Below are 70,074 nucleotides of genomic sequence, written 5' to 3'. Positions count from 1 at the left end.
TGACAAACTAACCTCCAAATTTTATTTATATAACAAATTAACTCCCAAATTAAATTTTTAACAAAAAAATAACTCTTTATAATTTATATGTTTTGCATTATTTTTTTTAAAAAAATTCGATCTCAGGCAAGGAGGAGCGAGAAGAGGAGCTGCTGCTCCTCGTTTTTGTGAGGAACGGATCTGTTCCTCACTCAAGAACAAATATGATGTTTTTGAGTTCAAGAACAGACCGATGTATGTTCTTGAAGACAAATAGACCGGTGGGTCTGTTGTTTTTGAAAAACAGACGTTTTTTCAGTGAGGAGGAGGAGCTTTTCGCCGGAAATAAAAAAAATGATTTTTTTTGAAAAAAAGTTGAAAAAGACCCCTGGATTAATTAGTATTTGAATATAATTGATTATAATAAATTAGGATAATTAGAAATTCACTCTCCAACATGTCAGCATAGGGGTGTTTTTGAGCCGGTTTTACTAAATTCAGGGTAAATTGACCCGATTTTGTTAATTTGGATGTTTTAATATTTTGTATCAAGTTGAGGGGTAAAGTGATCCTTTGTTTTTTTTTGTGCTAATTCTAAAAAATTATTTGTAATAGTTTGGTGTTAAATTAAAAGAAAGAAAAACTAATTTAGGTGTGACCTTATAAAACACCAAGTTCGAAGTGATATTGTAAAACTCCTCATAATTAGTGTTGAGTTAGTGAATTCAAAATTCTTAATCAAGAATTGACAAGTTGATATAAGTTTGAGTTTGAGCCAAACCACTATAAAATCTTAGGTTCTTTTCTTCAACCCAAATCACTTTCTTAGTACTGGCATTTTTATAATTCAAACTTTAATTGTAACCAGTTAACCACTTTTAGGTTATTGCAAATAGTTGGGTACTGAAAACTAGCTCAACCTATTTTAATAAATTCTAATTTGAACTGTATAAAATATATGTTTTGAAAAGCTGTGTATTTTTTAAAATGTTTTGACCAGTTGTTTGAGTGATACACCGGTCTTATATTTTAGCATTTTAGCATTGTATTGGAAACAGAGCAGGTACGTCATAAGAGATTGATATTTGCGCTCTGCTTTCTTGAAATACAATTATGATTTTGTGAACACATTTTAAGAAAAGGTTTTAAAGTGTTTTTGCAACGAGGTTGCGAATCTTTTTATGTTTTTAAACACGAAAAATTTATAAAGGTTTTTAGGCTTGTTACGGGTTTCAGAACAACCACTCTCATTTCCTAGCGCCAGTCTCAGCTCAAATTTCGGGTGGAAATCGGGTCGTGACAGCTATGATTTTCACATTTTAAAGGTGATGTTATTTTTGAACTTGATGCAATGTCATGATTTTATATGTAATTAATTCTTTTAGGGATGAACGATTTCATCCTATTGATTTTATCCCTCTAAAAGAGATGAATGATATGTTCATTCCGTTCATCCCTTTTGAAAAGGATGATCTGTTCATCCCTATAGGGGTGAGCTGGGGGTGAAGGCGTATTGCCGTGGGTGGAGGATGAATGGTGGCTGGAGAATAAAAGAAGGGAAGAAGAAGAAAAGGCAAGAGGAAAAATAGATCCTTAAACTTTTTATTAAAAATTAAAATAATTATTAAATTTTTAAAATTATAATATAATTGAATTTAAAAATTATTAAGAGTTATTATCAAAAAATAAATAAATAATTAAAAGTCAATTTAAGAAATAAATAAAATGTTAAGAGTTTTTTTTAAATTTTTTTTCAATTTTATAAGGAGTGGAGAGGGGCCTTTTTGATGCTTTTTGACAAAGTTGCGGATCTGTTTGATTCAAAACCCTTCAAAATGACTATTTTAATATTTCGTGCCAAGCTGAGGGGGTGAATTAATTTTTTGTTTTAGAAAAAAATAAAAAAATCTACCTATAGCAAAAAAAAAAGGGTTAATTACATATAAAATCACCACCTTTACACGAAATTGCAAAAATAACACGACCTTTAAAACATGGAAATTCAGGGCAACACCTTTCATTTCTTTTTAAAAATAACATGGGCACATTTTTAGTGGCGTTTTTGCTGACGTGGCATGACACGTGGCACTCCCATTGGGTGTCCAAGTCAGTAAAATTTTATCTAAAAACGTGCTCATGTTATTTTTGAAAAGAAATGAAAGGTGATGCCCTGAATTGACACGTTTTAAAGGTCGTGTTATTTTTAAAAATTCGTATAAAGGTAGTGATTTTATATGTAATTAACCCAAAAAAAAAGAGCCTTAAAATTTGAGATAATTAGGAGAATACCTAAAAAAGAAAAATATTAGTATTTCTTAACCATAATTTTCCAACTTTCTTTTTGTACTCCAGCGTGTTTCATCTTTATTTTTTTACTCTCCTCTCTTATTTTTATACTCTGCCGCTTTGGATTTATACTTCTTCTTCTTTTTCTTTTCTTTTTGTTCTTATTGTTTCAGTTCATCCAAACAAAACAGCTAATAATTCAATAAATAAATCAAAATTTTCAATTCATATCAATTGGCTATTAATCAGCTATGGCACTCCAACTTAAGGTCCCCTATCACCAAACCCCCTGAACTTTCAAATCGGCCGCTAAACCCCCTAAACTTTACTTAATGATCAACTAAACCCCTTTTAGTCCAAAACCGCCCCAAAAAACCGCCCCAAGCCCCATATTTTCTCAAAAATGCCCAAAATGCCCCTAGAAAAACTAAGCCAACCCAATCCAACCAAGTCTAAAGTCACCCACTCAATTAAATCAAACATAATCCAACCAAATCATTAAATCACCAACCCACCCAAATCCAAACTCACCCACTCAACCAAATCAAAAAAATCCAACCAAAAATTAAATAAATTATTAATTTTTTTTACACATATTAGATAACTTTTTTAATAATAAATTATTAAATCCATCCAATAAAAAATTAAATAAAATATTATTTTCTATATCACATATTTTTTTTTTTTTTTAATAATAAAAATTTTAATCGGAAAAGACGAACGGGTAAACCGTTCGTCTTCTCCGGCAGTCCACCGGAGTGGACAGCCCCACCCACGAAGGTGGGTCTGTGATGAAAAGACCCACCGTCGTGGTGGGTGTGTCACTGAACAGACCCACCACGACGGTGGGTCTGTGAACAGACCCACCATCGTGGTGGGTCTGTTCTTGAATAACAGACCCACCTCGTGGTGGGTCTGTTCCGTTTGGAACAGATCCACCACGAGGTGGATCTGTTCCGTTTGGAACAGACCCACCACGAAGGTGGATCTGTAAACGGAACAGATCCACCATGAAGGTGGATCTGTTCTTGAAGAACAGATCCACCTTCGTGGTGGATCTGTTCCAAACAGAACAGACCCACCACGAAGGTGGGTCTGTTCTTGACAGACCCACCGCCGTGGTGGGTCTGTCCATTCCGGTGAACAGACCCACCGGTGGTCTGTTCACCGGATTAATAAATTTTAAATTTAAAAAAAAATCGAATTTTTTTTGTTAGTGGATGGGTAACAGTGGTTGGAAATTGTTGGTGGCGGCGGATAGCGCGTTCCGATGGAGTGGTATTTAATTGGATGCATTGCTCATTTTGGTTTGATTTGGTTGATTAAAAGGGTTATATTTAATTTGGTTGGATAAGTGGTTTTAGCCTTGATTAAATTGGGTGGGTTGGTTTGTTGGTTGAATGAATGGATTATCTTTAATTTGGTTGGATAAGTGATTTTAGGTTTGGTTAGATTGGGGTTGTCAGGTTTGTTTGTATTTTCTTATTGATCTGAAGGGTATTTTGGTCTATTTGGACTAAAAGGGGTTTAGTTGATCATTAAATTAAGTTTAGGGGGTTTAGCGGCCGATTTGAAAGTTCAGGGGGTTTGGTGATAGGGGACCTTAAGTTGGAGTGCCATAGTTGATTAATAGCCATATCAATTAAATAGATTGATTTTCTAATTCTAACATCACTTTTTTATGAGTTTCAACTTTAGTTTTCGATCCACTCGAATTTTTAATTCGTAATGAAATCGCTTCAAATTTCACATCGAATTCAAATCCAACGATCATAAATTTATCCAAAAACAAAAAAACTGTAAATTATTAATTTATTTGGTCACATTAAAAATCTATTTAAAACGGTTTCAAATGCATTTTCAAATGCAGTTTCAAACGGTTTCAAAAAAATTCTAAAGCACAGTTTTATTATCATTTAAAACAAGTTTATACAATGATTTCAAAACAGTTTACAAAGATCTCAAACAGTTTACAAGCGTTTCAAACAGTTTAAAAAAAAACAGTTTCAAACAGTTTACAAAAATTTCAAACAGTTTACAAGTGTTTCAAACAGTTTCATAAAATAAAATTTACAACTTTGATCTAAATACAGTTTAAAACAGTTTAAAAATGTTTAAACAGTTTATAAAGATTTCAAACAGTTAAAAATAGAACATTTTCTAATAGCTTACAAAAATTTCAAAAACAGTTTACAAAAGTTTTAAACAGTTTACAAAGGTTTCAACCAGATTTAAACGGATTTTTAAAACAGTTTCAAACATTGCATAAAAAAATTAAATTAGTTATAAAAACAGTTTACAAAGTTTTCAACAGTTTATAAAGGTTTCAAACAAACAAGTTAAAACGATTTCTTAAAAACAGTTTCAAATTAACAGTTTACAATAGTTTCAAACGTATGAACAAAAAATTAATACATAAAAAAATAGAAAGAGGAAGAAGAAGATCCAGAATAAGAGGATATGACGATGACGATGGCGTAATATTCCGTTGCTTCAAATTCTCTGAGACGAACACGATTGATTTTTTCATCTTTAATTTTTTATTTGTTTCAAATCTCTGATTGTTTGTGTTATAAATCGAATATATTAAATAAATTATAGGAGATTTTTATAGAATTTGCTAAGAAATTCAATGGAAGAAAATGAAAAGAAAAAGTTGCAGAAGAAGAGAAGAAGAAAAAGACGAAGATGAAGGAGAAGGAGAGGAAGAGGAAAGAGAAAAGAAAGAGAGAGGAAAGGAAGAGAGAGAAAAAGAAAAAAAAATGAGGTGTGTATGTGTGTATAGAAAGGAGAGTAAAAATACAAATAAATTAAATTTAGTTGGGAGTATAACTAAAAACAATAGAAAAATGAGGTAAAAAAATAAACTTTTAAAATTGAGGTATTCATTGCAAATAAATTAGAAAAAGGAGTGTTTTGTGCAATTTCCTCTTAAAATTTCTGGATTTATCAATGTTAATCCATTTCTAAAACTATAATAAAAAAAAAATGGGGGCATTCCGAGAATTGAACTCGGGACCTCTTGCACCCTAAGCAAGAATCATGCCACTAGACCAAATGCCCTTCTTGTTAGTCATGTTATACGAACGTTTAAAAAACGATAAATAATGCACTCATTAATTTTTCCAATAAGCCATATAGAAAACAGGGTTATTTTCTCTGATTTGATGTATAACATGATTCTTAAATATGTACAGAAATGTTCGCTCATTGTCTAATAAATTTGAAAGTAAAATTATGGACTTATGTGGCATTATACCCCTCCAATTTGTAAGTAATGGACAATTAATATATAAGTTAACTTTGCGGATAAATCAGGACAAGAACATAGTGATTATGGGTAATTTTCCCTCTCAATTTGTAAGTTAATTGTCTTAAATTGATAATTTGTCTTCTTAACTTATAAATTAATCTGCTAGAATGGACTAATTGCCCATAATTATCAAATTCGTATATTGATTTGCCAATAAAGTTAATTTATGTGTTAATTGTTCATTGCTTACAAGTTGAAGGAGTAAAATGCTACTTAAGTCTCAAATTATGTGTATATAATTGTTTAGTTAGAATTATCTATATTTATATTTATATATAAAAGTACTGATGGTATTTATTTTTCATTTTAAATATAATTATTAAATAATTGATTCGGAATTTTAATTAAAATGAACCACTTCGAGTAACTATTAAAATAATTTTTTTATTATTCAATCTTGATAATTAAATATAATTAATTTAGAATCAATATGACATTTTTTTATTTTTTTAATATGTAAATTGAATGACTAAAACGACATTTTAATAAGGAGCTGAACTGTAAAATATCAAAAAATAAAGTGCGGGGCCTATGCTGAAAAATAAAAAGTTGAAATGCAGTGTCACGCGTTTTGAATAATTGTTTAAATTGAAAAAAAGAGAAATTATAATTTTATATACACATAACCTATAAAATATACGCATAACCTATAAATAATTGGTACATAAATTTCGATTAACTAGTTACACACTTGATTGAACAACTCAATGTTTTTTTCTTCTAATTATTACTAACAAGTCATTAATTAAAAAATTATAATCATTTATGAAGTAATTATGAAATTACCTATTTATTTTATTGTTAAGGTTAGGATATAATTGGAATAAGGTAGTAGTGAATATAATACGGATGAAGTATTTGCTTATTTACATATATTTTACATATAGGTATCTTTTCATAATCTGAGTTCTAAGATAAAGTTGGCATTAAAAGTATATTTAAAGTAACAAATAAAAAATTTCAAAAAATAACAAAAATTAATATTCAAATGTATACACAAATCTAGTCAATACAAGGCCTAGCCAGCCTAATGCAACCAATAGAAGAAGAAGAAGACCCCGTCAACAAATTACCAAAACTTTGTGTCCTAAATCTAAAGAGTTTTAGTAGACTCCAGTTATGACTTTTCCTGCCGGAAACCGCCGTTACTTCACCGCCAACAACCGCCTGAAACCTTGTCGGAGAAGAACTCTGTAGTTTCCTGTTCTGCCTTTCTCTCAAGTCACTAATTTCCATTTTTGATGGAATCTTCGCAATTCCTAAAATAGCCTTGTGTTTTCTGCTTGAGCTACTCTTGGTCTGTAAGGGCAAAACTGTCTTTTTGGAAGATGAATTATTTTTTGGATTAATAATCTTGTTTTTATTGTAGATTTTGTCATCATTATAGGGAATGATTTTCCCACAAAATATAATATCATGATCTTTTGTAGAGGATGAAGAAATTGTGGAGAATTCAAAGAAATTATCTAATTCTTGGCTTGAAAAAGAGGAATTTGAATGATCAATAATATTTTCTTGATCATCATCAAGAGCAAAATCACATAGAGAGAGAGCATCTTCAAATTCTTCTTCAAGAATGGTGTTATTATTTTCCATTTTGGTGTTTGGTTGGTGAGAAAATTGATTGAAGTGGAGATATTGGTGTAATTTGAGAGTTGGAGTGTTGGATACAAGAGCATTGCATATTTAAAGGAAGAAGATTATAGAGACAAGTAATAGGGTTTCTAGATGGTATATTATTTTATTGCCATTAATATGGGGAAGCAAAGAACCTAGTTTTGTATTGACATGTGTTACTAGAACACTTGACAATTAATGAATTGGGTTAGTATTCGGTCGGTTCAGTTAAAATTGAACCAAATTTTTTAAAACTGGCTAAATTTATGTGTTCAAAAATAAAATAATCGACATTGCACTTTAACCAAAAACGAATCATAAAAATTGAATATCAATCCGTTTGTTCAACTATTGGGTCTGTTTGCTTAATTTTGATTTTCTAAAATTAAAACCGAAAAGATAACCAAAAGTCAACAAAAATAAAAATTACTAAACTAACCGAAGGTCATCAGTTAGGTTGGTTAAAATGGTCAGTCGAGCATTTTACTCACCCTATTAATAAAAATGTATATATTTACAATTTAATAAAATATATATATTAAATTTATATTTGAATTTGAATTTTTTTGATAATTGGAAAGGGGAGAGCGCTTGTGGGAGGAATTGAATCCACAACTCAGTGCTTATACAAGATTCTTCTATGATTAAAAAAAAAAACATTATACTCTAAATGGGTTTGTTTAGATTTTAAAAATTCTAAATTAATTAATAAAACTGGCCATATTTATAATTCATCCAATATACCGGTCCGTATAATTTTTACAGTGTAAAACCGTTGAATTGCAAATTTGATTATTTTAAAAATATCGAACCGAACTTTTTTACCTCTGGCCAAATGGGTTAAGCTGGCTAGTACATTTTGGTTCTTAAACCACTGGAATGTACGCACAAAACTTTTAGGCTTAAATGCACAAAAAATCACCAACTTTCGCATGTTTTTGATATTTGACACGAACTTTTAATTTTGGCAGATAAATACACGAACTATCAATTTTTTGCATATATGACCAAGTTTTCATTTTAGGTGAAAAACGGTGTCGTTTTAAGTGTAAAACGTTGTCGTCTTAGGTCAAAAACGGTGCCGTTTTATGTCAAAAACGGTGCCCGTGTTATATATGCAAAAAAAATTGATAGTTCTTGTATTTATATGCCAAAATTAAAAATTCGTGTTAAATACCAAAAACACGTAAAAGTTGGTGATTTTTGGAGCAATTAAGCCAAATTTTTATATCCATATAGTTTAACGATTCTTTCTTTTATTACAAAAATTAAGGAAGAAAATGACTTCTTTTTTTAAAAAAAAATCCCTCATATCAAGAAAATGATTTGAAAAGATTTCATAGGTTAGTATATGCATGTTGGAACTTATTGGGCAAGGCTTTCTAGAACTCTATATTAATATTTTATGGAATTAATTAATCATTTTTGTGACTTTGAACTTAATTTGTCTATACAAATACAACTAGGTTTGATATCTAATATTTTCTTTTATTTTAAGGATTCTTCTTACTTGTTGCAAGCTCTTCCAGAAGGGCTATCAAATCAAATATTTAACTGGATATACTCCATTACTTTGGGACTGTCTATTACCATTTGATATTTATTAAACTAATACATGAGCCATTAATTATTTAAAGCCACCTAAATAGTTGAGGTAAACTTAAATGCAAACATAAAAAGTTTTGACTAATTTTTTTTTTAATGAAAGTAGTGTTTTTTTACTAGAATAGGTCAAACTTTTAATTTTTGCCAATTTAAAAAAGGGTTAATGTCAAAAAAAAATCACAAATTTTATATGTTTTTTCATTTTAATCACGCAGTTTAAATTGTATTATTTTCATGCACGAAATATCACTTTTTCCCAAATTCATACACGGTGTTGAGTCCACCTCAACAAATTACACCAATAAAACTGTAACACCTCAGCACCGTGTATGAATTTGGAAAAAAGTGATAGTTCATGTATAAAAATGACAAAATTTAAACTGCGTGATTAAAATGAAAAAATATGTAAGTTTGTGAATTTTTTTGACATTATCCTTTTAAAAAATTAGTTATAATTTCATCAAATATTATCTCTTTTTAAATTGTTTTTTTTATCAAATTTCATCAAATCAAATTTAAAACAGTTACAGTCGTAAGAAATTCAAAAATTTCAAAAATCAAACTTGATGACCTGACATGGAACATACTATTACGCTAATATGCGTTATCTGATTCGTAACTACTTACAAAAATAAAAACTATATTATTAATTAATTATTTTGTCAATTAAATGCAGCCTCGATCAAACTTCTTCAACGCCCGCTAACTGGTTTTTGATATTAAAAACTATAGTCACGGCATCTGATTCAACTACCACCTGACAAACCTTTCATAAGAAAGAACAACAAACTTTTTATAAGAAAGGTCAACAAATCTTTCATAAGAAAGAAAAACAAACCTTTCACATAGAAAGATAGTAAACAATACAAAAATTACTATAACCATTAACGATTCCATTTTTATTGTTAAAAGATCTTCAATCAATCCTCGATTCTTAATATGCGATAAATAAAATTTTATATGCGCTTTGTCGATAAATTTTAATCCATCAAGAATAAAATTTAAAAGGAGTTGGCTATTTATTAAATTATAAAATTAAAACAATATAGAAAAAGAGATGACTACCCCTAACGGCAAAATTAAATCATTGGCGGGAGTTGAAGAAGAAATTTAATACTATCTCTCAATTGATTCATTAATTACAGGGGTAATATCATAAAAATTCACCAACTTTACATGTTTTCTCAATTTAATAATGCCTTTTAAAATTTGTCATAAAGATACACCAATTTTCATTTTTTCCCCTAAATCCATAAACGGTATTGAGGTAGCACTCGTTCATTGGTATAATTTGCTGAGGTGGAGATTATTTTTAACTAATGCATGAATGTCACGTCAACACCGTGTATGGATTTGAAAAAAAATGAAAGTTGTTGTATGTTTATGACAAGTTTTAAAAGATATGATTAAATTAAAAAAAAGTATAAAATTTGTTAATTTTTATGACAATAAAACCATTGGGTATAAAATTTTATTCTAGTGACATGTATATAAGTCCACATAAGTTTATATATTTATAAAAGTTATTTTTGTAATATTAAAATATTTAAGTTCAATAAATTTATTGTATTATTTTATTATTAGTTTGTAATTAATTGGATGCAAAATAATACTGATGTATATAACTTTTTTTGCATAAAAGATATAATTTTGTGGATAGATCGTACTCAAAAGAACATGTTGAAAAAAATGTAATAGCTCTTTGACTGGAATAACCTTAATTCATTTAAAAACATTACTTTCAACATGAGTTAATTTCCAATTTATTCAAATTTGAAAATTCTAATAGAATGAATTTTAGTAAAATAAATTAATTTATTCGTAATTACAATAAAATTGATAAATATAATTCCAAATAAAAATTGTGACAAGTTAGTTCAACAATTTTACAGTTTATTGATATCAACTGCGTGGAACAAAGTCAGTTAGCGCGTAAGCAAACTCTAAACCTAGAATATTGAAATGGTGGAAAATCTCGATATCCAAATTCGAAAAAAGAGAAGACAATTTTTGGGTCTTCGGTAGGGGATTATTAATCATGTGTGGCTCCAAACTATCATAAATGTGGAAGCGGGACTAAACGAGCTACTCAAGTGTGAAGAAATGCTATGGAAGCAAACATCCAAGGCGCCATGGCTAGAAGAATGTGACAAGAACACTTCATTGTTTTGTAGAAGAGCTAGCCAGAGGAAGAACAAATTTGCATGGAAAGTCTTTATAATGAAGAAGGAGAAACAATAAGGTTGAATTAGGACATATGGCTATGAACTAGATATTACTAAGGCGTATGATAGGGTGGAATGGAATTTCTAAAGGTTGTCCTAGATAGTTCTTATGAGTTTCTCGAGTAGCCTAATAAATTTGATTATGAATTGCATTTCATTCGTTTTGTTCTCTATGATGATAAATGGAGCACCGAGTGTTTATTTTCGTCTTAAAAGGGGCATTAAGTCGGGAGATCTTTTGTCTACTCCTTTTTATCCTTTCCGCATAAGCTTTTTTCGGGCTAATTTTGAAAACTATAGCGAAAAAAGGAATCTGTGATATTAAAATTGCGCGGAGTGCATCTGTAATTTCATATCTCTTTTTCGCGGATGATTCCCTTATTTTTGCTAAATCGGCTAAGAGGAAGGGGGCGCTATTGAGAGTGAGAGGAGATGATAGAAACGTTCACACTGGTTTCTTTTGTCAAGTACCGAGTATCATAATAAGCCTGCCTTTCTAGAATTTAACTTGTTTACTACTTTGCTTTATTCTAGAATTTCTATAACAAAACATGATAAACAGAAATATTAGCAGACCAAGCTGGAATTTTAATCTTTTTCTAATGATAATTTCAATGAAAATGAGTTGGCTTAAATGTATTTAATCCCCAAATTTTATCATTTTGTTCCATGCGACTTCTAAACTGATTTTTTATTCCATTGAACCTCTTAACTATTTTTTTGTCCTATTTAACCCTTAAACCTTACCACCTCATTCCATGCGACTTTTAAACTAATTTTTTATTCCATTGAACCTCTTAACTATATTTTTTGTTCTATTTAACCCTTCTAACTATACAATTTGTTCTATTTAATCCTTTAACTAAATGTATTTACCAATGAACATCTATACTACTGTTTTTATCCATTTAACCCCTCACACAATGTATTAATTTTAAAAATGATATAAATATGTTTCTTACATTTAAAATAAAAAGAGATGTGTTTAATATATTATTTAAAAATCAATCTAAGGATTAATTGCTTTAAAAATCATGAATTTTAGTGTGTTTTACAATTTAAACACAAGCTTAAAAGATTCGTAATTGATTTGAAAAGTTTGAAATTGCAAAAAATTAAAAGTTGGTATCTTAAAATTTCTAAAATTAGAAATTCGAGTTAAATTTACGAAACACACTAAAATTTACAATTTTTTAAACAATTAAACATTCATTTAATATTATCAAAGTATAATAAATTTATATATTTTATAAATATCGTTAACCAAAACAGACAAACTCCTTTTATCATTGTTGAAATGTAAACATGTTCAAGAAATAATATCATCTAAATTCTGAATGAACCGCTTTCGAACCAGACCAGCCACCAACTTATGATAGAACGATCCAGTTCGAATTTTAAAATAGACTTAATTACACAAAAAACGGGAATTGGCCTAAATAATCTCAGACTTACGATGCTAAGTTTGCTTTTAGACATATACGTTTTGTTCTTTTTATTATTGATTTTTATACTTATGCTTTTTAACAAATACCATTACTCCTCTAAATTTTTCCCATCTTGATTTCACAGCAGCCAATATAATTTCTTCATCCTTTCAAACCGTAACTTTATCATCTCGATCCTAATCTTGAAAAGATAGAAGAAAAATTGTCGTCAGTTTGGAGACCCAACTACTGCTGCCGGTGATGAAACGGAGGGACAAACGGTTGCTGCAGATTTTGAAAAAAGAGCAAGCTGCCGTTGCCGGACTTGTGACCTTTGCCCACTTGAATTTGTTCCATTTTCCACTCATGTTTTAAGCATTCTTTTTTCAATTTCATGAGTGTAGTTTAAATTCGAAGTCAATAGAATTAAAAAACATATATTTTTAGTTTTTGCATTATTTTTCCTGTGAATGAGATAATTTCTTATATTCACACGAGGACTCAAATTTAAAACCTATTGTTCTTAAACAGCGCTTATTTACCACTTAATCTTATCATTTGATGTTATATAGGTTGGGTTAATCAATTTTATTTTTTTGTGAACGACGGTGGTGATATTGTGGTGGTTTGATTTTCTGGTGCTGCACAACCTGCACTCTAGGTATTTGAAGAAATGCTTATGAGAATTGTAATGTTTTGGGTGTTGGTAACCAATGATTATCATTGAGTAAACCGTTAGGTAACTTTGTAATAAAATTTATTTTGAATATATCATTAGTAAAATCGTTAGTAAACAGTTGCTGAATTTTATTTTTGTTGCTAGTTCACCAATGGTATACTAATGGTACACCAATAACCTTGTTTTTAGTACACTGTTGGTTAAAAAATGGTTAATTAATAATTTTAGATTTAAACAAAGACGATTTATGTTTTATTTAACGATTGCTCTTGTGGTGGTGAAGGCGGAGGAGTTTGTAATAAAATTTTCAACTAGTTTAATAAAAAAGAAGGTTTGAATTTGTAATAGTTTAGTTTGTTTGTTAACCAACGGTGTTAGTATACCGCTGGGTAATCAAAATTGTATTTATAAGATTAAAAAATATATTTTTGAGAATAATAAAAGCCATTTTTATAAAAAAAAAAGTAGAAATTGTATTTTTTGAAAACAAATTTTAAAATAGTATTTTTGAAAATATTTTATCTTTTTTTAGTATTTATCTAAAAAGACCTTTAAAATACTATATAGCACAACTCATGACATATTGTGAAGAATGAAGAATGTAGCATAAATCCAGCATTTCACCCTACAACGTGTATATCTAGAACAAGAAAAGTCCTACAAAGAAATTAAGTGATTCAAAGTAGAGTCCCATTTAACATGAAAATTACCCCACCATCAGCATCTACCACTCCACAATATGACAACCATAAACAAACAAATCTTGTAACCTAACAAACTAATAAAAAAATATACCCATCTAGAAAAAACTAACAATAAAAATTAACATTTTCTCATTTATTATTATTATTTCACTCTATGACCGCCCCCTCTTCTAGAAGGCAAAATAGAAGTATCATTCTCACTACTTTCTTTTGAATTATTTTAATCCACTTTTTCTACTTTTTCTACAAGCCGGCCCCCAAAATCAATTTTTATAGTAACATTATATATATATTATACATGCATAGACTATTTGGCTTATATCTCTCACCAATCTACTACAACAAACATAAATTTTCCTTTAGATTACTACTCCTACCAAAAAATGGATACAAGGGGAAATTGGAATCTAACTATAATGCAAGAGAATCACGGCTTTAACGACGATGACGATGAAGAGGCGCTCTCTCTTTGTGATCTTGCATTGAATAATAGCAATGGCTCGGAATGGGATGACTCGTCGAAAGAAGATCAAAGATTATCCTTTGATCAAGATATATTCGAGTTTTTTAGTGAAGACTTCAATGCATCTACTCATCCAAGAGAAAACGTTATCTTTTGCGGTAAACTCATTCCATATAAAGGAGACAAGAAAGATGCGCATGTCGAAAAAATAGATAAATCTATCAATAAAACCAAAGAGAGCAAGCGGAGCTTCATCTTCCGGTGGAAATCGTTTTCACTACACCAATCGAGAAACAACTCGTTGAAGATGCAACAACAAAAGAGTTATACAACTTGTACATCTCCGGACATAAATTCGGAGAATAACGAGTACAGAATGAAGAAATGTGCACAGAAATACGACGTTTCAATGAGAAAAATTTCAGTATTTGCGAGTCCATCGAGGTCAAAATGGCATCCGTTCACATTCGGAATGGGAAGATATCCGGTTGAGATGGAACTGAGTGACATCAAGACGAGACAGAGCAAGCGAAACGAAAGCAAGAAAAGGCAAAGCACCAATGGACGAAATGAGTTAGCCGGGAAAAACGGGCAAAGAGAGAAGGGTTGGTGGAGTCTGCTAAGGATTTTGGGATGCAACAGTAATAAAGCAAATGCCATGGTAAAAGCTTCATTAGGTCTCATGCCATTGCCAAATGTGTGAGAAGAGTTCAAACTTAGTATATGTAATGTATCTGTTATATAGTTGAGCAGGCCAAGATTGACCTTGTACTAAATATGCTAGACCAAACAGAGGATTATTTTTTTTGTAATAAAATGACTAAGATATGATATTTGATTTGCCATAAAGAAACATGAGAAGGACAATGACATTGATCTAAACTAAGTCAATAGGAATGTATAGATCACTTATTTTTTTGGTTGAATGAAAATGATTAATACTTTCTATCACTAAACAATGCATGAACAATTAAATTCTATTCATTAGATGCAGCTTCCACTACATGCAGAGGGATAATGACATTGATCTAAACTAAGTTTTTTTTTTTTGTTAAATGGTGATTATATTAGCTCTATCGCAAGAAGCGAAAGGCAAAAAGAAAACGGTTGCTAGAACCTCGAAAAGAAGCTCAAGCAACGGAATACATCATTACCATCAAAACTAAAATGGGGATTGTGATATCGAAAATGAATCACTCTTATTAATACAATTGAAAATCAAATTCTTGACGCTAGTGTCCTCATGGCGAAAAACAACCTTGTTTCGAGCCTTTCATATCTCCCAAATGCTGAAAAACCAAATCGTTGCCCAAATGTTCTTGTAACACGGATTAGCCAAGTCCATCCACTGAAAATAAAGGCTTGAAATGTCCTCAAATGCAATTATAATATCTAATTCAGTAAAGGAATCCAGCCCCCTCCATACTTACCAACAGGGCGTAACCTCCTTGCGAAAAGCATGGAGACCGACTGAATGTAGAGCAGTGAGAACAGTCAGACCATTATGATGTTTGAGCATTTGGGCAACCTTCAAACAAAGCATAAGAAACTCAAACATGAGGAATCCCACATGTGCATCCTGCATAAATTAGTTGGTTCAAAGAAACCCAGAGATGCCCTGCTGGTTAAACAAAGTCTAACTGGAAAACGTGCTATCAAGTTATTACTGGCAAAACTAAGCTCAATTTAGTATGAGCAGCTCTTTACATATAAATGTAAAAAATATAGAGTTCAAACAACTCACCTTCCCTTAACCTGTGATATAATTACTCGTAAGGAACACACTATGAGTTACGCAGAGTAAAATACGTATAATGTATGGCCATATAGGTAAGAGAAAAAGGTAAATATGGCAGCAATCATATTCAAGAACGTTGCAATTAAACTTCATATAAACTGCTATCCACTTGATGAACTAATGAAAAATATCTAAACTCAGAATGACATAAATGTTTATAAGTTTCAAAAGATTAAGAATAACAAGGAACAAATAGATCATTGTGGTCACAAAAAAAGGAACAAACATTTTATATCAAGGAATTCACACCAGTGCTCTGTCTGTTGTGAGCCTAGAAAAGTTCCACGCGTTCTTTTCCCTAGATTCTAACCGGTCTTGAAAGAGCAGACTCCTTAGATCTTTTGGGGGAGATAGCTGCCATTAGGTGCAGTATAGAAGGGCAACACTTCCATTTCTGCTTTAGTTTGAGCGACTTTCCTGCCAGAATAAAACTTTAATTTCATCTTCATAACATTACAGATACACCTACTTTCGGCAAATATAAAGAACAGAGCTCACTGAATTTCTGTTAGAAGTTCAAATAAGGGGAAATTAGGGTCAGAAACTATAGATGCCAAAATGTCCAACAAAATTCTAAATTTCACTGGCGTGGCAAGGAAGTATTACTTTTTCATAGATTCGGGATAGTCTTAAACATGGACCTGTTGACAACTAGGATGATTTAAAACAACAATATTACAACAAAAAAACTGAACACCACATTCCTGAAAAGTTACGCTAGTTTTACTTCCCTTTTTGGATCACTAAGTAAAACATTGAAACTCAACATCAAACGGCAGAGGGATAAGTAAAAAACATTTGCTCATCAAAACTTAACATTCAGCTTGTGGTTCCCTGGCCCTCAATGTGCAAACATGTTCTCATTCAGCAGTCCTCAAGCTTATCATCAAACGTCTTATACTAAGAGAAGTTAAAAGCTACACATGGTGCAATCATCAGAAGGCAGCCAATTAGCATCAGTAGAAAAGCAAAAAAGACATGCTATTCCAAAGCATCACAATACAAATCACGTCCATATAGGTTTGGTAAACAGGAACAAAGCCACGATAGCATGTGTTAAAAAAAATTTAACAAGAAAGCGCTTCACCACACGTCGGAAACTCTCAATGGTGGTTGTCTCATGGGAACGAAGAAGTGGCATAGTTGCCAATTCTGGGAAGGATATATGGTAGCTCCACTGCATAAAGTGGAGCAAACACTTTAATTTATAATTTGATTTGAAACATTTGATTTAATTCCAGCCAAAATCATTCTAAATAAGTAATTCTATTATTCTATTTGATAAATTTACTGAAACCATCATTGGATGACTCTCTCTTAAACACAATAATGCTGAATTTATTAAATTAGGAAAATTTAGCTATAAATTTTACTAATATTGCCACATTTAAAAAAATGAAATTAATAAAAAACTAGAAACAGTTAGATTTTGTGGATTATTAGGACAACTAGTTTTTCTGTGAAAAGAATATAAGAAAGCAGAATCTATTTCCTTGATCAACCATGAGACAATCTAATTCCTTAAACTTGTACTTATTTTTCAAAATTTCCTAAGAAAATAGCAAAAAGAAAACAACCCTGTTTAGTTGTAGGAAATACTGGCTGTTTTCCAGAAAATTACTCCAAGAAAACTGGAAAACAAAATTTGGTGTTTAGTTGTATTATTTTCTAATTTAGAAAATTAGAAAACAATTTTCATAATGTTCCATATTATAACTAATGGTTGAAAAACACCAAAAACATGTTTTCTCACTTTTCTTTTAAGCTTATTCACCAAAAAAATGCCAAACCTTTGCGTTTCGAGTCAGATTTAGCCAAACCTTTAAAAACCACCAGATTTAGCCAAACCTTATATGTTGTGTTTCTTTTTTAGCCATTTTTGAATCGAACCGAATTTTGTGCCTACATGTCATCCATGTCACTGCCAACTTAGCAAAACTAGCTGACATGGCATTCCAAATCACTAATCCAAACCTAACCAAACCAAACACTAAATCAAACAAAATCAAATTCAACTAATTCAAATCAATTCAATTTTTATTTTAAATTATATTTAATTAAAATAAATATTAATTATCTCAATATTTTATTTTATTCCGATTAAAATTCACGCCGACTAATAAATTTAGTTAAATTTAATTAGTTAAATAAAAAATATAAATCATCTAAAATTAATATAAAAAAAATTAATTACCGCTAATTTTTTTTTAAATAATGTTATTAAAATTTTCGATGCTTAAATATTCTTTAAAAAAATTAAATAATTTTTTTTATCGAAATTCAGACCCACCGTGGTGGTGGATCTGTCAAAAAATGACAGACCCACCGTGGGTCTGTGAGAACAGACCCACCATTACCGGTGGGTCTGTTCTCACAGACCCACCACCACGGTGGGTCTGTTTGAGAACAGACCCACGGTGGGTCTGTGAGAACAGACCCACCATTGCCGGTGGGTCTGTGACAGATCCACCGGTGATGGTGGTCTGTTCTCACAGACCCACCATCACCGGTGGGTCTGTTCTGAACAGACCCACCGGTCTGTTCAGAACAGACCCACCGGTGGTGGGTCTGTCATTTTTTGACAGACCCACCACCATGGTGGATCTGATTTTTTGTAAAAAAAATTTAAAAAAAATATTTAATTTTTTCAGAAATTATATTGAAAAATTATTCCGGCGGTTGGTTTTTCGTATGCGTCTCGGTGGCGGCCGATTTTTGATTGATTAAAATTAATTAAAATGACGGTGAATTTTTTTTAATATTATAATGTTGAGATTATTGAAATATGAGTTTTAGTAATTAATTAATAATTAATTTGATTTATTTGGGTTTGATGTTTTTGGATTTATTATTTGGTTTGATTAAGTTGGGTTAGTGAATGTGCCATGTCAGCAAATTTTACTGAGTTGTAGGTGACATGGATGACATGTGGACAACAATTTCGGTTCGATTCAAAAATGGCTACAACTGACACATAACATATAAGGTTTGGCTAAATCTGGTGGTTTTTAAAGGTTTGGCTAAATCTGACTCAAAACGCAAAGGTTTGGCATTTTTTGGTGAATAAGCCTTTCTTTTATTAAAATTAACTTTTAGAAAACACAATTTTCTACTTGATATTTCTATCTAACAAGTTCAAAAAATACTAAAACAATTTGATTTGAGAATTAACAACGAGAATTTTAATATTAATAAATTTTTTTTAATCATTAATAAACACTTGCATGTAGAATTGACCACAGTTTAGTTCGAGAAACACTTGAACCGGCCCTAAACCGACTCTTATATTGTTCCGGGCTGTTTTTTAAACCGGCAAATTCCGGCTGCACCCGATTCGAAAAATTAAAAATTACATTAAAATAAATATAAATTTAAAATAAATTTAATATAATTAATTATATTAACAATGAATTATATAAACATATTTAGTATATAATTTAAAATGCATATTTTCTTAAATATACCAACCGACATTTTTGGTTCCAAAAAAAATTTTGAACCGGCCTAAAATCTCTCAGTTCATTTTTGGTCCGGTTTTTAAACATAATCAATGATCCAACCATATTATTTTCGAATTAAGTCATACACATTCATCATGATATAAAAAAATTTCCTTAGCACATATTTTCTCCTCATATTTAAATTAAGTATTTATTTTAAATTAAATATTAAATAATTAAAACTCGAATTTCAATTATTTTTAATATTTTCTGAGATTAAACAACATTCATGAAAAATAAAAATACAAAAATCTCGTAAAAAAAATATAATATGTTGTTTAATTTTAGAAAATAGAAAATAGAAAACAATAAAAAAATTAGATAAACAAACAAAATTTTAATTTTCTAATTTTCTATTTAGAAAACAAAAAACTGAAAAATAGAGAAAATGAGAAGAAAAATGAAAACAGAAAATAGAAAATGTTTTCTACAACTAAACATGACCCTAATTTTAGTCTTTTCAATCTTCTGATTGGTGTTATTACAATAATCAAAATTCATTTATCAACCTATCCATGCTTCCAATGGAATACAATAGTTGAATACGAAAAGTTCTTCGTTTTCTTCCATTCCGAACTCAACCAAAAGAAAGACATCCTCTAATCATGCTAACACAAAAAAAAAATAACTGCAATTGGTATAAATTCAACCCCGGTTTATCACAATCTACTCTACTAAATTTTGGTTCCGCGTCCAATATCCTTAATAGACCTCTCGCCGTAAAGCAAACCCTCCTCTCACAAGTTTTTGAAAGCAGAGTCATGTTGAGATTTCTGTGGAGTCAGCCTAGCCAACAATGCCTTGTTATAACAATGCTCTGCGTCAACGAAGTAAAAGGTCTCATTGGCCTTAAATGTCACAAAGGGCCTATTGGTCTCTGCTGGTCGAATATCAGAAAATTTGATAGTCTTCGGAGTGAATGTCCCCAACCAGGTCATCATCTCAACTTCAAAGCTATCCGAGCCAGGCTGCCACCTGAGCTTGTGTATGTAAGGGCTTACGAACCAATGCAAAGCAGCTGTTGTCGAAGCACTTAAGAATATCACAGAAGATGCAACTGCACCCTTCAATATCACATTCATACCGGGAGATGTCATAAATGTTATAACGGGACCCAAGGATACCGAGAGACAGCATGTTGAAAGAGACAAAAGTTTTACTTTCTTGATGGTAGATGAAATTGGCCCGTGGTAAACTACTCCGGTCTCCTTTTCATCCTCTACAGCATCTTTCCCTTTCCGCGGTCCAATGCTGATCTTGTTGTCATCTTCCGTTGTCCTAGCTTGAGAAGCAAATCCTTTCTGAGAAGCCACAAAACGGATAATGCTACTATAGTCGGTTTTGGCAATTGGGCTGCGAGTCAACGTGCCAAACCTACAACATCGATAACCTACAGCAAGGAGAAAAATAACCAACAATAAGTACCTCTACAGGGCACATTGTCAGAAAAGACTTCCACTCAAGATCCATCGTATAAACACATCATAGAATTCGGAATTCAGACCATTAAACCCTAGCTTCACGGAACCTTACAAAGCACCCGGAAACACAATAGCAAAAACATTCTAAACTTCTGATATGGTTCAGTTAAGTAGTTCAGAACATAAGCAATTAAAAAACAAGAGCACCTGGCATTAAATAATCAACAATAAAATAGGCAGTTGCAGTTCACATTGGCAGACATTTTCTAAACAATAGAGAGCGTAATTACTCGAGTCCAGAGTTTCGCCATTCCGTTCCCGGAAAAGCTTATGAAACTCCAAATCTCTATATTCATAACCTATTTTTGTAAGAAATATCGTTTCAGTATTTTAGCATTTCCGTTTTCCGGTACAGGTATAACAACCAAACACAAAATTGCTAGTTATCAAATCAAGATACTTCAAATTGATTTGAGTTTACTACTAATTAAATAAAAATCTGCTTGTTTGCACTAATAAATATGAGTAACAGTGAAGTCATAAATTGTATTTAATTTAGGAACTAAAATAAGCATAAACCCTAATGAAGTGCTGAACTGAACGGAGCATAAACTGAAAATGACTGAGAAAATATAAGAGAATCACCTGACCGGACGGCGGTGGTTGTAAGTGAAGAAGAAGAAGATGAAGAGAGGTTTCTGGTTTGAGATCGAAGCAAGTGCAAAAGTGCGGCTCTCCCCATTTTTTTTTTTCACCTCTCAAATATTTCATTTGTTTTTGTTATATTCATGTTGGGACTCCGAACGAATTAATATTATATATATTTTTAACAAAAATACGAGATAGAACAAAAAGGGCATTTGGTCTAGTGGCATGATTCTTGCTTAGGGTGCAAGAGGTCCCGAGTTCAATTCTCGGAATGCCCCAATCATCTTTTTTATTTTTCCTTTTAGTTATATAACAAACTGAAACCTCCTCTTTGTGCAACTTTTTTTTCAAAAAAAAAACATTTATTTTAATAATTCAAATCCGAAGTAATTACAGTCGTAGGATATTCAAAAAAGTCGGAAAATCACTTCTGATAAAAACATGTTACATTTTTAAAAAAATTAACTTTTTATGTTGTCCCTTTTTTTGTCATTGCAAGTCTTTATTTTATTTTGTAAGCTCCATCATAGGTTGAATTTGCAAGTCTATATTGAGATAATTTTGTTGTGCATATTATGTTATGTTAAGGCAAATTCATAAACAAGTTTTTAGTATTACATTTTTTTGTATAAATTAAAAATCTAATGTTATATATATTTTTTATGCTTCTAAAGGTGTTTAGTGGACGATTTAAAAGTGTCCATTTAAAAACGTTAGTGGTTTGTTTGTATTTTTTTTCAAATTATAAGCCTTTTTCTCAAACGTTAGGAGCATATAGTAAGTCTTTTTTTCTTGGTTATATGTATGAGACTTCGTTATGAATCATGATAATGATAGAGTTACACAATAATTTAAAATTTTAACTAAAGTACTTGAGAGCTAAGATTACTTGATGCAAAAATCAGCAATATAGTCTCTAGAAAGTCTTGGCTTGTCCATTAATTTCCTCCACATTATTACTATTATTTACCCATTTCCTTGAAAGATCTAAAATCATTTTTTTCTACAAATATCAACTCTTTCTAGTAACTCATCTCTACTACCAACTTTTAATGCAAATAAAATAATAATTTTCCTCTAGAAGCCTTACTCCATTAATCTCCTCTATTTTGCTTTAAATATGATAGTCTTTGGACTAATCAATCAAACTATCAACATTACACACACCAACCTTAATTTTCTCTTGATTCTTCTCCACTTCATTTCATTTTCTTTCCAACCAAACACCAAAATGGAAAATAATAACACCAATCTTGAAGAAGAATTTGAAGATGCTCTCTCTTTATGTGATTTTGCTCTTGATGAAGACCAAGAAAATATTATTCAACAATTAAATGAATCATCTCCTTCAAGCCAAGAAAATAACTACTTTGAATTCTCCACAAAAAGTACTTCACCATCATCACAAACAAATTATCAAAATATCATTTTTTGTGGGAAAATCATTTCATGCAAAACAGAAAATCATGAAAATCAAAGATTTAAAAATAACCCATTGGTAAATAAAAATAAAATACCTGTTTTGCCCCCACAAGCAAGCAAGAAGCACAAGGCTATACTTGGGCTGGCCAAAATTCCATCAAAAATGGAGCTCAGTGACTTGAGAGACAGGCAGAAGCGGAAACAGAATCAACTCGCGGCGGTTGGTGGCGGAGCAGTGGTTGTTTCCGGTGATGGGAGTGGAAGGAAAAGTCATAACTGGGGTTTGTTACAGAACATTGCTAGTATGTTGACAAGGTCTTCTTCTTTGAGTTGCTTAAGGCTAGCAAGGCCATGCATTGACTAGTTATTTTTTGTAATTTGCAATAACTTGAGAGCACTTGTTCATTTTTCTCATTATTATATTTTTTTAATCTTTTACTTTTATTACAATATTTATTAATTTATTTTAAATTCTAGTTTTTTTTAATGCTAGATTGGGCAATACAACTTATTAATTAGGTAAAATGATTTTATACATGTATATTTCTTGATCAAATTGACAAATATAACCTTTTTAAAAATTTGTGATAATTTTATCGATTAATTTTATAATTTGAGATAATTAAATCCAACTCTTATAATTTTATCGATTAATTTTATAATTTGAGATAATTAAATCCAACTCTTGATTTTACACGTACTATTGGAATTAATTTGGTTCCTTGAATAATAATTTTATATAATTAATTTTTATGTTAGTTTAGAAGGGTTATACAAGTTTAAAATGAGGATTATATGTCTAAAAATAAGTTAAAATGAAGATTTGATATATTTGTTACAAATTATTAAATTAACGGATAAAAGTTTCATAATATTTTAAATATATATTTATTGTTTTAATAGAAATTGTGGATCTAAAATTATAATGCCTGTAGATTATATTTTGAGATATATATATATATATATATATATATGTAGTATCTATTTAGAGACGCTCAAATAGTTCAACAATTAAACCTGAACATAAAATTCATAGTTAAACTTGATTGTTAAAGACATCTTCAGTTAAACTTGATTTATAAAAACATCTTCAAAGAGTGCGCTAAAATAGTTATTTAATGTCAAAAATTATTTCCAACAATACACTAAAGCCTCATTAGTAGGGGTGAGCATCGGTCGGTTCGGTTCGGTTAGAATTTTTTCGGTTTTTTTTAGTTTTCGGTTTGAAAAAATCCCAATCCAATTCGTTCTTTATTTAACCAAAAATCAAAGTTTTTTAACCAAAAAATTTCGGTCGGTTCGGTTTCCATATTTTTTTATCGGTTTGAATTTTTAAAAGCCCACAAAAAAAGTTAAAGTAAAGCCTATAAATTTTAATAAAAAAATTAAAATAAAGTCCATAATTTTTAATAAAAAATTAAAGTGAAGCCTATAAATTCAAACTACAAATACGTTATAACATAATACTAAAACAAAAACCTTCATTAATAATTACAAATATTAGGATTTGTGAGTTGAAAAAGTATATATATATAGATGTTTGTATCCCTCTACTTAAATAATTAGAGTTTAATAAACTTCTATACATATATTTAAATAACGATTATTAACTCATACATCAATAATAATTAAGATATAAAGACAAAAGACCTATTAATATAAGAATATGTGGATATTATTTTTAAAAAATATATATATTTTATATTAAAGTTCGGTTAATTCGGTTTTTCGGTCGGTTCGGTTTTCAAAACTCCCAAACCAAACCAAACACTGAACACCAAACTTTATCTAAAGTAGAAACCGAACCAAACCGTTCTCACCGAAAAACCAAACAAAACAACGAATTTCGGTTCGGTTCGGTTTTTCGGTTTGGTTTGGTTCTTGCTCACCCCTACTCATTAGATTGAAGGTAAATAGGTTAGGAAAGTTGTACTTCTAAGCAGCAAAATTTGTTTGCTTGGTTTAATTTATATATTTTATTTACATTTAACTTCCCTGACAAAACTCAAATAATTAGAACTTTTCTAGTATTTTTATTGTATCTTTCTAATTTAGCCTTAACTCTTTTTTTTTCTAAAATTCATATAAAAAATATTCGTATTTACTTCAAAAAAATATACCTATTTTATTTATAATAATTATTCATAATAAAATTAAATATTATTATTTAATATTATTATTGATAATTTTATATTATGTAAAATTACACTAAAAAATCTAATTTTTAAATTTTAATATATAAAAACTCTCTCAAATAGTACTTCAATCGTAAAATAAGAGTTAATAAGCAATGATTAAATTATTTATTTCTCGATTTAAAAAAAATACTTATTTATTTAACAATATAAAAATTATTACAGGACATTTATGTCTTTCAGTTAAAAATATAATTATTAACGCCAAAATTAAAAATATGGCTCGAAGGTCATAAAGCCCATATTCTATTAAAAAGATAGAAAAAGTTACGTGGAGAATTCCAAAGATTTCAGAGGTTAATTTCAAGAGATTTGACCTTTGAGAAATTAATTTCAAGAGATTGGACTTTCAGATGTTTATTTCAAGAGATTTGACCTTTGATAAATTAATTTTAAGAGATTTGACTTTCAGATGTTAATTTCAAGAGATTTAACCTTTGAGAAATTAATTTCAAGAGATTTGACCTTTGAGAAATTAATTTCAAGAGATTTGACCTTTGAGAAATTAATTTCAAGAGATTTGACTTTTAGAGGTTAATTTCAAGAGATTTAACCTTTGAGAAATTAATTTCAAGAGATTTGACTTTCAGTGAGAAATTAATTTCAAGAGATTTGACTTTTAGAGGTTAATTTCAAGAGAGTTGACCTTTAAAAAATTAATTTCAAGAGATTTGACCTTTCAGAGGTTAATTTTAAGAGATTTGACATTTGAGAAATTAATTTCAAGAGATTTGACCTTTGAGAAATTAATTTCAGAGGTTTGAACATCTCAGAGGTTTTTGACTTTGACCTGACCTTTGAGGAAAAGAGAATTTCAGAGGTTAAGTTCAAACAATATAACTCGGGGAGCAGAAGTGGAAGCTCAAAAGGCCAGAAGCCCTTAGAAGCTCAAAAGGCTGAGCCCAGAAGTTCAATTGGCCAAAGTCCAGGAAGTCACGTGCTTTTTTGTAAGCGATGTTTCAAGAGCAGTTTTTAGAAGTGGGAAGCGCTGTGAAGACGTGGGCAGTTAAAGAGGCAGTTACCATCAGGCAGTTTCTACAGACGCTATAAAAGGGAGAAGAAGACGACGATTTGAGGCCCCGACCAAATTCAACAAAAACTCAATATTCTCAGGAGATTATCACAACCAAAGCTTTATTTTATGAAATCCTTTGTAAACACTTTACAGCTTGCGCAATTTCAATCTTTTGTTTTGACATTATTTCAACAGTAGTTTTATTTACAATGTTGAATTTTAAATTTTAATTTGCAGAAGTTTATTTTTGTTTTCAAAGTTTCTCCAGGAGTTTTTCTTTACGAACCGTTTAGATTTTTTACGTACTTTGAAAATCAGTCACATCGCTTGATCAATTTTTAATTTTTCAATTTGAGGTCAATTCTCTGGCACGCCCGCACACACTTCAAAGGCACCAACCGTTTTCTTAAAAAAACAGGGAAACAATAATATATTGTATTAAAATAAATTTCGTACATCCTAGGAAGTAAAAAATCAAAACAAGCAACATTTATCAAATTTTCTGGGAAGTTGACTTCCCAGGAACTATACTTTCCGGGAATTGCTATAAAACGAACCAGGTGAGACCTAAATGACGCACTATGTAACACCCTTCTCGAAAAATATGTAAAATATAATTTTAAAATTATATCTCAAAATAAAATCTCAAAGATAATTGTATATAAAAAATTTCATTTTTTTCTCAATTCGATACACGATGTCATAATATGTTGACATGCCTTTCAAAAAGAATGTATACTTCAGTAAATTCGCTAGCGGATGAGTGTAACGTCAACATATGTTCAAATTGAGAAAAAAATGCAACTTTCTACATACAATTGAGACGTTCTAAAATTCGTGATTAAATTGAAAAAACATGTATAGTTTTTGAATTTATTTAACATTACTCATTTTTTAATTAGATGAAATAATAATTCCATTTTAGTAATTTTTAAATTTATTTTAGACTATTTTATTGTTTAACTATTTTTTAAAAGAATATGGCATCCTACACCCTCCCTCCACCTTCCTAGTTCCTCCCTGAACATAGATTACAACCATCTGTCCTTAGCGAACTTGAAGAGATTGACCTGATTTGTTTATGGAGTCTTAATTATCAGAACTTACTCTTAATTGTTATTGAAGTTGGAGAGCAGCTGACTTGGCTGGAAATTATTGGTAATCAAGCATCATCACAAATTAATTTTTAAATTTCTAGAATGCCTTTGGCTTGAAGATTCTTTCATTTCTAGTTCTCCACTTGGCTTACAGTCAAACAATCATTTATTTTTATTTTTTATTGTATTTCTTCCTTCACAATTAATAGATTGATTTTCGTTATAAGTGTTTTATATTATAAATTTGTTTTATTTTTGTTTTTTTAAAAATTAATTAACTGAATAAGTATAGAAAACCATTTTTAATTAAATTAGTATCAGTCAATTAAATTAAATTAATTTTAGTCAACTAAGTTAAATTGATTATAATTCTCATAACAACAATTAATTAAATACTCCTTACGTTTCTTTTTACTTGTTCATTTAGTCAAAGTTGTACATATTGTTAAGACACCGGTTCCATGTTCAACCGGCTCAATGAAATTTTAAAAAATTAAAAATTAAAATTAGCGACAGATTTTAGGTTTTTAGCGATGGATTTTTTTCGTCGTTAGTTCTCTCTATCTGGTTTGACAGGGGTCCAATCGGTTCAATGACCTATTCGTCTAGTTCAATCCAGTTCAAACCGGTTCAACTGGATTTCCAATTTTTTGTGATTTTTGAACTAGACCACTGGCTAGATTTTGATTCAACCTGCTGGTCTGGTTTCTAAAATATGATTAAGATAGTGGGTATTTTGTCTTAAATTATAAGAGTAAATACTCATATGACCCTATTAGTCATTTATTGAGGAGGTATAAATTTGGAAATAATAGTCAAAATTATTTTAAAATTTTAAAAGAACAAATAATTAGAGACAAAAATATTTGGCTAAATAGACAAATAAAAAAATGGAGAGAATAGTTATAGTTAGAGTTGGCCACGGTTCATAATCCGACTGTTCCGGTTCGGAACCGCCCGGTCGCGGTTCAAGAATAAGTGGAACCGGCCCGAAACCGTCTAAGAGACGGTTTCATGACGGTTCGAAACCGGACGGTTCCGGCTCCGGTTTAAGACGGTTTAGAAAAAAAATTGAAAATAAAATTAAAATTTAATTACTAAAAAATATAATTTAACAATAAAATAACTCATGGAGATAGTGTTACAAGAAAATAAATAATTTGTTTTTTTGAAAATAAAATATTAACCAAAAATTTAACTGAAACAAATATAATACATATTTTACATATTTTGCAAAAATAAATATATTATATAATAAAGATATAATATATATTTTTTATCAACGGGTTCGACCCTTGAACCGCGGTTTCGACACGGAACCGCCGGTTCACGGTTCAAAAAATTTGGAACCGGCCCGGAACCGGCCTTTCTACGGTTCCGGGCCGGTTTTAGTCCGGTTCCGAATTTGACCGATTTCGACCGAATTTGACCGGGCCGGTTCCGGGCCGGTTCCGGGCCGGTTCACGGGCTGACCCGGCCCATGGCCAGCTCTAGTTATAGTGTCAATATTAAAAGTACTTTCCCCATCAATCATTTATCAGCTATATATATTTTTAAAAATGGTTAACTGCAAATAAATTCACCAATTTTGGCTTAATTTTCAATTACAATATAAATTTTTAAATTTGGCAACATCATTAACGAACTTTGTAATTTTGGCAAATCAATACACTGATATTTTTCCATAACATTTTTACTGAGTTGGAAGCCGAAATTGTCATGTATACTGACACAATAGATTTCAGTATTTGCCACGTAATTTGACACGTTGCAAATTAATTACGAACTTTTAGCATAATTTGCAATTACAACTTTAACTTTAAAATTTTGACAAAAATAGACATCAGCTTTTGTTTTTTGATAAATTGAAAAACCGCTTATTTTCCAACGTGTCAAATTATGTGGCAATACCGGATTCCAACTCAGCAGATTTGTATAGAAAAATGCATGGTTTTTTGATTTGCCAAAAAGTAAAAGTTGGTATCCGACATTATCAAATTTTAAAATTTATGTTTTAATTGTAAATTACGCTGAAGTTCGTGATTTAATTTGCAATTAACCTTTTTAAGTGTATAATAAATAGATACGATAAAGTAAGACATTTAATGCATCAGTAAATAAACATCAGAAAAATTTAAACATCTTTTAGCGTAAAATGTCAAATAAAGTGAGATAGGGAGAGTAATTTTATATGCGTTTTATGCATCATTGTGCATCACTATTTAATAAAAGTGCGGCTTAATCCATCTAGAAGTCCCTGTACTTTATACGTTTTTTTCGTAGGTCCTTATACTTCATTTTTGTATTATCTGGTCCTTCTACTTACCTATTTTCGATTTTCATGTCGTTTTTGAATTTTTCCAGTCTCTGTACTTACAATTTTGTTTCCTCCAGTCCCTTTTCTTACAATCTTTTTTTCCTCTAATCCCTCTACTTATAATCTTTTTTTCCTCCAGTCACATAAAAGGACTGGAAAAAACTCAACAAGGACCTGAAAATAAAAAATAGGTAATTAGAAGGACCCGATAATACAAAAATAAAGCATAAGGACCTACGGAAAGAAATGTGTAAAGTATAGGAGCCTCCAGATGAGTTTGGCCTAAAAGTGCACTACGAGTATGAATGAATCAATTATTTAATAAGAATTTGATAGATTGTTTGTATAATTTTTATTTAAAAAATAAAAGTCCTTGATATGTATGAGTATAATTTTTATTTAAAAAATAAAAATGCTTGATGGAGAGCCATATTCTCTCCTCCTATATCTTCTTTTACTAGTTCCTCCATCCAGAAGTCTTAAATCAGAAGAAATCAACTGATATTGAACATATTTATATGTTAGAAAAGCCTGCTACCAATAACATAAATAAACATTCTCATTTCTCTTTTCTTCCAACTCTACTTAAATTTATTTTTCTCTTTCATTTTCTTTCCAACCAAACACAAAATGGAAAACATCAACTATCACCATGAATTGGATGAAGACTCTGATGATTCTCTTTCTCTATGTGACCTTCAACTTGACCAAGAAACCGAAATCACTACTTGTCTCGATCAAGATCATGATCAAGAACTACACCATTGTCTATCAAACCAAGATTTATTCGAGTTTTCGGCAACTGCAAAACCAAAAACAGATGCTGTATTGATGAATAATGTCATCTTCTGTGGAAGAATTATGTCATGCAATATAGAGAAACCCGCAAATGTTTTGTACGATGAAGGAAATTCTCTGTTGCTAAGCGGAAGCCACCGTTCCAACTCATTTGATATGTACAGATCAAAAGCTTCTCTGATACCACGTGAAACTCGGAGTTTTCGCAGCGAGCCAGGTGAATCAAAGAAGCACAAGTTCATGATAGGTGTGGTAAGAATACCAGCAGAGATGGAGCTTAGCAATATCAGAAAACGGCAGAGCCGGCAAGCCCCAGTATCTATGTTTCCGGCAGACATGCCCAGTGCGGAAATCCTAGTTTCCGTCAGCAACAGCGGTGGCGAGAAGGGTCATCAGGGCCTACTCAGGACATGGAAACGCAGATCATACCTTGTCAGAGGGTTGACTAAAGCTTATCTTGGATGTACCATCACTTGCATGTGTACATAGAACTAGACCTTGTCATTGGGGTACTGGGAGATTGAATCGGGAAAAGAAACAGTTTGTAATTACTTTATAGCAGCTAGCACAATATTTAATAAATTGGTTTTACATAATCTATTTACATGTAAACAGTTTACAAACAGAAAAAAATAAAAGCAAGCATTGAACTGCAAAATATGATATTGACTCATGGCTTCTATGATTCCAAAAAATGCATATTCACAAACTTAAAAGCAGAATAAATAAACAGAAAACAATTTAGTCTTGTACATGTTACAATAACTACATCACAGGTTAAAAAGAGACTGACAGACTAAATATCATGGATTGCTGTAATCAATAATAACAAAAAGTTAAATATCATTTACCTAGCAAAATTTCAACATTCTTGCTGCCTCCCTTCATAAATCCTGTTAGCTCATGGATGAGAGTAAAAATTGATGCCCAGATTACCGATCCACATGCAATAAATCAAAACCGAAACCTGCCCAGAATCGCACTTGGTACGATTAATTAGAGGTTTTTTTACTCCTTTTCTTGGCAGTTTTGGCAATTGCCTCGCAAATCTCCTTTTTCCGCTTATTGTTGCTAATGTTATTGTTGTTGGTGGTGGCTTTACTGATATTATTATTTCCACCTGCGCTCGCTGCATTTTTTCCCTGAACTTCCAGAGCATCCTTCACAAAAAACTTTAACCTCCAAAGAGTAGACTCGGTCTGCAAATAGGAAAGACCATACTTAGATAAATTGATTATTTGTTCATAGATTGTTTACAATTCTTATCATTCGTAAAATAAGATCCTAAGTAATGGTGGCAAATATCATAACCTGAGCATCAATGTCAAGGTCCACCTCTTCAGCAGTAGCCTGAAAACATGGATTATTTTGAGCAACAATCTCTAATGCTTTAGTGAGATCTTCAGGAGACAACCTTGTGAGAGCCGCCCCAAGCTTTCTTTTCTCTTCGGTTGACATTTTGCTGGCACCACATTTTTCAAATTCCTTTTTAGTTTGCAAAGAAAATAATAAAGAGAATATTATCTCATGCACAATGAATGCATTCTTCAAAGTTAGTACCAATATAAATTCTTTACAAATTTGATTCCCCACAGCGAACATTTTACTTGAAATGTTCCAAGTACAAAATAGTGTTTTCAGGCAGCTTAGTCAATAAAGTAAGCTAAGCACCAGATTCACTGGTGTGCATTCCACAAGTGTTCAAATATACATCAAATCAACCATTAAACATTAATCACATGTAACATTTTGATTTGCAGCAATAGAAATTTGAAAGAACAAAAAAATCAAAGCTCAACCATGTAAAACCTATCAGATAACATGCTAAGAGATTAACAGCAATTGAAAATTTATAATAGTGTTAAAAGCAAACCTGCACTTTTGAACAACCATGTCTCTGAGTTCATCCAAATGCGTATCAATCTCATAAAGCTGAAAATATTTCATTACAGTGTGTTAAAACGTATCCCGCAAAAAAAAAACTATAGAGTTTTCTAAAATGTTAATTTAATAACTTTAATATCCAATTATACTGTACCTCATTACATAATTCTCTTGCAATTTTAGCATGAATTGCCTCCTGAGCAAGTTGCATATCTAACTGCGCCTCTGCTTCCTCCGTTTCTCTTCTTTTCTCCTGTGGATAAATTATTGGGAAGCCAAACGAAAATATTAAAAAATCAGAAAGAAAATAAAAAAAGTAATTAGGTATTGCTTTTCAAAAGTTAACTATGCTCAGCAATTGCTACCTCTTCAGTGACTCTAGGCAGAAGTTGTAGCCACTTCTCTTCAAATTTTGCCAGCAATGTTTTAGCCATAACATGGACATCACTTCTTTCATCGTTATATTTCATTGCATTCTTAAAAACTAATCTCACATCAGCACATATCTCCCTAACATTCTTATATCCAGTACCATCCTTAGTCTCCATTTGATTTTTTATGGTACTGAAGTCCATTGGCTTGTCAATAACCTAGTAAATACCACAAGACGAAGTTGGTAAGTGTTACATTCAAAATAAATCCAACACCAATATTTGGCCGGATAATTGAACAAGTAAAATGAAAAGGGCAGGCAATATTCCCTATGGAGTAGCAAGTATTACTTGTATTGTATTCCTCATTTACGCTTATCGTTAATCCACATATATTTATGCTTAGTGTTAATCCACATATATTTATGATTGCTAATATATTTATCATGACCCGTGAGTTCATCTTCGCCCTATGTTCCTTTGACTAGGCTTTCTAAGAAAACAAATAAATAATGTTCTAACATGAAAAACTGAACATGTATGAGCACTTGCTGTGTGTATGTGTGTTTCTTTGTTTGTGTATCATACATATACTTAGTTAACTGACACATGAAAATGGAGTTAGTAGCTGAAATTTATGTAGTTTCACTTTCACAAATATTAAGCAGTTCCCACCTTTTTTCTCAATTTTTTTTCTATACCAACTAATTACTAAATAATTTACATTGTATGCAACAACTTCAATTCCTAAAATGAAAATTTAACAAACCCAAGCCTCTCACATAGTCAGTCCAACTATGTAAGCCTCTTTAATATATCCACTCTTAATTTTTTTAACAGAAACGCTCATTTAGATTGTATGGACATACGAGGTTTGAAATACACCCACGGATCAAAGAAAAAAACCAATGTCAATCAAATTTAGAAAAAAAGACGTGGAGGTCCGGATACTCTTCAAGGCATAACATTGAGAATGCCCCTTGAATGAGAAATTCAATAAGAGAAAACTTGTTTTAGCAAAAATAGATGCAGTTTGTTGAAACTGAACAAACAAAAAGTTGAAAAAGGAGAGAATTCAATTCCAAGAAATAACATAGCAAGTCGTGAATGCAAGAAAATAAACAAACTCCACCTCGAAATAGTCATGTAAACCAAGACCTTTGACATCCACAGGTTGCATAAAAGGCCATGCCCACTTATGCTGCGTAATCTGAAGCCACAATAAGAGCACAGAAGATAAACAAACGTATAAGTTGTAAATTATCACACAAAAGAAATTCGATTGCTAGTGGGTGCAAATGATAAAACAAACAGCATCAAAAGTTGTTTAAAAGTAATGTTCAACAAAAAAAAAATCGAGCATTAGAACTAGAGGCCTTCAAATACAGCTTATATGGGGCAGTAATCAATAAAATTTTATAATTCGAACGCCCATAACTTCAATCGGAAGGGTCAAAAAGCCAAAACGACATCATTACCTGTCGCAAAATGGTGCCGAATTGGCGCATAAGCTCCTGCATTCGCTTAGAACCCGCAGCTTCTCGTTTAGAAGCCTCCTGTTGCTGTCTCCTTAAGCTAGGGACTTGCTGCCTCTCCTTACTATTACTATTATCCTTTACAACTGAGCTAGTGTTGTTACCTTTGGAAGTAGTCTTTTTACTATTACTATTTACAGTCAAGTAAAATTGTTCTACTTCATTCACCCTCTGCTCAAGCTATACACATACACAAAACACGCAATTCAAACAGTAAATTAATCAATCTTAAGTGCAGTAATTTTAATTTGTATATGATAATTTTAATTACCATGTCGGCTTTGCGAAAAAGCTCATCGACGCGGTCTTTGTAGCCGTCGATTTCGAGTGAGTTGGTGTGGCTGTTGTTGTCGAATTGGAGAGTGCTGAAATCTGGAACTATAGAAGTTACCGCTTCCATTGCCGAATCGGAGAGCGGCGGAGGTTACCGGAAAGAGTGGAGCGGTGGCTGAAGCAGTGGTTCTCTCATTCTCTGTCGACTGGGTGAACGCAAACTAAATATAAGAGTTTTTCTTCCTTCTATACGGTGTCGTTTTATAGATTTTATTTTTTATTTTGTAAAATTTTTGTTTTTGTTTATAGGCATAATTCATTTCACAAGTCCCAAATTCATAAAGTCGTTAAAAACATAATATTTATTTTTTTCAAATAAAAAGTATTTCATAATTTTGTTTATTTTTATTCAAGTTATTAACAATTAAAAATTAGTAAGTAGTAATGAATAAAATAATACTAATTATAATTTAATTATAAAAATAGACATAAAAAATCAATTTAAATAATGAATAATTATAAAATAAGTAATAATTACCACCTACATATAGTTTGTTTCATTTAATTATGAAGTATATCATAAATTTTATAAGAAAATTGGTTAAAAGTAATACATAAATTTGTTATTTGTGTTACATTGATTAATTTTTGCAAATATATTTAAAAATTACTATCATAAATCTAATACCAATAATTTTTTTTTGTATTCAATAACTAAATTTTATTTAAAATATATATAAAAAAAAATCATTCTATATTTAAAATAATTAATCTCAGCCACTCTATTAATTATATATTTATAAGATATATACAACTAGAACTGAAAAGTGATTAGTATATAACTAATTATTAATTCAAATTAAGTTGAAGCAAATGAGGGCATTTTTTTATGACTACATTTCAGATACAATATGTAGCACGGAAACGGAAACGGGAAACGGAAATGACACGAAACGGACACGGAGAAACGGAAATTTTTTAAAATGAAGGACACAAAACGTGAGGGAAACGTGTAAATAATAAAAATATATGGATATATTTATAATATTAGAAATTATAAAATGCTATATATATTAAATTTTATTTATATATTTATGCCAATTAATAAAATAAATCAAATATAATTAAATCCAACAAAAATAAAAAAATAAGCTATATTATAGATAAAGTAAATAATAAAAATTGTGGGTAATTGATTCATAAAAATTATTTATTAAGGATTTTTTATGTTTTTTTATAATTATATAACTTTTTTTATTTATTGAAACGGCCCGAAACGTTTTCTTATGAGTTTCCGAGAGTTTCCGGTTTCTGAAACGTTTCCGAAACGGGACACGCAACTTTGTCGAAGTTTCCGTGCTTCATATACAAGTGAAAAATAATTTTTTTTTACATTTAATTTGGGACACCAAATAAAATAATTTTTAACCAAAATTTGGAATATGGAAAATAACAATTGGAATATAGAAAATATTTAATACAATTATTGTCACTAATGATTTTTTAAAGACATTGTTTTATGTCTATATATACTCCTCCAAATGCAGAGCAACAATTGAAGCAAAATGTATAAACAGAAGTTAAATGATTCCAGAAGTTCATAAAAACAAAAGGGCAGATAATTTCCCTTTAAAAGCCATTAAAATTACAAGCTTAGATCATAGTTGCATTTGGTCTCATCTCATTCAACTCTCTTCATAAAATAGTAAATAATATTAGTGATCATTTGAAACTGTATCAATGGTGCTGCTTCCATTTGAATTCTGCTTCCTTTCTGCCTGAAGAGACCGGCACAACGACTCTAGCTTTTCTTTTTGATTCTTTGTTTTCTCGAGTTGCTTCTTCAATCTCTCACGCTGCATCAAGTAAATATATGTAGTGTAACAAAAAGTGTTTCCGAAACCTAAACAATTGGAGTAAGGGAATATAGCTTAGGCATTCGTCGTAGAAAAACAAATCACACTTACCTCCTCAACAAGTTCGATAAGAGTAATATCTGATTTCTCTGTCTTGCTCTTCAAGAATGTATTTTCCTTCTTGAGTTCCTTTATTGATTTTGCCATCTACAGATTATACGCGTAGGCGTAAAACACAAGAGTTTATTAGTTTGACAGAAAATTCGAAGTTTATGCCAGAAGTCATTTGCCTATATATATATATATATATATATATATATAATATAGGCACTACAACTGCATGATCATGAGTCGGATTTGCAAGGGCTTGGGCCCGATCCAACCAGACTCGACTCTTTTACATGCAAGTCTAAGATTACACCTGGCACAATTCCGGTTTAATATACACTACTCAAGCCCGACCCATGAATTGAATTTATGCAGGCTCGAGCCATGCTTTTTTGGATCTACATGGAATTTTAACTTTAAATAAAAGTTCAGTTTTTGGATCTACTTGGAATTTTAACTTTAAATAAAAGTTCAAGTTCATCTAAAGAAAAGCGAGCCCAATACGGTTTCGGGCTCGGGCTCGGTAGAAAATTCAAGTGTCCAAACCCGCCCCAGAACGGGCATAGTACCCAGCCCATACAACAGGTCCGCGTAGCATATGAATTGATTAGTTTGACAGGAGAAGTGTAGAAATCTCTGAAGATAAAAAATGTTGTACCTTCTCAATCTCTTGCTTAAATGTTTCAAACACCTCATTGCTCTTTAATAATGCATCCTGCAAAATCAAGTTAGTGCATTAGTTAATACAATTCTTACTATAAAATTATAAACGGGTAACAAAAGCTCTACGCTTATATAGCTATGAACCTTTTTCAAATGATGCTTGATATTAAGCATGTAACAACTACTTCAAACATAAATTTAAGTTTAGCTTCAAGATACCAACAAGGTGAAAAAATTCATGAATTAGAAGAATGCATAAAGTTAACAAACCTGGAACTGTTGGAATTTTTCTCCATCAGCTGTCAATTGCAAACGCAATTTTTTTTCGGTTCCTAATAATTCTGACACCTGTTCAGCGTATATTTTCATCTGAGACTGCCCCTGGACCGATCTCTCTTCATGTTGCTTGATCTTTAAATTAGCAAGCTCGAGTTCTAGTGTTTTCGCCTTTAACTGTGAATCCAAACCAAATTCGAAAACCGCAGGGTGAGACACATTTATACACAGAATTAATGAAGTGGTCTTCATATTCAAGTGTAATAAACCATTTACCTTCTGCGCATATTGCTGTTCGGAAAGAGCATACTGATCAGCTAGTTGCTTCAGCTTACCTCTCAACCTAAGAAAGAAGATCCAAGTGTATTATTAAATGATCCTTACAAGTCATAACAATTTTTTCACCTGCATGTAGAGACATTTGTAGACACATAAATATACCAATATTTGACTTTTTCATAGTATGCCAAAATCCCGGAAATACATTTTGTTATATATATATATACACACACATTGAACATGCTCAAAGCGGAAAAAAAAAAGATGTTTACAGATACATGCAAGTGTGGTGGAAGAATACTTCATCAGTTCATTAATCAAAGTAGCTAAATTATGCGATACAGGAAGATCAGGGTAACAAGCCTAAAGATACGAGGTAAGGGCAACACATATTCAGGCTGTATGCTTCTGTGCAGTGTACTTGCATTGACTCAAGTGCTAATGCATGTGTAAAATAACAAATCAACTTCAAAGCTCAATCTGTTAAGTGAGCCTCCAACTATGGTTTTATTTTCTGCAACACACCCCGCAAGCAAATGTCAACTAGATTTAAAGCATGAACAAGAATATATCCACTTTATCATGTGCACAAATATTAAATTAATCAAATGGGGATTACCAATGATCAAACTTTAGAACTTCCAATCATAGAGGCTCTGACTTCATATCAAATAACCAATCAAAGGCAAATGCTCAAGCTGTTAGGAGAGGCTCTAACTAGGATTTTATTATCTCTAACAGAAAGAAAGAAACATTCAATTGAAATTGCGATATAACAAGACAGAATCTTAGGAATTGTAAAGCCATAAATTTGTCTTGTGCTATCATTATAAATTGATGCATCATGATCAATAATAAAGAAGAATAATTATTTTAATTTTTGTCACCAATTTCCATTATCTTACATTTCATTTTCCTTTAACTGAGAAAAACACTCTTCCTTTTGTACCTCCAATCTGACGCTCACATCCTACAAAAAAATAGATTTTGTTTACTCAACTACATTTGATAACTGTTCCCTTACGAGGAAGGGAAATGCATTTACACTAGAACTAGATGGTTGATTAAAAGCATAATATCCATGGAACAAACCTTGATTGCATATTGGAACTTGGTAGACAAATCTAATCTCAAATTCTGCCCCTCTGTTGACATCCTTTTGCATTCTTCCTAACAAATGAGCAGACTAAGTCAAAGCTTGCACATAACAAAAAAAAGGATGAGTTCCGACATATGATAACTACTTAATGCTTCAAAGGTATTAAAGAATAACTGCTCCTGATTTTAACAAATTAAAACAAGGTATTCATACTTTAAAATTGATCACATAAATGTTACTCTGCATGTGACCACCAAAATCTCCCCAGGCTGCAAATTGGCTTCAACTATTTGGCACACAGTAATGCAGATAGCTTCAAAATGGCATTAAAAAACGGTCTATGAACCAATTATTATCAACTTGTGATTGAACTGCTTAAATTTTTATCTAAAGCAACATAACAAATGTTAGATGGCATAGTTAGGCCAATTTTCTATGGATCAGTTCACAAAATATGAGTTATATCATTACATGCTTATGAAAACCTTCAAGATGAATACTGCAACCAACAAAAGAGAGGTCTAACAAAAAGTTAAACTGCTGAATAATTTAATAATAGTTCCTTTTAGAAAACCAAGAACCTTATACAAGACCGCCACTAGTCAGAGTTATAGCAGTTTTATAGTGAAATTGTTTTGGTTATCCAGGAATAGGTCACATTAGTTTTGGTCTGCAGTGCATGAATTATGAGCGATAACCATTCTGTTTTATTAAGTTCCAAGACATACATTACAGACTATTCCGCATTCGGACAATTCTACCAAAAACAATATAAATTAGTGTAGAAGCAAACCAGAAAAAATCAGAGGCAAAAGCCAATAGCAACTCGAAACCATTGCGAAGACATCAAAATCTGAAACAGATAATTAACTTAGCAATGCAATCATCTAATGCACATACAATTTTGAATAGAGAAGTGTACCATTAGCATTTTATTCTGGCGCTGTAACTCTCTGCAGAGTGACTCGAGCTTCACACGAATAGAAATCGCTGAAAAAAAGAGCATGCAAAATGAAAAGGTTACTGAAAAGGAAAATTCATTTAACTTAAACATTGCATGTATTACATACTTCCCAACAAGTCCTTGCAAATGAATATAAATCACAAGTGATTTTATGCTTTAATGTAATTGTTACTTTGTGAATTCACCAATATTTTTGAAGTTCTTAATACTGCATTACAACATTTATATTTCCCATGCAATGCAATAGCTAGCCATCTAGAGAATAATCGACATCAGTTCTAATTCTATTGTAACAAAAGATTGCATAGAGAAGGCCCCTATCAAGAATTAGGATTTTACCAATAGATATAACTTATAAGCACAATGGTTAGCAAAATTCTCCCAACATCAAAATACATTAAAGAGAATGTATTTTTCATGAGTCATAACTATAAGCATAAGCTTTTCAAGAATCAAGACAAAACTTTAACAATATATAGAAGTAACTGACTGGAAATTTTGCCACTTCCTATATTAATAACACAATAAAGATTCAAAATGACATCATAACTGTCCAAGTGTGGTGAAGGCGGCAATGAGCTTACTCCCCATGCAAGCCAGTAATACCATATACTCAAACTTCACTGATGATAAAACATTTTAATGATATTTAGCAATAAATTAAAGGTGCCATGATCAAGTTATATTTACAAAGGAAATGAATTTACAATTTTACACATGCATTTACACTTGCTTATTACAAGTGTCTTTTCACAAACTACAAACTGCAATATTTTTAAAATGGTTGGTATCTTATGCAAGCATCTGTATGAATTTTGTATGATCTGGCATGACTCAATAACTGCCTTTTCAAAGAGCAATCGTCATTAGCATAGCATCACAGCAACACTGTAAAATATTCAAGAAGTGTAGACAAAGTTCTAAATTTTGGATCACTGTTACATAGCAACAAATCCAGGAAACAACTGAAGATCATTTTTTCACTTAAAAATCCAGTTTAAACTCCTTAAAATTTCATATCTGCTCACTTTAACTTTTGGTGTAAATGTTACATCGCAAGCATACTTGCTACACAGTAAGGTAAATAAGAGGCAAAACGCCATGAAAATGTTCACAATTGATAAAGTTGGCTGACCATGCAAAGCACCATAAATATCAATCATGTTAAACACATAAAGCACATCAAAAGAAGCCTTAAAATATCATAAACATCCTTTAACTTACCACCATCTCGCTCAACCAGAGCTTGTTGATACTTCATAGTAAACTCCAAAATTTCTTTTTCTGATTTAAGAGTCTGTTTTGCAGTCTTACGTTTGGCTTCAGTTGTTTCCTGAAACAATAAGATAGTGTGTAATGAAATCCCAAGGCCTCTTGGACATTTGAATAAAACGAGAGAAAATAAACAGCGAAGAAAGCATAAAATGAAATAACTATAGGAAAATATTAATCATGGACCATGGTGCTAATTCTGTAATGAAAATGAAACATTAATTGAAAAATACTATCAAATAGGGGGAATCCTAAAACGAGGTGGGCACAACTTAAATGTAGCATGATAGATTTTATAGGATCTCCCAAATGGCGGTTTATGAGTGTCCATGATGTTTTAATTATGTTCCCCATATCAGCTATGACATACAAACTGACCACACAAAAATCTTTCCAGAAGATACATGCATATCACAGAAAGAAGAACTGGTTATGTAATGAACCTAATGCTTGCAATGCAAGTGCTCTATGTCTAGCACAAGAATGTAATAATCTGCAATATATACCTTCAGACAAAATAGTTTTCAAAGTAGAGTTAACTAAGTATAAAACTGCGCATGTGACAATCTCCAAATGATACGACAGCATATCAATGTCAGACAATGAAACTTGCAAATGTAGAAGGCGTTAAATAGCAACACTAGAAAATCTTAAAGCCAACAACTTGCATAGAGCCTCAAGAAGATAACTGAAATCTGGTCCTAAGGGTTCTAAATAATTATTATAATGCATCTGTTCCAAGTTCATAGTAAAGCAATTTTACTTCAAGATAATACCAAAATAACCACAATGTGAGGAGATGGAACAAACATATGGATAATCTTGGCTTAGAAGATTAAACACGCTTTAACTAAAAGAGGGTTAAAATATCTGTTCGGGGGCTTAAAAGAGATTGAACTGATAGATTATTAATTACTTGTTTTCTGCTTTTCTGCGACTCAATGCTTTCAGATGAAGATATTTCCTTTGCGTTCATTTGAGTGGCTGAACTTCCTTGAATGGCTGCAAAGGACAACAATCGAACATCAGAAAATCAAAGCAAATATTACAACAAAAAAACTCCATTAGAAGATAAGATCATTACATTTCTCTGAACTTTGACAATTCCCTGGAACTTGTTCTTTTACATCACTGCACTCCAACTCAACAGAAGCCTCGGAAACTAAATTAGATGAATCAAGCACGCCTGCTGTACCTTCAGCCTGCTCTACGGAAACCTTATCTGCTAATGGCACTGAAGTATCAAAGCCATCAACTTCTGCCGATTGAATAGGAAACATCTTCATGTCTTCCAAATTCTCAATGCCATCCCGGCTTGTTCGACACTCATTTTCTCGCACTCTTTCATGTGAACTATCAATGTCTGAAACATCACCTTTGTTGCACTTATTAGAAGGTTTCTCTTGTTCAAAAGTAGGCGTTCGAGGAGTCATAGGTTCACTGGAACCATCAACAAACCCATCCGGCAATGAGTCCACTTCAGGAAGCTGATTTGCATCTAAAGTATCCATTTACCTGCAGATTAAGGATAATCATATAAATTGTAGTGTACAATTAAAGACCTATTCAATCAAACCAAAAACAAAGTGAAGGAAACATAATATCATTGTAATAAGCACATGAAAAGAGTGCAATTATGAAATGAAATCAAACAAAAACCAAATTGCCATATAACCTAACATTCATATAAAAAAGTGCAATTATTTCCCACATCAAAAGATTTAAAAAAAAAACCATTAATTTTACCAAAAACAAGTACCCAATAACTCAACCATTATAATAAATTCCAGTTTGCAGCTGAAGCTTGATTCATCAACTTTCAAGTTCAAAAAGTTTCAGTCTTTTCATTAAAATTGGTTGCATAAAACTACAAAAACATGGCCCAATTGATTTTAAATCTGCATGTTATCAGTAGCCAAAGGCCTAATCACTCAAAAACCCCTCACCTTTAAACTTTTTTTCAATTCCACCCCGACGTTGAAAATTTGTCAATTTTACCCACTTTTAAATTTTCCGTTTTCAATTGTACCCCAATATTTTAATTTTTGTTAATTTTTTTACTTAAATGATGAAATCATTCAATTAATTAAGTCTAAACATGGAATTAAATTCTTTTTTATTCAAAAAAATACAAATAAGTCCTTTATTTTTAAAAACTTACTAAAAACCATAATCAAATTAACACTAATTTAAATTCTTAATTAATTTAACTAAATTTAAATAAATTTTAAAAATATACAATCAATATATGCGAGACATGGAGAATGTTTTAAACAAATTTACAAACACAAAATACGTTAATTTAATTTTTCAGGGTACAATTGAAACACAAAAATGCAAAATAGGGTAAAATTGATAAATTTTCAACGTCAGGGTATGATTGAAAAGGGGCTAAAAGGTCGGGGGTTTTTAAGACATTAGGCCGTAGCCAAATGGGCGAAGAAAATAACTCCATGAATAGTCATTGATTGTTGAAAAAACATGAACTTTCCAAACAACAGAGATTGATTTGTAAGTGCATAAAGAAAATATGGGCACAGATCAGGAACTTACCATGTAACCGACCAAAATATAATATGAAATAAACCCAAAACCGAATTAAAATTGATTTTGAAAGTGGGAGATTACAGAAATGAAGTTGTTGTGTTACTCACTCGCACTTCAGTGATGGGGTTTTGGCCAAATGGTTTATATGCAATGCGTATACAGTCTAGAAAAAAGTAAAACCAAAATAGCATATTTATTATTTAGAAACAAAAAGTCTCAAGTTATAGCCTGTATTATTCTCTCTTCATTTAGACTTATTTTTTTAAAATCAGGAATTCTCCAATAAAAAATATTTGAAATAGTTATAGATCCACGGAAAAGTCCAAAAACCAAATTCCGACGAGCTGACAAGAAATGACGTTAGGCGCTAAATAATACACAATTTAATTCGCAGATCGTCTTATAAAAACAAAATATAAATTATAAAATTGTTTCGATAGCATTGCAGAATAATCAACCAACAACTCTCCTCTTAAAACCTCCAAATTACGGACATCTGATTTGAGAATTATTCTACTATGAGCAAAGCAACATTCGAGGACCGCTCGCCAGAACTTATGGCTGATTTCGAATCTCGAAAAATTTAAAAAATGGAGTCGTCACCTAACTCAGCTAGTAAATGCATTTTCTACTGATTAGATAAACTCACTCGCTTGTGGGTGAGATTATCATGCATCGGAATAAAAGACCGGGTTTGATGGACATTACCGAAACTCTTCTACTTGACTTATCAATTATATTAGTATTTACATGATATATTTGTTATATCTCATCTCAACATTCAATAGCAGTTCATAGGATATCGTGCTGGAAAGTAAACAAGTGTGGAAAGCGGTAAATAGGTTTGACGCGCATATAACTCTATTTGCACTGACATGTGAGACATGTAGCATGTACTCCTAAGCATACATCTAATCCTAATGGTTTCTATAACGTATCAGACAGTGGTGGGTCTGTTACCATTTTGCATGCATAAAGTCTAAAACCGGATGTGAGCGGAGCGGGGTTCGGAGGCCGCTCGCCCAAGGTTTTTGGCTGACTTCTCGATCTGGAAATGGGTTTTGAAAATGGAGTCGCCACCTAGTTAATCTAGGAAATTCCTTTTAGACCGATTAGGTAACCTTACTCGCTTATGGGTAAGATTACCGTGCATCGGACTAAAGATTAGGGTTCATAGACCTCCTCGAGACTCTTGTGTCTGGCTTATCGGTAATCAAATTTATTTGCCGGATATATTTGCATTATCTCATCTCACAAGTACACGCAGTTCACAAGATATAAAAGCTGGAAATAAACACTTATAAAGCGGATCTGGACTGGCATTTGAGGCAAGTATCAGGTACTCCTAAACATACATCGAACCTTAGAGGTTTCTAACACGTATCAAAAGTCTGGCTGGTCTAAATATTTTACATGCATTAAGCCTAAACCAGATGTGAACGTTTGATTGATTGATTTTATTAACAAGTCTTGAAAACCTATACAACCATTACTACGTTTTTATGGTAACCCTATGATGTCTAAGTGATGGGTTGGAATTGCATTATTTTGGCTAAATTAAGTGATTAATCCTTTAACCGGTTTAATTAACATGTTTTGGAAAGCAGCAAACACTATATGCATGCTCAGGGGCAGTTTTGTATACATATAAGGTAAGCGATACTTTTTAACCTCGTCGACTTTGAGTACTGGAACTCGTGCGGGTTTTGACCATCGGTATGGTCGGAATTGCCTCTCGGTCAGATCACGAGAGTTGTGCGTCTCATCGATCTGGTTCTACTGGTTTGATCCGAGTCGATTCCGAGTTTAGGTTAACCCGGAATTTTCTCTGGAAGTTGTTGATTTGATGGGCCTCGGGCTCGTGGGCCCGGTTTATATACTATGTTATATCGATGGACTTCTGGATCCGTTTTACATCGGTCTTGGCTCGTTACATGGCAGAAAAAGTACATCAAAAACAGTAATTCTGGGTCTAAACAGAATTTATCCCTAAACAAGGTTTAAATGTCGATAACTTGCTTAAGGAAAATCGAAATTCTTGAATTAAAAGATTCATTTTCAAGATTCCAAAACGGGAAGGGAATTTTAGATACAATTTTTATGTCTCAAAGATGTCCTAAAATTTGGATTTGACTATAATCAAAATGTTTCTAGTTCAAATGTGACTAAATTTGTAAACACATCTTTGCCTCAAACTTCTTCTATATAAGTTCCTCCTAAATTGGTCAAACCAATTGGGGCAAAGAAGACTCATGTGCATGCTAGAAAGCCTAAACCATTCTTGGTTCAAAAGGCTAAGAGCAACAAGGGTACAAGACCTTTTAGACATGGCTATGCTTCTCAATATAGTCACAAGTGGAACAAGAAGACTAGAAAAAACTCACACGTTCATGCTTTTTCAAATGTTAAATCTTGTTCCCATACTTGTGCTTGTTCGTATGAGACATCTAGAGTCAAGCCACCTCAAATTCAATCACATGTGACCCATAGAATTCAATATTTGTATTGTATGAAATATGGTCACGTAAACACTCATTGTTATATGAGAAAAGTTCAATGAAGGTTAATTCCTTTGAACTATTCAAGCATTAACTTTCAATGGCCCAAAGTTGCTTGGGTACCTAAGTGATTTTCTTTGTAGGTACACTTGGTGTCCACATAAACAAAATTCAATATTATATGGTGGATAATCAAGGAGGAATGGTGCATTCTATGAGCATCAAAGGATGTTTTTGGAATGTCAAGATAGGTAATAATCGAATCAAAATCTATGTGTGTTTAAATTTGTTTTTAGAATCTTTTAAATATAGATTAATTTGTATGCCATGTTTTCCGAATTTGTTGTTTTAGAGGGAGAATCATCTTTTCATATCTTATTCTCCTAAAAGTTTTGAGATGTTTTAAAACCATTTTAAATTATTTAACTTTTTGATATAATTCAATTTGATGAATTATTGCCTATTTTTGACCTTTTCAATCAAATAAGTTCAATTAATTGAGTTTTAGCCTTGATATGCATATCAAATAAGTGCTTTGCGCCTCAATTGAATGATAAACTAATTTTTTTTTCAAATTCTCTTTCAATTAGCTCCTTTATACATGTTTAAAACATGCTTTTATTGTTTTTGTGCTTGACAAAAAGGGAAAGGTCTCTATGCTCAAATTGCTAAGTATTTTTTTAAAAATTTCTTGCTTATGCTTTACATTTTGCTTTTATCTTTTGTGCATAAAGTGAGGGGGAGCCAAAATCGATTTGTTTCTTACTTAACTTAGCCATTTTAGCATGTTTATTGTCAAAATCAAAAAAGGGGGAGATTGTTGGACCTTTGTCCTTTCATTCTTCTTTATCTTGACTTTGACAATCAGCTACGCGTGATCTAATCTTATTTATAAGTATGAAGGAACTCATAGGAACCGTCGGGCGTCGATTCGGAGCCTTCTAGCGAGAATTAAGTTTTTGGAACTCAAGCTATCCAGTGGATTTTCGCGGGCGCTACACATCCAGAGTAGCGGGCGCGACAGGACAAGTAGTGGGCGCGACATTCATGTCTGATGAAACCCTAGTCGACCATTGGAGGTATCTCGGGCGCGACACATGTGACTGTTGAAGATTCAACGAATATATTTATGGTACTTTGAGTGGTTGAGTGTAGTAATGGAGAGGAAAAGAGAAAGTGTTTGATCGAGGAAAATTCGATTTTTAGAGTTTGAGTGGTTGAGTGTAGTAATGAAGAAGATGAGGGAAAAACAAGGAGCTAATGTGGCTTTATTTTTTTGGGACAAATTACTATGAGTGGTGCCACGTAGGATTAGGATAACGGTAACTAGCATCCACAATAGTTTACACTCTAATGGGTGTAATAGCATGCCAAATCGTCATTTTATTATACTCTCCTCCATTACATTTTTCTCCACTGTCAATTATATTTTTAAAAATAGTAAATAGGTCCTATTATATTTACTTTTTATTTTTTTATTATTAAATTTGATTTGCAACAGGTGCAAACCAAATATTGCCCACTTTTTATATTGTAGTGGGGGCCACTTTTTAGTATAGAACCATTTACTATTACTAATTTCGCATTATGTGCTATGCACGTGGCTCGTAACGTAACTCGTCAATAAACATATTAATAAATTTAGTATAATTATACAATTTTTTTATTTATAATTAATATTAAATTACTTAAGAATTTTTGTAAAAGTAAATATAATATTCGGTTATAGTTTTTTTTTCATACTAAATTTATTCTTCTTTTGGTTTTATAATAACCATAATTAAATAATTAACTTAATTTTATTAATTTCTATTTTTAAAAATAATAAGATAGAAATTTAAATAATAATATATTGATCAAATACAGTATTTTAAATTTGTAGTTCAATCAAACTAAAAGATAGGTATTCCTACTAATTTGCAGACAATTTAGTTATTTTTTACATACTAAAAACTAAATTGAAGATAATTTAGCTACTTATTCTAATTAGGACTTTAATTACAATAGTGATTAATTAAATAACTAATTAGTTAATGACTATAAAACCTTTATTTAGTAGTAAACTGAAAAGAATTATTCAGTAAATGTGTCTGTCCCTCCCATCCGAGCTTTTATATATAGTATAGATATAGATGAAACGGTTCTATACTAGAAAGTATTACACTTTCTCCCACTATGGGAGAAAGTGTAATGATGGGTGTAATAGAGGGCTATTACACCTTCTATTACACCCATTGTGGATGCTCTTAGTTGAGTGAAGCGTGTGAGACAGGGACCTTAGATGAAGCAATTTGAGAAAAAAGTAGTTTAATTGCACCTATTTAGAATATAAGGGCCAATTTTCTCTTGTGACCTAATGTTAGGGGTGTTATTTCCCCCTTTTCCATTAAACAAGGGTTTTTACTAAAAACCGCCCCTAATTATTAGGTACCATCTATTTTTTTATCTTTTTGCCCTTTTTTTATAGAGACGTTTTTATTTGACATCTTCCTAGAGGGAGAGATGTCCTCAGTTTACATCACCCCTTCTAGGGAGACGTTTTTGGAAGATGTTCCCCCTATGGGGAGATGTCAAATGAAAACGTTCCTATAATTTTTTTTTTTAAAAAAAATATTTATCGGTTTTTTTGACATATAAATAAAAAATATTTTTGACAATTAAACGGAATTTAGAAATTAAACGAAAAAATTTAGAAATTAAATGAAAGATATTTTTGAAATTAAACAATTTTGTTTTTAAAATTAAACGATTTTTTTCTGAAATTAAATGAAAAGCACTTTTCAAATTGAATAAAATTAATTTAAAATAGATTTTTAAAATTAAATAAAATTAAACGAGATTTTTGGTTATCTGTTCTTCGTGTTTAGATGTGAGTTGGGGGAATTTGAATATGAGTTTTAGAATTAAAAAAAAAAAGGCAAAAAGGTAATGTTTGGGAGCGGTGTGCAGTAAAAAGGGGCGGTGTTTAGTAATCCTGTTAAACAAACAGAAAGTAGAATTTTACTGCTAAACACCTCTATTTTTTCCCTTTATAAAACACAACCATAATTCCATTTTTTAATATTACAATTAAAAAACTTCCCTCTCTCCCGCCATGGACGACGCTATTTCCAACACCAACACTAATCGTAACACCAACATCAACAAAAACGGCAACGGCAACGGCGGCGGAAACGGAAATGGCGGTGTTACTATTGGCGGAGCAGTAGAAACAACAAGATCAGAACGAGCAGTGTGGTTAATGAAATGCCCTGCTTTAGTCTCCAATTCTTTAAAGAAACATTATAACCCGTCATCGTCAGCGGATGATAATGATCTTCCTCGTCCCGTTGTGGCTAAAGTGGTTCTCTCCATTGACCCGCTTAACTCGGGCGATGATAACTCGTCTCGTCAGGTTTGATATTGAATTGATTATTTATTTGTAATGTAACTCGCATGCATGTGGTTGATTTGTTTGTAGTGTGGGTTTCTTGTGTGTAGAGGATTCTAGGGTTTGTTTTGATTCTTTTTTATGTTATCTGCATTGTTTGATTTCTTGGGTTTTATTTAAAGATGAATGGAGTGTTGTAATAATGGATTCTTTTTTTATCATGGGGTTGTTGTTTTTATATGCATGTTCTTGATTTTTTTATCGGAAATTTTATGAATCTTTGTATCAATAGCTTAAATATTTGCTGGCAAAGGTTTGGTCTAGTGGTCTGAGCTTCGGTCATCTGGATGCCATGGTTGCGTGTTCAAGCCCGTTTATGCCCTTTCTTAACAAATGAAGTGGTTGAGACCGTCGGCTATTATAGCTCGGATTTGCCAAGTATGTGGGCTTGCGGGCGGACCATATCCCGGGATTTGATAGTGATCCTGGGCTTTGGCTCGGGGAGTGAGTCCTCGTTACCAAAAAATAATTTAGAGATTTATTATAATGGAATGTTTTTTACTTGGGTTTAATAAGGCAGTACATTTTTTAATCAAAATTTAGATTTGGGTCTACTAAGACTTGTGGAGTGTCATAATGGTAACAGGTAAGACTTGTGGAGTGTCATAATGGTAACAGGTCTTTTTTGTACTGTTTATGATGTTGCTTATTGTGTATGATTCTGCACTATTTTCATACCAAGGAAATGCATATGTTTGTTGTTGGGTTATACTAAAGTGATCATGTTCCGTAAAAAAATTGCCGTGCACATGTAGATGCAAAACTCTATAATTCGGTCTTGAAAGATAATAAGAGTTGACGATGTTCTGATTACTAGTGTTCTCATTATCACATGGATATGAATCAGTGACGAGTGATTTTAATTATGAAGGAATAAGTTAAACTATCATCTCTAAAGTTAGATTATGAGGAATTACTCCTGTAATGAAATTTGTTTTCCTCCATTTTACAAGTCATATTTATGCTATGCAGTTCACTATGATATTGGCTGACAATGAATCTGGAAATGCACCCAAGTCTTACTCTATGGATATGTCTGAAGACTTCATCCCAATGTCTGTGTTTTCTGAGTCAACTCAAGGTTATTATGCATTTTCTCTATGTATAATGCTTGGCATTTTTTTCCTTAAATTCAATGTCTCATGTAAGATTAAGCATTTTTATGCAATGCTGACATAGTATCTGATGCTTTCTATTTTTCTTCTGTATGTCTTTTTTTGTATGTTTTAGTGTTTTCATAGCTAGTTAAGATTTTTTTGTCAAAGATGGTAATCAACTCTTTAGAGTCTCAATTGTTAGTTGTTAGTTACGGAGGCGTGGTTCGAACCCACAACCTCTCAATGCACTTAGAGGTGCCTTAGCCCTTCAAGCTAGGCGCACATTGGCATAGCTTTTTTTTCTTTTATCGAAACATTGGCATGGCTAGTTAAGATCGGATCGGATCTTATTGTGGTAACTTTTCCATTTGACTAAAAGTGAAATGAAGCAGTTCAGATTCGGGAAACATTGACCACTAAACAAACAACCAACTTCAAGCAAAGTAAGACCTGATATCTTCAAGTTTTAAAAAAAAAATTAGGACGAGTTGTTCTATGAGATATTGACTTATGAACTAAAAGCCAAAATGTTAAACAGGAGTTTGCTATGTTAAACTTAAACAATGTCATCTGGTATGGCCTCTCACTATGTGGCAAGCATGATTATAAAGAGTTAGCTGCTGGAGGTTTTTTTGAACTTAAAACAGAGTAAAGCAGTAGAAATAGTTTACTGAAATTTCTTTCTGTGCTTGTGAATCCCATAAATTGTGAATATGAAGTGTTTTTTTTTCTGTTTGTATCATTTTTTCTTATTTCATGCTTTATTCTTAAAACTTGACCATCTATGTTTCATATATACACCATAGGAACTGAATATTGTGTTCTGAATTCTCGAGATTTGATTATTGTGAATTTGGACCTCACCCATTGTAAAAGGTTAACTGTTGTGTATTTGATGTCTTTGTATTGTTTGGCATAGTCCGTTTGAGTTTACTTGTAATTGATTTAGCTGTCTCGTGTGCACTTCTATCTATTGGGAAAAGCTTTTATTTAAAACTACTGAAATTTCAAAGACCGTTTCCTAAATTTTCACCAACTCAGTTGTTGCATTCAGTAGATATGGAACTGGGAATCCTAACTATATTAAGTAAATTACTTTGTCTTGCAGGAAAGGTTTCAGTAGAGGGAAAAATACTTCATAAGTTTGACATGAGGCCCCATAAGGAAAACCTTGAGAATTATGCAAAAATGTGCCGTGAAAGAACAAAGAAGTACATGACTAAGAGTAGACAAATACAGGTTCATCTTTTTACTAAACCTCTTAATGTTTCTAATTCTATACTTTATGGACAATGTAATCTCCTTAATTTTTTCTTGATCGTCATTTCAGGTCATCGACAATGACAATGGTAGTCATATGAGGCCCATGCCATTGATGATTGCTTCTGGATCCAATGTACTAATGAGTGACTTTTTTCACACATAATTTTCATAAATGAAATTGCATAGTTGCACATCGCTTTTCCTGGAGAAGATTATATGTTTTTCCATATCATGATAGGCTGTTAGTATACCTGCCATATTAATCATCAATCAATACTATGAAAGGAGCTGATGTTTTTGCCATAGGATAAGAAGAAGACGCCAACCAAGCCTACAGATGTGAAAAGAACAAGAAGGGACCGTGGTGATATGGAAGCAATAATGTTTAAGCTCTTTGAAAGGCAATCAAATTGGACTCTGAGACAACTGATCCAAGAGACGGACCAACCTGAAGTATGTATTTTATATACCATTTGGTCTGCATATTTTTTTCTTACTTTTTTTAATTTAAAAATGTTACTGTACTTTTCTTCTTGTTTACTAGACCTAATTTTGAAGTCTTGCGATTCTACTGATAGTACTAGAAGACTATTTTCACATACAGATAACATATGGTTTAACCATTACGTTGTGGTTATTTCACATTCCTGGGTGTGGTGCACATTTTTTTGTTCCTCTGCCTTTATAATTCTCTTGGAGATAATGTGCTTTTGCCTAATGATGCATCTTATTTATCTACTGATGCTAATTTTATCTATATTGGAGTTTCTTCTTTGTCACCCTTTCCAGTCATCTGTCTTGATGTATAGCCCTCGTCATTTCTTTAACTGTCCAAATATCACGTAATTTGGCTTCGGCATTTTGTTCAATTATCTGCCATAGGATTAAAATGTATGTCATTCCCGGTTCCTGAAGTTCTTTCATCTAGTCTCATTGAAAGAGTTATCTTTTCAACCAGGCCATGTTGCATTTTAATTTCTTTCACGAATTGATGCTTTACGGTGAACATAAGCAACAAATTATATTCAAGTATTGCAGTGTAACTTTAGCTGTTTTCGGCATTACGGTAAAAAAAAATTTCCCAAGGGACCAGAAGTTATTGGTTTAATCCAGCCCCAAGTTTGTTTCCTAATTGAATGTAATTTTCAGCCTTCACCTACAGTCCGTAGCTGGTGACTCTATATCTTGCGGATGAACTTATCCACATTTTTGCTGATGTTTTTCTGCAGCAATTTTTGAAAGATATCCTTAAAGAACTTTGTGTCTACAACAACAAGGGAACTAATCAAGGATCTTATGAGCTGAAGCCAGAATACAAGAGGTCAGGCGAGGAACCGGGTCCTAGTTAACTTTTAGAGCGTATCGATAACTAAACATTGCAGTACAGGAACTCGTCTCAATAATGCTCACTGTTCTCCTCATGCATTTTCCTCGAGCTACCTCAGTGATTGCTTTTTGTTTTTCCTAACCTCTAACTCTTAGAGCAGCAAGTGGTGCCGGTTTTATCTACTTTGGTGATGCGTTCAATTTTTTTTACGCGTTATTGTTCAGGCAGGTCGCTAGCTTTGTTTAATCATAGGATTGTTGTCTAGCATGATACAGTTATTGAATCTGTATGTAAATAATAGATGATTCTGTTTGCACTTTGTATTTGCATTTTCTCTATGTTCATCTAAATGCAGATCAAAATAATTTTTCTTACTTTTAGTTGAGATTTGCTAGCTTATCATAGAAAATCAAAATGTATGCATATATCCTAGGTAGCACGGAAACGGGAAACGGAAACGATACGAAACGGACACGGGGAAACGAAAAAATTTCAAAATGAAGGACACGAAACGTGGGGGAAACGTGTAAATAACAAAAATGTAGGGATATATTTATAAAAATATTATTTAAATATTTATAATAATTAACAAAATAATTCATTTTAATATACTAAATATTTAAATTTTTATAAATATATAAAAAATATAATATATAATTCAACACAAATAAGTATATTTGATGTATTGTGGGCAATGCGAATGTAAAATTTATGGGTAACTAATTAGATTTTTTTATTTGTGGGTAATAATTTTAAATTTTTTTATCAATTTTAATTTTTATTATTTACAGAAACGGCCCGAAACGTTTCGTACGGGTGTCCAAGAGTTTCCTGTTTCCGAAACGTTTCTGAAACGGGAAACGCAATTTTATCGAAGTTTCCGTGCTTCTTAGCATATATCTTGCCATTTAAGGAAGATAATACAGCATTTTAATTTTCTATTTCTTTTGTTTATCATCTTAAGAGGGAGGTTTAAACTATGCACCCAACTAATATAGAAGTTTAATCGATTGATTATCAAATTATTATCTATGAGCACATGTCTAATTAAAATATATAGCCGGATTTCTGAATTTGAAGTTTGCAATATATTCAAATTTGGATGGTAAATAGAAAATAACTTCATGTAAAATACATATACAATTATTTTTAAAAGAATTTAGTCAATGAATTGTTTACATTTATGAATTTATATTCGAATTTCTTAAAAAACATATATTAAATTAGTTTCATTTATATAAATTGCATTATAAATATATTATCAATTTCCAAATAATTCAGTTTGAAAAGTAAAAATTTCAAAATCGGATAAAATTTATAATATATTGAATTATTCTTTTAATTTAATTATTTTCAAATAATTCTTTTAATAATTTAAAACACAAGGAAAAGAAAAAAAAAGTGGTTTGGTCAATTAATTAGAATATGCCAAAACAGAAGCTTCCAATTTTTTATTTTTTATTTTTTTGCCAAAGAAAGCTTCCAATTATTTCAATGTAATAACCAGCGTTTTCAAAAACCGTAACCACAACTTCCGGTTCAACTGTTCCAACCGTCAACCAAAGGCCAATCCAGTTTAATTTTAGTTAAAAAAATAGTAAATGTGGTTCAACCTGATTGAATCGAAACGGAATCATTCAACCAGTTGAACCTTAGAAATTAAATTTTTTTATCATAACACTCATATATGAGATTTATTCATATTTTTAATATACAAAATGAAATATGGTTGCATAAATGGTTCAGCCGGAAATTAAGTGAACTGAACCATTTGAGCCATGAACCGATAACCGGTCTTGGTTCAGCTTTAAAAACACAGGTATGAACGGAATAAAAGTAGAAAATTAAACACATTTACCATACTTGACCTAACCCAACCCAACCCAATGATACAACCATCATTGACTTTTCTTACCTAACGGCGTGTGTTCAGCACGGCGTCGTTTACTCCTTCTCCTGCTCTCTATCCTTTATTGAATGAATAAACAAAGAATTCTCTTCATTGTCTTTGTTTTCTTCTTCATATTCTCACCTAACTCAATTTTTGTTCCTAATTTGATTTCTCTCCATTTTTTCCAAAATTCAATTCCTCAATCTAAGGTATGTGCTTCCCACGTTCTTGGGCTCCTTTCAATTTTGCAAAATTTTCAATTATTCTAACGTTTTGATCTTGTTTTTGTGTTTGTTCTATGTTTTAATTGCTTGATTTTAGATCCTTGTTTTGAATTTTTATGTACTATGATCTTAATTTTGTCCATATAGATGATTTCTTTGGTTAACTGCTAAAAAGGAAAAAAATAATTGAAAATTTTGATTTTGTTGATTTTTGGAGTTCTTATGATTTGTGAATCTTTGTGTTGATTTAGGTTTAAGAATTTAATTTGGGGTTTAGGGTATAATTGTAATTAAGAAAAAAAATAGGAAAGTTGATTTCCTAATCAAAAACATAGCCTAATCCTTTTTGAATACGGTAAATTTGATTTGTATTAATATAATTAAACAATTTGATTAAATTTTGGTCAATTATTTATTGATTGAATCAAATTTGCTGTACGGTTCATCGTGTTCGTTTCTGTTTTCGATTCCGTGCTGATTGCTAATTTACTGGAATTTTTGAACTTTAGATTCATTTTAGTTTTGCTCCATAGAGGTAAGAATTGTTCTTTTTTTCTACCCTAATTGCTAATCTTTATCTTTGTTCTTGCTGTTATTTACATTTTCAACAACTTTCTTTAGAGTGTTGGATTCCCATCTGCGGGTTTGCGTGTTAGGCTCCTAATGTTACGAGTTCATTGTGCAGGCTTTCCGTTAGAGATGGACTTTTTATTCAGAGGCATGAATGAAGATCCCGCACCTTCTCAAGATGACATATTTAGGTGTCCATTTTTGAGAAACATTAATGAGCCCACTAATTTTTCATTTTCCTCAGCTATGCCTATCCCAATGCCGGTTAGATTTTTTTTTTTTTTAACTTAGTTGTGATTAAGTGTATGATGTTCCCATTTCATTCTCATTTTATTTTAGTCTCGTTTTTTCATGTTTCACTAGCATTATGATTTTGCTTCTGACATTTCTCTATAACCGTTTTTGCCAGGTTCGTGCTGGAAAAGGGCCAATTTTTGAAGATGGTCCTAATTTTGATATGGCGTTCAGGTTATTCCATGGGCATGATGGAGTAGTCCCACTTTCTGAAAGAACAATCTCAATTTCTCAGAAAGAAAGGTGCCAACTCTCAGTTGCTGAATTCAATCCTTTAGCAGCAAGGGCCGCTACCATTAGTCTTTCATCTTTTGGACCCGGAGGACCCTTCAGCTTTGACTCGTTTAATAACAAGTGGAAGAATGGAAAGGATAAATCTAAACCATCTAAGAAAGACTCATCTTCAAAGGTAAATTGTTTTTATTTTATTTTATTTCCAAAACACATTATAGGATGTCTCGGACCGAGAAGCATTGAAAAGTTTGAGATGCATCATATTTTAAAATTGTCACTAGAGAGTAAAACCTTGTGTTATTTCTGAACTGCTCTCCTGACTGCTCCTTGTAATGATTTTTCAGGGAGGACAGTCTAATCATGAGGCCCTGGGTAACGAATGGTTGCAAAGCGGAAACTGCCCTATAGCAAAGTCATATCGCGCAGTTAGTGGTGTCCTGCCACTTGTCGCAAAAGTTTTTCAGCCCCCACCAGGTATGAAATATAAGTGCCCACCGGCAATTGTTGCAGCCCGAGCAGCTATAGCACGAACTGCTTTTGCGAAGAATCTTAGGCCTCAAGCTTTACCCACCAAAGTACTTGTAATCGGAATACTGGGTATGGCTGCAAATGTTCCTTTAGGAATATGGAGGGAACATACTGAAAAATTTTCAGCATCTTGGTTTGCAGCTGTCCACGCTGCTGTTCCATTTATCGGTATGTTAAGGAAATCTGTGCTGATGCCCAAGTCAGCCATGGCATTCACCATCGCAGCATCGATACTGGGACAAGTTATTGGGTCTAGAGCAGAGAGATACCGTCTGAAAGCAGTAGCTGCAAAGAAAACCTCGCTCAAGGAAACATCTGTAAATGGTTCAACTCAGTTTCAAGGTGTTACTGTTAAGAGTGGACATCGTGGTAATCTGGTTGACTATCCAGTTTCCTCCCTTCAGGTTGCTGGGAATTCTTCGTCAGCAGATGTATTCTGCTGATTCCTTGTACTGTATGTATCATTACATCGTGTTAATGAATTGTAATTCTTTGTTTGCGGCGCGTGTATTTTAATTACTTGTTTCAAATGATTGTTGTCTACTATATATGTTGTAAGAACTTGATTATTGCAATTGATGGAATAAAAGAGATCAAGAGAAAAATATTGATCTGTTTGAATGCATATTTCTTTTTCTTCCTTTTTACTGATGGAATTCATGTAGCTTGAAAACGAAAAATGCTGAAACATGAAATGCAGATATGAAAATCGATAAAATGATATTTTTTGTTATTTTGCAAAAATTGACTGTAAATACAACTTGAAGTTAGTAGTGTTTCGGAAAATGAAAATGAAATGCCGGAAATAAAATGAAATGCCGAATCGTAGGATTCGAGAAGTTTAATTGCTACATAGCAAAGAAAACTAATTAGTACACAGCATACAGTGGAACAACAATGTTAAGAATTTTCAACAAATCATATACAGTTTGTTGATTTTGGTTGAAACATGATAATGGTCAGAATTGGCATGCTGTGTATTTTATTTCCTTATAAAATGGAGGACTGAGTCCACTATATACAGTTAACCATGGCATGTTCTTTGATTGCCCAATGGGAAATATTATATATATTTTTGTAATTGGCAGTTTAGCAGATTTTATTATATGTTTGAATGATTCATCATTGCCTATATTCATTTAAAAATTGGGTGTGGCAGAAACATGAGGAGTTCAATTAAACTACTACTACTACTACTCTTTTCCAAAAAAGATTCTTCATTTTTTCATTAGGTGTTGTAAATTGATTGTCCATTTTATAGTTTCGAAGCAATTTTTTTTTTATTTAAATTCAACTTGAAATCCAATGATGTTACTTAATCTAATATTTTCATACTACCATTTTTTCTTAAGTATATGATTAAAATAAATAATATAAACTCCATCAATTATATGTCAACATATCATATGATATATAAAAAATTAAGAGTTGTATTAAATAATATGATTTAAACTATTATTCTCTATAATGTTAATTATATATGGTTATTTTCAAGAAAATAAATAAGGGTAAACAAAATTAAAAAAATAAAATAAATAAAATGTTAATTACATATGGTTATTTAAACTATTATTCCCTAATAGGATTCTTTTTAGGGCTATGCATACCAAGATTACTCTGCCTGCCAGAGTTGGCGTAAACAAAGGCTAGCTGAAATAAATGTTAGAAATATTTAATGATAATCTAATCAAAGCATGATGTAATGCTACTAATTTAGCATACTCATTTAGATGAATCTAATTATATATATATATATATATATATATATATATATATATATATATATATATATATATATATATGAGAAATTGATTGCCTCATACTTAAGCCTCAAGAAATAAAGTTCACATATTGTCAATTAAAAAAAAGTAACACAAATGATAAATTATCTATCTGCCTCTCAACAAAGCCTTCTCAGCACTGTCCATCTCTTCAAGAATCCTGGCCTTCCTCTTAGCAGGAATGGAAGCAGTAGGTCCGAAGCTTATATAATGCCCCGAAACAGCATTGAGCGCGGAATACATGTCGCGAAACGAAGCTCGCCCCAGCAGAGCTTTCTCTTTTCTATACTTAGCCACCCAATAATTCGAAGTCTCTCGTAGCTCCGCAACCGCGCTCGCTACATTCGGATCGCTCTTCTCCATCTTAATCGTGTTCCGCACCTTATTTATTACTTCTGACGTCTCCTTCACATACTCCTCATCTTCTGCAGCAAATGCTGCTGGAACCGCTGGGGCTATCCATGCTGGAATTAGGATACTACTGGCCAACGACAGAAAGTTGCGGCGGAGAGGCTGCGGCTGCTGCTGTGGTTGTGGCTGTGGTAGAGAGGTGCTGGCGGCGGCGATGAAGGTCTTGGATCGGGCGGCGGAGAGGGGAGCGGGTTTGGAGGTAGGGGTTATGAGTGTTGGCGATGCCATAGATTTTGTTAGGATAGCAAGAAAAGAAAAGTGTGTTTTCTACAATAACAAGTTTTTGAGTTTGTGCCATGTAGGCTTATCACCTTATCTTATTTTTCTTGGATATGTGGATGAGACTATAACCAAAACCCAATCATAACTAATTTTCATAATATATTGTTGTTCATTAAACTAAAATACAACCTTAGTCCATCTTTAAAAATAAATCATGTACTATCTGATTTAATGTATATATAAGTTTTTTCAATTGACCAATTTACCGATGATTTGATCCATCATTTAAAATTTAAATTATTTATAGGAGTATTTATCTCATACAATGTGGCATATCATATTTACAACAAGTCAATAAATATTTATGATATAATTTTTTTAATTATTAAAAGTTTCACATAACTACATATTATTGGTTTCTTGCAGGAATGACATGATGCAAAGGTTGCGTTGTATAAATTTCCTACTTATAAAATACAAGGCATTGGATAATCAGTAAAATTGGATTTATATTAAATTAATTTTTAATGGTTTTATCTTTAAATTAATTAAATGGTCAAATTTTTTTATCTGAGTCAGAGTCGAAACACAAAAAATCCAAAAAAAAGGGTACAATTGATTTTTCTTCTACGTCAGGGTGCTATTGAGGATTTTTTTTAAGGTGGATGGTTTTTAAATAATTTTTAATCATTATTTTTATATTTTATTATTTAATTTTTCGCATGACTAACGCATTAATTTGTTGGATTGAGATTCTCTCAAGTTCATTTTGAACTTGAGGGGGGTCATGTTCACAATTTACACCGTTCGTTACAAAATGAACGGTGTAGATCAAAAAAGCACAATTTTAATTAAATTAATCTACATCGTTCATTTTATAATGAACGGTGTAAATTGTGAACATGACCCCCTCAAGTTCATTTAAATTTGAGAGAATCCCAATCCTATTTGTTACAGGAATGTCATGCTGCAATGGTAATGTTGTATAATTTTTCAGTAAATAGACCTTTTTTTTTGTCAAAGATAGAATTACACTAGGTTAGGTGTTAGTTGTCAGTGTTAAATTTTTAAAAAATATAATTTTTCAGCCCACTGGCTGGCAGAGGGGTAGGTCGAACCCACGCCCTCATGCAAATGCACAGTGAACTGTGGCCAACCGAGCCAACAGTCACTTGCTTAAATAGACCTTTTGAACTTGTTGGAATATTAATTTTAAGACTTATTTAGAGGAAACACGGTCTTAGCACAAAATAATAAGAGAATTACGGCCTTAAGTTTTAAAATTGATATTTGTCATTTCATCTTCAATTATTCTATCTCTAACCTTTCTAATTTTACTTTTTATACTTTTAAAATTAGAAAAATACGATTGTAATCGCTAAGAGATTTAACGAGATTCTCGGCTATCTTTTTTCCATTCAAATTATGGTTTTTTTTCTTTCAAACTTCATATTTCAGTATGTTTTCAGAGTTTGAATCCATTCACAGTTTGTTGTTGGTGGTGTATTGGAGTCATCGGAATCGGAATTGGAAATTGTGGCGGTTGTTGTAGACGATGCGGCGGTTGTTGTTGATGATTATGAAGCAAAGATAGTAAAAATTTTCCATGGATCATAGATGATGCGGCGGCGTGGATCATCGAGGAGCAGTGACGGCGTGGATCATCATCGCCATCGACCAAAATCAGTTGCTGCTCGGCGGCGTGGATCATCGAGGAGCAGCGGCGGCATGGATCATCATCGCCATCGACCAAAATCAGTTGCTGCTCTCTTCTATTTTCCAATCAGTCGCTGCTCTGCAATGGAGGTGAAGTTGGCGCGTTGTTGTTATGGAGGCGGAGATGGCGCTATGTTATTGAACGAAGTAAGTTCGACGGAGGTAAAAAGGCGGAAGAGGAAGAGCTTATGGTGTGATGGTGGTGGCTTTGTTTACCGCTGCAGCTGTTAGTGAGCCACAAATTCAAATTGTTTGGTGATGAAGGAAGTTTTTGATTTGTAATTATTATGATCAGGTTTTTTGTTGGTTAACCAATGGTTAACTAATGGTTAACCAATAACAAGATGAAGAAATGCTAATGAGAATAGAAATGCTTATGAGAATAGAACGTTAATGTGTGTTTATGAGAATAAAAATGCTTATGATAATGTTTGTTGATTACTGGTGATTTAATCTCTCTCGATCCCTTTCAATTTTTTCTCGCTCTTTGATTTTGTTAATTAACATGGAAATTGATTTGCAGTGACTATGGTGGAAATTGATTTGCAACTGCTGGTTCGATTTTTTAGTACGCACAGCCTGCACTCTTGGTGTTTGAAGAAATGCTTATGAGAATAAAATGGTTTATGTATGTAATGTTTTAGGTGTTGGTTAACTAATGGTTAATATTGAGTAAACCGTTGGTTAACTTGTAATAATTATGGACAGATGAAGATTGATATAAACATTGACAGCGACGAGGAGCTTGAACCAAAATCAAAATTGAAGACTGGTAGATTGAAGAAAAACTTTGAATAGATTGTAATATAGTTGTTACTTTAGATGTTCCTGATCTATTTGTTTGTGTTTCAAACACACTTGGGTAGTTTGTGGAACACATTTGGGTACAGTTGGTACACTCCAGTTTTTGGTGTTGCAATCATTTTTTTTTTTGTGAACGACGGTGGTGATGTGGTGGTGGTTCGATTTTTTGGTGTTGCACAGCCTGTATTTTTGGTGTTTGAAAACATGCTTATGAGAATAGCTATTGATGTCTGTAATATATTGGATATTGGTTAACCATTGGTTAATATTAAGTAAACTGTTGGTTAACTTGTAATACATTTTATTTTGTATATATCATTAATAAAATCGTTAGTAAACTGTTGCTGAATTTTCTTTTGTTGCTAGTTAACCATTATACTATAAATTGCAATATATTGTGTGACTTCATATTGCAACATATTTTGATTTTGTTAGCTATATGTCTTTAGCATAGAATGAGAACTTCAATTAGTTAAATTGTGTTAATTAATTCACAATATTTTTAGCACACAATTGGTTATTGTTTAATATAATGAAGTGGTGATGAATTTTATTGGTCAGCTTTTGGTTAACTTTTAAAACCAAATGAACTGGTCTAATTTAATATATAGTTGGTTATCGTTTGGTTGACCATTGGATAACTAATTAATAGACTATAAATTTATCAGCGTTTTACTCACAATTCACTAATAGAATACTAAAAGTAAAATTAATAATTCTTTTTACACGATTATAGTTTACCAACAACTTACTTATAATTTATCAATGATATATTTAAAATAAAATTTATTACAAGTTAACCAACTGTTTACCAAAGATTAACCATTAGTTAACCAACACCTGAAACAATACATCTCTCATGAGCATTTATTCAAACACTTAAAGTGCAACATCAAAATCAGACCACCCCGACAACCACTATCATCCACAACCAGCAAATTAGACAACTTCTTCAAATTACAAAGAAATTAAATAAGAAAATAAGAGGAACATTAAAGCAGAACAACCGCCGTCTCCACTGATGGTGTCATTGCTAATGGTGGGAAGAACGGCGACGTTTTCACTTCCGAGGAGCGACAGCGAGCTGATAAAATGACATCGCTGCTGGCGTTGATGATACAAAGACGAGATGGAGAAGAGGACATTGTTGAAAAGAAGGACGACCTTCATCACGAAACTCAAACTCACCACCGCGGCCTCCACCATCGCGACCTCCACGTCCGCGCTGAATCTTCTGATCAATTCGATTTTTTCTTTGTTGTCTGATACAATTCCATTTATTATTTCTGATTTTGATTTTGAATTTTAAAAATTGAGAGCAATTTAAGGAGTGTGTGGATCATGAGCTGATTCTTTTCCTTATTTTTATGATTAACATATTCTTACAATTTAGAAAGTATATTTTTGCAATAAATAAAAAGAGAATCGTAATTATCAATTTGGAAACTTAGCTTCGTATCTTTGGGATTATTTATGCTAATAGTGGGTAGTTATCAATTTTTCTCTAATTTTAATATAGAAAATATATTTCATTGAAATACTTAAACGACACCGTTTGCCTGGTTCGAATTAGTTAACCGTTAACACCGTAACATACCGGTTAAGAGTTTTACGTCCAGTTAAAGAAGAAGAAACTTCAAAACTCCCAAGAAACGACACCGTTAGCTAACTCATAATGTCCGACGCATTAGAGCCGACAACAACAGCGACAGTAGTATCGCCGGAACCGCCGTTCCGATCATTCGGCGTCACTTGGCCTGAATTCAATGACGGTTTATACTACAACGACGCCGTCTCTTCGTCCGACTCTGGTCTCTCCTCTATCCTACTGGAAAAAGCTTTCTAATTTACAATTTATTTACAATATTCTCAATCTAATCGATGAAATTTACAGAATTGACACTGATAAAATTCTACTCGAGCAAGTATAAGAATTCAGCTCCATTACATGGGTAAAAAGTTTAAAAACATCCTCAATTTGTGTTTATGTTTTTCTTTTAAGTTTATTATGAATTTGTTAATTCTTACTTTTAAATTATGAACAGTTGGTTACAGAGAATTCAAAATGGACAGGTTTTATTACTAATTTTTATCTCAATTTTTAGTCAAAAATTGAGTTTTTCATAATGTAATGTATGTTTTCACATCGTTGCAGATTAGAATTGATGGTAACGTTGTTAAAGAACCTAATACAATTCTCAGGTTCTCTTTTTTTCTTATGTGTTTTTCATAATTATATGGACATGTCGAAATCCGTAATCGAATTGCAATTTCATGTAAAAGACGTAATAGGATTGCAATTTCGTATAAAGATTTTGAATTTATTTGTAATTAATCCGCGAAAAGAAACAGTGTGTTTCATTGGTGGATGCTGAGTTGTTTTGCCATCACCGAAGTTTGGAACGGTGGTCGAATTGCAGACAAAAAATTGATAGTGAATGAAATTATTAACTTTAAAAGGACGTGAAAAAATTGCAATTTCATGTAAAGATCGTGAATTTATTTGCAGTTAACTCGAATATATTGTAAAAGTATGCTTTCAAATAAGGAATCTCATTCATCAAAAAAAAAAATAAGGAATCTCATTCATAAAAAAAAAAAGGAATCTCGAGTGGCATGTAAATTTAGCAACATACTCAAGATTAGGACTTTTCTGTGAAATAGCTATAACGGATATGCTTATCTTGTTGTTTCTATGCTCGTGTTTACTTTATTAATTTGGTGAAGTTTTGTCATTTAGGGATGGTTCGGAACTTGTATATCATAGGCTTCCTTGGAGAGAGCCTGATGCACCTTACACGATACAAATTTTATATGAAGATGATGATATGGTACATTGTTAATTTTTTATGTAATTTTTATTCTTGAGGCATAGCGCATTTGTAATTTTTTATGTATTTTTTATTCTTGAGGCATAACGCATATGTCTAGACGGCATTGATATTATCAGCATAGTTCATTTAGTATCTGTCATCATCTTTCACCAAGCATGTAGAGCCTTGGATCGGATAAGTATCTATTAACTAATTGATGTGGAATAATGTTACATAAACAGATTGCTTTAAACAAACCTTCCGGTCTGCAAGTTTTGCCTGGGGGGCTTTTCCAGCAACGAACTGTATTAACACAACTTCAGTGGCTGTCAAGGAAACAAAACTCTTCCCTAGCAAGCCAAGAATCTCATCCTGTTCCAGTTCATCGCCTAGGAAGGGGCACATCCGGTCAGTTAACGTTAGAGAGAGCCAGTACTGAAAATATATATCGAACTGGATTTTCTTTAGAAGCTGTTGCCTTTTGAAACGTTTATCGTGCATGAGATGATTGATATTTTTTCTGTGAGCTGTTCGATCAATCTAGTATTACAAGGAATCATGTGGATGATGATTTTCCACATAATCAATAAAATGCATTATGCACAAACAGTAAGTACTAAGTACCTAAAATGGGGAGTGGCAGTAGTCATTAGAGAGAGCTCTTTGTCAATAGTCAGTTAGGTTGCTTTTCTACCCTGGATGTCATGGATTTATGCCGTAAAAATTAAAATTCTATGGTATTTTAGCAATGCTATGCTCATCGTGTCCTTTTATGAGCTTGCAATTTAATAAATTTATTCTATTTTTTTATCGTTATATCATTTTGGATTCTAGGTATATTGCTTTGTGCAAAATCAAAACATGCCAAGACTCAACTAGCTTCATATTTTGCCGATGGAACATCTCTTATTGGACACGCCAGGTTGGTGGATAATGTAATCCTAATTGCTTCTATCATTCTTTTGCTAATCCGTAAGTTAAATCTAATATGAGCACGTTCTTATATTCCATAATGTTGTTTGTTCCAAATGATGCCTATTACTTCTCTCACCATAAATGAATCATCTTTTCTGGTTTAATAGCTATACAGTACCAGAGAATAGGAAAGAATGGCATGGCGTATTGAAACTTGATGGAGGATTTCTAGTTTACATGCAATTCATTCTTAATTACTTAATAAGCATTGATAATATTTTGCATGAAACTGTATTCAGATGTTCATATTAATAAGCGAACCCAATTACGGACCTCTCGTTATTATTCTTTATTGCTTTTGGCCGAAGCCCCTGCTATACTTCCTTTAGCCGTGCCCTTACCTCAAACAGCAATTTCTTTAATTTAGCAGTATTACGGAGGAGAATATGAAGATGAAAAAGGAAAATCTGGAGAGAATTGCATCAGATGAAACATCTTTCAGTGAATAAGCAAAAATGAATGATGTAACCGGTGCTAAGATAAACAAAAGGAGAAAGCATCTTTAGGTGATGTGAAATTCTGAAAGTTGATTCAGTTGGAGGCACTTCCTTTTCTTCACATTGCTGTTCCAAATTATTGAATCACATTTAGAACGTGTACAAAAATTAGGAACAAAGGCCTTCAGTAAATTTAATGAATTCATTATTAGTTTTATGTAATATCATAATTTGTAAGAATACCAGATGTCTATCTCCGTCACCTGATCACTGCTGCTAGCCCAACTAGAATTTCTTTTAGGCTATGCATAGGAAGATTACTCTGTCTGCCCGAGCTGGCGTAGAAAAGGTTCATTTAAAATAAAAGGAATCGCAGTCTGATACTGTTTAGAGTTTAGCAACAGCATCCAATGGAAATGTTAGTTCAGTAGAGGAAACTATGGATATGGGTAATTGAAGGGAGACTGCTTAAACAGTGTGTTGTATTTATAATTAGCCGCATTCTGTATTCGTACGGGCTGTGTTAAAATACTGCTCATTACTAGTTTTTTCATTTTGAATTAAACTAACTCTTCGCGTGAAACCAATGGTTGCCTCACATGCCAGCACTAAGTCTGGCAAGAAGAGGAAAATTTCAAAGATATATCGAGCACTAGTCAATGGGATACTCCAACAGGATAAGGTCTCTTTCATCTCATACTGCTCTTCTTTTACTCAATATTTTCTTTCATCTATTATTCTTTGTTCTTCATTGGATTTATCGACTTTTTTCTGTCAATTGTATACATTATGCTTTTATTACACTCATAATTTGGGGTACTGTCTGCTTTTTTGCTCTTTTTCCTTAATTAACTTGACGGTCTTTAGTCTGCCCAAATAATTTTAAACTTTTTATTTAGGTTATCATCCAGCAGCCAATTGGAGCAGTGCGATATCCTGGAGTAGCCAAAGGGCTGTATGTTGCTTCACCTTCAGGTTTTTGAACTGCTGTGTGTTTTTTATGTTATCATTTTCTGTTTTCTCCTTTTGAAGTATTTGGTTATGACCATTAAATGAACATGATATTTGTTTCCTTAAGCTCGAGGATTTAGGAGTTACCATTTTTATTGGGGTGATTGTCGTTTCATGAATTGCTCACATGTACTATAACTAAATAAAATTGATCTGCTGCTTTTTGTTTAGGTAAGCCAGCATTAAGCAAAGTTGAAGTGCTTGAGAGAGATGTGCAGAGAGGCTGCACATTGGTTCAGGTATCTATGTTTACAAGCACACATTAGTACAAATCTTCAGTGTAATAAATCTCGGAAAAATTTTACGTCATAAAAACATAATTTGCTAATGTGTTAAACAGGTTGAAATTGATTCAGGACGGCCACATCAAATACGGATTCATCTTTCATTCATTGGGCATCCTTTGATAGGTAAACCTCATCTATCATCATTTATAGAGCCTTGAGTAAAAAAAGAAAAAAACTAAATAATGTCTGATGCGGTAATTATCCTTTTCAGTTCATACCTTTTATCTAATGTTCTGTTTGATATTTCTGTTGCATTCATTTGTGAGAGCCGGAGTAATTTAAGGCTCAGCGCCAAATATAAACAATCTAGTAAGTGTGAGATGAAAATCTTAGTTCATTTGACTTGATCTATTTTTCTTTGATACTTTATTTATATTCCCTATTTGAAACTGAGCAAATACCAAACTAGGCCGTTCTTCCGAACTAGAAGGCCAAAATTTATTCTGATTTGGATAAAATAGTTAAAAGGGCTGGTTTGGATGTGAATAAGTAGAATATCTAGTTTGGTTTCTACCATTGATTAACTAAACTGACCAAATAATCAAATATCAGAACGGCATCATTTTGATATATATTTATATCACACACACACACACAAGTTACGATATATAATTTTGTTTCTAAATTTGTATGAACAGAGTCGACCTAAACTGAATAAAATTATAAATTTTAGTTAACCGAACGAAAAATTTATATAATTTGGTGCGGTTTAATTTTAGATTTTACTGAGCTGAACCACACCGAACCGTGCACCCTATCAATATTTTGCATAAAGCATGCTATGCCAAACTGCCAGTCACTTTAGAAAATGCTTTAAATATGAGTTGTCAATGTCTAGTTTAATTCTGTATTTAATGTTTTTGGCTGTGTGAAATTGTTTTGGAATGCAAATTTAACCTCCTGTTGAATATGTTTATAGTAATTTTTTTTTTAAACAGGCGATCCCCTTTATGTGGTTGGTGGGCAACCTAAGTGCTTTGATACTGAACTTGCAAATGAAAGTCTTGCCCAAGATGGGTATGCAGATATTCACATTATTTTACATGATCTCTCCTTTTTAGCAAAACGTATATTTGGATTCCTGCATTATCACACTTGTTTTAATTGGGTCCTTCCACTTCTATTTGTAAAGATAGAGTCCTTACACTTCTAATTTTGTAGACATTAGGTTTCTCCATCGCGGAAATGAATTGCGTACACTCCACATGCCGTTAATGCTTGAGATAAAAATATTATTCCTTTTTTACATTAATCTTTTTTGAATTGGTCGTTTTCGGGACTTGATGTATACAAATTGTAGTGGAGGGAGCCAAGTCAAAACGTGCGATAGTTGATGGATTCAAATATGCAATTTGCCTTTCTTTTTCTTAGTGTCCTTTTTGTTTTTGTGTTGAACTTGATGTAGAGGGTATCAGAAACCAACAAAACCAGTTCCTGGAGATTGTGGCTATTATTTGCATGCCCATCACTTATTCCTTTTACACTTGACCACAAATGAGGTACCTTCTGATATTCTCATTGTGGTGCAATATGAATATGTGAATTTACTTGAAAATAACTCAATTTAATAGGCCTGAGCACCAAAATTCAAACCGAAAATCTCGAGCTAGACTATACGATACGGTTTTGGATTTCACAGGTTATCCATTTTTGTAACTGTACTGAACAGTGTCAATCCGTTTTTAACCGAAAACCAGTTTTATTTAATTTTTATACGGTTTTAGATAATACAAATTGTATTATATAAATTAAAAAAAAAATTCAAACCATTTATATTTATAAATTTTATTTTTTTTTATGAAATAAGGTTGTTTAAATTGTATGCAAATGCTGCTTTCGTCTTTCATAATAAATTTTTCTTCAGGCTATGAAAATCACAGCGCCACTCCCATCTATCCTACAAACCGAAGCAGAGGCCAAACAAACGAATATGAAACTGTAACCACTTTTCTGTATTGAATCAAATTTTTTCAAACTGAGTTATGGTTCGTCGAATTAAACGTTAGTGTTAGAGCATTTCCAATGTTAAAATGGAATGCTAATGCTGTAATTTATTACTGAATTTTAAAATTCAACTTCAATACAGTGCTCAATTTAGTATTTGTTATGTTATGTGCCAAATTTAAGCATATGTTAAATTTTAACATTCAATAACAGTTATTTATTAATTATAGTTTTAATACTATTAATTTTTTTATATATTAATTCTTTTAATATATTCTTTTCTCTTTTTCATTTTAACTTTTGTGCTTTCATTTTCTTTTACAATTTTGATCGATTAATTTTTTTAATAATATAATCTATCGAATCTATTAATAATTTTTTTAAAGAGTTCATTATTATAATAAAGGCAAAAGGCTTAGTTTAGCATTTGAGGTCAGAGCGAAAGAATTAATAAGACCCTAAGGTCAAAGGTTGCTCACTTTGCCCCCTAACGTTGTCCAAATTGGCTCAGATCACCGCAAAAATTTAACACCGTCTGTTTTTCTGTTAAATGATGACGTGACATGTATGGAAAAAGTTCGAAAACATTCTTAATGTTTAAAAATTTTACCAAATTTTATATTTATAATTTTTTAACCATTATCACCCTCTTTTTCATTAAATATTAATAATTAAATAATA

At 31.9% G+C, this 70,074-nt stretch overlaps 8 protein-coding genes and 2 non-coding genes across 17 annotated transcripts; 5 read left to right on the top strand and 5 right to left on the bottom strand.

The window, feature by feature from the left end:
- Window positions 1-5,256: 5,256 nt before the first annotated feature.
- TRNAP-AGG (transfer RNA proline (anticodon AGG)) lies at window positions 5,257-5,328 on the bottom strand. Its single transcript has one exon. It is a non-coding gene; the product is annotated as a tRNA-Pro (tRNA).
- An 8,828-nt stretch (window positions 5,329-14,156) lies between these two features.
- Window positions 14,157-15,136, top strand: LOC126661181 (uncharacterized). The gene has a single exon (XM_050354996.2). It carries the CDS (start codon window positions 14,219-14,221, stop codon window positions 14,999-15,001), a length of 783 nt encoding a protein of 260 aa, XP_050210953.1. The 5' UTR covers window positions 14,157-14,218; the 3' UTR covers window positions 15,002-15,136.
- A 5,080-nt stretch (window positions 15,137-20,216) lies between these two features.
- LOC126659463 (uncharacterized) lies at window positions 20,217-21,798 on the bottom strand. The gene is made up of 2 exons (XM_050352756.2): window positions 21,663-21,798; window positions 20,217-20,986 (listed from the first exon to the last, which is right to left on the bottom strand). The coding sequence occupies exons 1-2, from the start codon at window positions 21,757-21,759 to the stop codon at window positions 20,334-20,336; spliced, it is 750 nt and encodes a 249-aa protein (XP_050208713.1). The 5' UTR covers window positions 21,760-21,798; the 3' UTR covers window positions 20,217-20,333.
- Window positions 21,799-21,871: 73 nt separating this feature from the next.
- On the top strand, window positions 21,872-21,943 carry TRNAP-AGG (transfer RNA proline (anticodon AGG)). Its single transcript has one exon. It is a non-coding gene; the product is annotated as a tRNA-Pro (tRNA).
- Window positions 21,944-30,190: 8,247 nt separating this feature from the next.
- Window positions 30,191-34,791, bottom strand: LOC126660908 (transcription factor GTE6). Of its 4 annotated transcripts, none has more exons than XR_007635464.2 (9): window positions 34,571-34,791; window positions 34,243-34,479; window positions 33,897-33,974; window positions 32,759-32,983; window positions 32,548-32,646; window positions 32,383-32,441; window positions 31,821-31,971; window positions 31,361-31,708; window positions 30,191-31,006 (listed from the first exon to the last, which is right to left on the bottom strand). XR_007635464.2 is itself a non-coding variant. In XM_050354625.2 (8 exons), exons 1-8 carry the CDS (start codon window positions 34,697-34,699, stop codon window positions 31,502-31,504), a joined length of 1,185 nt encoding a protein of 394 aa, XP_050210582.1. In that variant the 5' UTR covers window positions 34,700-34,791; the 3' UTR covers window positions 31,211-31,501. The 4 variants fall into 4 exon arrangements, 1 of the variants encoding a protein (XP_050210582.1); XR_007635465.2 differs by having other exon boundaries at window positions 30,191-30,908; XR_007635466.2 differs by having other exon boundaries at window positions 30,191-30,513.
- Window positions 34,792-36,157: 1,366 nt separating this feature from the next.
- On the bottom strand, window positions 36,158-43,826 carry LOC126661089 (uncharacterized). 3 transcript variants are annotated; one of them, XM_050354853.2, is made up of 12 exons: window positions 43,744-43,826; window positions 42,174-42,604; window positions 42,006-42,091; window positions 41,042-41,156; window positions 39,776-39,843; window positions 38,847-38,924; window positions 38,660-38,724; window positions 37,752-37,818; window positions 37,470-37,652; window positions 37,195-37,251; window positions 36,540-36,635; window positions 36,158-36,428 (listed from the first exon to the last, which is right to left on the bottom strand). In XM_050354853.2, exons 2-12 carry the CDS (start codon window positions 42,598-42,600, stop codon window positions 36,288-36,290), a joined length of 1,383 nt encoding a protein of 460 aa, XP_050210810.1. In that variant the 5' UTR covers window positions 42,601-42,604; window positions 43,744-43,826; the 3' UTR covers window positions 36,158-36,287. The 3 variants fall into 3 exon arrangements, with proteins under 3 accessions (XP_050210810.1, XP_050210809.1, XP_050210811.1); XM_050354852.2 differs by having other exon boundaries at window positions 43,643-43,817; XM_050354854.2 differs by having other exon boundaries at window positions 41,042-41,150; window positions 43,643-43,816.
- A 5,324-nt stretch (window positions 43,827-49,150) lies between these two features.
- Window positions 49,151-53,625, top strand: LOC126659633 (uncharacterized). The gene is made up of 6 exons (XM_050352947.2): window positions 49,151-49,528; window positions 50,537-50,645; window positions 51,770-51,900; window positions 51,992-52,057; window positions 52,231-52,377; window positions 53,154-53,625. Exons 1-6 carry the CDS (start codon window positions 49,229-49,231, stop codon window positions 53,271-53,273), a joined length of 873 nt encoding a protein of 290 aa, XP_050208904.1. The 5' UTR covers window positions 49,151-49,228; the 3' UTR covers window positions 53,274-53,625.
- A 1,615-nt stretch (window positions 53,626-55,240) lies between these two features.
- On the top strand, window positions 55,241-57,617 carry LOC126661363 (uncharacterized). Its single transcript, XM_050355195.2, has 4 exons — window positions 55,241-55,351; window positions 56,052-56,200; window positions 56,346-56,639; window positions 56,809-57,617. Exons 2-4 carry the CDS (start codon window positions 56,066-56,068, stop codon window positions 57,433-57,435), a joined length of 1,056 nt encoding a protein of 351 aa, XP_050211152.1. The 5' UTR covers window positions 55,241-55,351; window positions 56,052-56,065; the 3' UTR covers window positions 57,436-57,617.
- Window positions 57,618-58,791: 1,174 nt separating this feature from the next.
- Window positions 58,792-59,473, bottom strand: LOC126659548 (photosystem II repair protein PSB27-H1, chloroplastic). Its single transcript, XM_050352844.2, has one exon. The coding sequence runs from the start codon at window positions 59,410-59,412 to the stop codon at window positions 58,882-58,884; it is 531 nt and encodes a 176-aa protein (XP_050208801.1). The 5' UTR covers window positions 59,413-59,473; the 3' UTR covers window positions 58,792-58,881.
- Window positions 59,474-63,522: 4,049 nt separating this feature from the next.
- Window positions 63,523-69,556, top strand: LOC126660013 (RNA pseudouridine synthase 5). 3 transcript variants are annotated; one of them, XM_050353342.2, is made up of 14 exons: window positions 63,527-63,737; window positions 63,821-63,878; window positions 63,972-63,999; window positions 64,082-64,128; window positions 64,667-64,757; window positions 64,982-65,147; window positions 65,574-65,661; window positions 66,758-66,833; window positions 67,051-67,126; window positions 67,334-67,401; window positions 67,503-67,572; window positions 68,388-68,466; window positions 68,855-68,948; window positions 69,314-69,556. In XM_050353342.2, exons 1-14 carry the CDS (start codon window positions 63,602-63,604, stop codon window positions 69,389-69,391), a joined length of 1,155 nt encoding a protein of 384 aa, XP_050209299.1. In that variant the 5' UTR covers window positions 63,527-63,601; the 3' UTR covers window positions 69,392-69,556. The 3 variants fall into 3 exon arrangements, 2 of the variants coding, with proteins under 2 accessions (XP_050209299.1, XP_050209300.1); XR_007635186.2 differs by lacking the exon at window positions 69,314-69,556 and having other exon boundaries at window positions 63,523-63,737; window positions 67,503-67,758; window positions 68,855-68,916; XM_050353343.2 differs by lacking the exons at window positions 63,972-63,999; window positions 64,082-64,128.
- Window positions 69,557-70,074: the final 518 nt, after the last annotated feature.

Source organism: Mercurialis annua, linkage group LG8 (genome assembly GCF_937616625.2).
Source record: "Mercurialis annua linkage group LG8, ddMerAnnu1.2, whole genome shotgun sequence".
NCBI classification, from domain to species: domain Eukaryota; kingdom Viridiplantae; phylum Streptophyta; class Magnoliopsida; order Malpighiales; family Euphorbiaceae; genus Mercurialis; species Mercurialis annua.
This window is presented reverse-complemented; position numbering and strand designations above follow the sequence as displayed.

Bases quoted from the DNA above. Each gene is read 5' to 3' on its own strand.
- LOC126661181 (XM_050354996.2), top strand. From the start codon at position 14,219: ATGGATACAAGGGGAAATTGGAATCTAACTATAATGCAAGAGAATCAC.
- LOC126659463 (XM_050352756.2), bottom strand. From the start codon at position 21,759: ATGGGGAGAGCCGCACTTTTGCACTTGCTTCGATCTCAAACCAGAAAC. The intron at 20,987-21,662 runs GTGATTCTCTTA...TCCTTGCTGTAG, and splicing joins AACCACCGCCGTCCGGTCAG to GTTATCGATGTTGTAGGTTT.
- LOC126660908 (XM_050354625.2), bottom strand. From the start codon at position 34,699: ATGGAAGCGGTAACTTCTATAGTTCCAGATTTCAGCACTCTCCAATTC. The intron at 33,975-34,242 runs GTAATGATGTCG...TTGTGGCTTCAG, and splicing joins TCGGCACCATTTTGCGACAG to ATTACGCAGCATAAGTGGGC. The intron at 32,647-32,758 runs GTAGCAATTGCT...ATTTATCCACAG, and splicing joins TGCCTAGAGTCACTGAAGAG to GAGAAAAGAAGAGAAACGGA.
- LOC126661089 (XM_050354853.2), bottom strand. From the start codon at position 42,600: ATGGATACTTTAGATGCAAATCAGCTTCCTGAAGTGGACTCATTGCCG. The intron at 38,925-39,775 runs GTACACTTCTCT...CTCATTTGTTAG, and splicing joins GCCAGAATAAAATGCTAATG to GAAGAATGCAAAAGGATGTC. The intron at 36,429-36,539 runs GTAAGTGTGATT...TACTTGATGCAG, and splicing joins TTATCGAACTTGTTGAGGAG to CGTGAGAGATTGAAGAAGCA.
- LOC126659633 (XM_050352947.2), top strand. From the start codon at position 49,229: ATGGACGACGCTATTTCCAACACCAACACTAATCGTAACACCAACATC. The intron at 50,646-51,769 runs GTTATTATGCAT...TTTGTCTTGCAG, and splicing joins GTTTTCTGAGTCAACTCAAG to GAAAGGTTTCAGTAGAGGGA. The intron at 51,901-51,991 runs GTTCATCTTTTT...TCGTCATTTCAG, and splicing joins CTAAGAGTAGACAAATACAG to GTCATCGACAATGACAATGG.
- LOC126661363 (XM_050355195.2), top strand. From the start codon at position 56,066: ATGGACTTTTTATTCAGAGGCATGAATGAAGATCCCGCACCTTCTCAA. The intron at 56,201-56,345 runs GTTAGATTTTTT...CGTTTTTGCCAG, and splicing joins CTATGCCTATCCCAATGCCG to GTTCGTGCTGGAAAAGGGCC. The intron at 56,640-56,808 runs GTAAATTGTTTT...ATGATTTTTCAG, and splicing joins AGAAAGACTCATCTTCAAAG to GGAGGACAGTCTAATCATGA.
- LOC126659548 (XM_050352844.2), bottom strand. From the start codon at position 59,412: ATGGCATCGCCAACACTCATAACCCCTACCTCCAAACCCGCTCCCCTC.
- LOC126660013 (XM_050353342.2), top strand. From the start codon at position 63,602: ATGTCCGACGCATTAGAGCCGACAACAACAGCGACAGTAGTATCGCCG. The intron at 63,879-63,971 runs GTAAAAAGTTTA...AATTATGAACAG, and splicing joins AATTCAGCTCCATTACATGG to TTGGTTACAGAGAATTCAAA. The intron at 67,402-67,502 runs GTATCTATGTTT...TGTGTTAAACAG, and splicing joins GAGGCTGCACATTGGTTCAG to GTTGAAATTGATTCAGGACG.